General features: G+C 38.2%; 2 protein-coding genes across 2 annotated transcripts; both read left to right on the top strand.

Annotated features, from left to right (window-relative positions):
- The first annotated feature begins 33960 nt into the window (after window positions 1-33960).
- LOC100662848 (olfactory receptor 2D3) lies at window positions 33961-35932 on the top strand. Its single transcript, XM_023550898.2, has one exon. The coding sequence runs from the start codon at window positions 34286-34288 to the stop codon at window positions 35228-35230; it is 945 nt and encodes a 314-aa protein (XP_023406666.2). The 5' UTR covers window positions 33961-34285; the 3' UTR covers window positions 35231-35932.
- A 6486-nt stretch (window positions 35933-42418) lies between these two features.
- Window positions 42419-67860, top strand: ZNF215 (zinc finger protein 215). The gene is made up of 6 exons (XM_023550897.2): window positions 42419-42692; window positions 49524-50111; window positions 50877-50962; window positions 52464-52596; window positions 52897-52992; window positions 63014-67860. The coding sequence occupies exons 2-6, from the start codon at window positions 49676-49678 to the stop codon at window positions 63871-63873; spliced, it is 1611 nt and encodes a 536-aa protein (XP_023406665.2). The 5' UTR covers window positions 42419-42692; window positions 49524-49675; the 3' UTR covers window positions 63874-67860.
- Window positions 67861-72089: the final 4229 nt, after the last annotated feature.

Here is a 72089-nt window from a genome sequence, read left to right as displayed (position 1 = left end):
AGAAATAGAACTACCATACAACCCAGAAATCCCACTCCTAGGAATATACCCTAGAGATACAAGAGCCTTCATACAAACAGATATATGCACACCCATGTTTATTGCAGCTCTGTTTACAATAGCAAAAAGTTGGAAGCAACCAAGGTGTCCATCAACGGATGAATGGGTAAATAAATTGTGGTATATTCACACAATGGAATACTACACATCGATAAAGACCAGTGACGAATCTCTGAGACATTTCATAACATGGAGGAACCTGGAAGGCATTATGCTGAGCGAAATGAGTCAGAGGCAAAAGGACAAATATTGTATAAGACCACTATTATAAGATCTTGAGAAATAGTAAACCTGAGAAGAACACATACTTTTGTGGTTACGAGGGGGGGAGGGAGGGAGGGTGGGAGAGGGTTTTTTATTGATTAATCAGTAGATAAGAACTGCTTTAGGTGAAGGGAAAGACAACACTCAATACATGGAAGGTCAGCTCAATTGGACTGGACCAAAAGCAAAGAAGTTTCCGGGATAAAATGAATGCTTCAAAGGTCAGCGGAGCAAGCGCGGGGGTCTGGGGAACATGGTTTGCGGGGACTTCTAAGTCAATTGGCAAAATAATTCTATTATGAAATCATTCTGCATCCCACTTTGAAATGTGGCGTCTGGGGTCTTAAATGCTAACAAGCGGCCATCTAAGATGCAGCAATTGGTCTCAACCCACCTGGAGCAAAGGAAAATGAAGAACACCAAGGCCACACGACAACTAAGAGCCCAAGAGACAGAAAGGGCCACATGAACCAGAGACCTACATCATCCTGAGACCAGAAGAACTAGTTGGTGCCCGGCCACAATCGATGACTGCCCTGACAGGGAGCACAGCAGAGGACCCCTGAGGGAGCAGGAGATCGGTGGGATACAGACTCCAAATTCTCATAAAAAGACCAAACTTAATGGTCTGACTGAGACTGGAGGAATCCCGGCGGCCATGGTCCCCAGACCTTCTGTTGACACAGGACAGGAACCATCCCCGAAGACAACTCATCAGACATGAAAGGGACTGGTCAGCGGGTGGGAGAGAGACGCTGATGAAGAGTGAGCTAATTATATCAGGTGGACACTTGAGATTGTGTTGGCAACTCTTGTCTGGAGGGGGGATGGGAGGATAGAGAGAGAGGGAAGCAGGCAAAATTGTCAAGAAAGGAGAGACTGAAAGGGCTGACTCAAGAGGGGGAGAGCAAGTGGGAGTAGGGAGTGAGACGTATGTATACTTATATGTGACAGACTGATTGGATTTGTAAACGTTCACTTGAAGCTTAATAAAAGTTATTAAAAAAAAAAAGAATAAGCTCAAACAACTCAGCAGAAACCATGTAGGCAAGAAGGCAATGGGACAACTCACATAAAAAATTGAAGGAAAAAAAAGGCCAGCCAAGAATCATATATATACAGCAAAACTCTCTCAAATATGGAGGTGAAATTCGGACATTTCCAGACAAACATAAGTTTAGGGAATTCATAAAAACCAAACCAAAACTACAAGAAAAACTAAAGGGAGTTCCTTGGTTAGAAAATCAATAACATCAGGTATCCACCCAAGACTAGAACGCTGGGCAGAGCACTCAGATGTCAACCCAGACAGAGAAATCACAAAAATAAATCAAGATAACAGAAAACCCTCTAAACAGGGAAACAGCAATGTTAATATCTACAAGAGGAAAACATTAAAAGAATAAAGAAGGATTAAGAAATGTAGTCATAGATCTTTCATATGGAGAGGAAGACAAGGTGATACAAAGAAATAAAAGTTAGGTTTAAATTTAGAAAAATAAGGGTAAATAATCAGGTAACCACAAAGGAGAAAAACTATCCTACACCTCAATTTAAAACACAATAAAAAAAATAGAGACTCAGCAGAAACAAAATCAACAACAACGAATACGAAGAAAAAAAAAACACGAAGAAAGGACAATATATAATCTACTCAGCGCATAAAATTAAGTGGGAAAAAGAAACGGTCAACAAGAAACAAAAAAAGACATCAAAATGATAGCACTAAATTCATACCTATCCATAATTATGCTGAAGGTAAATGGACTAAATTCACCAATAAAGAGACAGAGAGTGGCAGAATGGATTTAAAAAAACCATCCTTCTATATGCTGCCTACAAGAGACATACCTTAGAGTTAGAGACACAAACAAACTAAAACTCAAAGGATGGAAAAATATATATCAAGCAAACAACAATCAAAAAAGAGCAGGGGCGAAAATATTAATTTCTGACAAAAAAGACTAAAGTTAAGTCTCCCAGAAAGGATAAGGAAGGACACTATATCATGATTAAAGGGACAGTATACCAAGAGGATATAACCATATTAAATATTTATGCACCCAATGACACGGCTGCAAGATACATAAAAAAAAAAAACTATCAGCACTGAAAAGTGAGATAGACAGCTCCACAATAATAGTAGGAGACTTCAACATACCACTTTCAGTGATGGATAGGACATCCAGAAAGGGGCTCAATAAAGACATGGAAGATCTAAATGCCACAATCAACCAACTTGACCTCAGAGACATATAAAGAACACTCCGCCCAACAGCAGCCAAGTATACTTTCTTTTCTAGTGAACATGGAACATTCTCTAGAAAAGGCCACATAAAGGATGGCATAAAGAAATTCATAGAATCCAATGTGAATGAAAACACTTCCTATCAGAACCTTTGGGACACAGCGAAAGCAGTGTTCAGAAGTCAATTTATATGAATAAATACCACATACAAAAAGAAGAGCACCACCACACAAAAAGAAGAAAGGGCCAAAATCAAAGAATTATCCCTACAACTTAAACAAATAGAAAGAAAGCAACAAAACTAACTCTCAGGCAGCAGAAGAAAACAAATAATAAAAGTTAAACCAGAACTAAATGAAACAAAAAAACAATTGAAAGAATTAACAAGGCCAAAAGCTGGTTCTTTGAAAAAAATCAACAAAATCTATAAGCCATTGGCCAAACTGACAAAAGAAAAACAGGACAGGAAGCAAATAACCTGAATAAGAAATGAGATGGGCGATATTACAACAGACCCAACTGAAATTAAAAGAATCATATCAGATTGCGATGAAAAATTATACTCTAACAAATTGGAAAACCTAGAAGAAATGGATGAATTCCTAGAAACACACTACCTACCTTAACTAACACAAACAGGGGTAGAACAACTAAATAGACCCATAACAAAAGGAAAGATTGAAAAGGTAATCAAAAAACACCCAACAAAAAAAATAGCCCTGTCCCAAAACGCTTCACTGCACAGTTCTACCAAACATTCAGAAAAGACTTATAACCACTACTACTAAAGGTATTTCAGAGCATAGAAAAGGACAGAATACTCCCAAACTCATTCTATGAAGCCAGCATATACCTGATACCCAAACCAGGTAGAGACAGCACAAAAAAAAGAAAATTACAGATCTATATCCCTCATGAACTTAGGTATAAAAATCTTCAACAAAATTCTAGTCAAGAGAATTCAACAACATATCAAAAAAATAATTCACCACGACCAAGTGGGATTCATATCAGGTATGCAGGGATGGTTCAACATTAGAAAAACAATTAATGTAATCCAACATATAAATAAAAAAAAAGACAAGAACCACATGATTTTATCAATTGATGAAGAAAAGGCATTTGACAAAGTTCAACACGCATTCATGACAAAAACTCTCAGCAAAATAGGAACGGAAGGAAAATTCCTCAACATAATAAAGGTCATTTATACAAAGCCAATATTCAACATCATCATAAATGGAGAGAGCCTGAAAGCACTCCCCCTGAGATCAGGAACCACACAACGATGTCATTTATCACCACTCTTATTCAACATTGTGCTGGAGGTCCTAGCCAAAGCAATTAAGCTAGGTAAAGAAATAAAGGGCATCCAGATTGGCAAGGAAGAAATCAAAGTATCTCTATTTGCAGATGACATGATCTTACACAGAGAAAACCCTAAGGAATCCTCAAGAAAACTACTGAAACTAATACAAGAGTTTCGCAGAGTATCAGGATACAAAATAAACATACAAAAATCATTTGGATTCCTATACACCAACGAAAAGACCATTGAAGAGGAAATCACAAAATGAATACAATTTTCAGTAGCCCCCAAGAAGATAAAGTACTCAGGAATAAATCTTACCACAGGTGTAATAGACTTATACAAAGAAAACTGCAAAACACTTCTCCAAAAAACCAAAAGAGACCTACATACCTTGCTCATAGACAGGAAGACTTAACATTGTAAAAACGTCTATTCTACCAAAAGCAATCTATAGATTTATTGCAATTCCAGTCCAAATTCCAATGACATTATTTAATGAGATGCAGAAACAAATCACCGACTTCATATGGAAGGGAAAGAGGCCCCAGATAAGTAAAGCATTACTGAAAAAGAACAAAGTGGGAGGCCTTACTCTACCTGATTTTAGAACCTATTATACTGCCACCCAAAACAGCCTGGTACTGGTACAACAACAGACACATAGACCAATGGAACAGAATTGAGAATCCAGACATACATACATCCACATATAAGTAGTTGATACTTAACAAAAGCCCCAAAACAGTTAAATGGGGAAAAGACAGTCTTTTTAACAAATGGTGCTGGCATAACTGGATATCCATCTGCAAAAAAAATCAAACAAGACCCATACATCACACCATGCACAAAAACTAACTCAAAATGGATCAAAGACCTAAAGATAAAATCTAAAATGATAAAAATCATGGAACAAAAAATAGGGACAATGTTAGGAGCCCTAATACGTGGCATAAACATCATACAAAACATTACTAACAATGCAGAAGAAAAACTAGATAACTGGGAAAAACGTGGCATAAACATCATACAAAACATTATTAACAATGCAGAAGAAAAACTAGATAACTGGGAGCTCCTAAAAATCAAACACCTATGCTCATTCAAAGACTTCACCAAAAGAGTAAAAAGATTACGTACAGACTGGGAAAAAGTTTTTAGCTTTGACGTTTTCAGTCAGCGTCTGATCTCTAAAATCTACAAGATACTGCAAAAACTCAACTGCAAAAGACAAATAACCCAATTAAAATATGGGCAAAAGATATCAACAAATAATTCACTAAAGAAGACATTCAGGTAGCTGACAGACACATGAGGAAATGCTCATGATCATTACCCATTAGAGAAATGTAAGTCGAAACTACAATGAGATTCCATCTCACTCCAACGAGGATGGCATTCATCCAAAAAACACAAAACAATAAATGTTGGAGAGGTTGTGGAGAGACTGGAACATTTATACAGTGCTGGTGGGAATGAAAAATGGTACAACCACTTTGGAAATCGATTTGGCACTTCCTTAAAAAGCTAGAAATAGAACTACCATACGATTCAGCAATCCCACTCCTTGGAATATAGCCTAGAGAAATAAGAACCTTTACACGAACAGATACATGCATACCCACGTTCACTGCAGCACTGTTTACAATAGCAAAAAGATGGAAGCAACCAAGGTGCCCATCAACAGATGAATGGATAAATAAATTATAGTATATTCATGCAATGGAATACTACGCATCGATAAAAAACAGTGATGAATCTGTGAAACATTTCATAACATGGTCAGGAATCTGGAAGGCATTATGCTGAGTGAATTAGTCAGTTGCAAAAGGACAAATACTGTATAACACCACTATTACCAAAACTAGAGAAATAGTTTAAACAAAGAAGAAAATACTCTTTGATGGTTATGAGGGGGGAAGGCGGGAGGGTGGGAAAGGGGTATTCACTAATTAGATAGTAGATAAGAACTATTTTAGGTGAAGGCAAAGACAACATACAATACAGGCGAGGTCAGCACAACTGGACTAAACCAAAAGCAAAGCAATTTCCTGAATAAACTGAATGCTTCAAAGGCCAGCATAGCAGAGGCGGGGGTTTGGGGACCATGGTTCCAGGGGACATCTAAGTCAACTGGCATAATAAAAGCTATTAAGAAAACATTCTGCATGCCACCTTGGAGAGTGGTGTCTGCGGTCTTAAACACTAGCAAGCGGCCATCTAAGATGCATTAATTGGTCTCAACACACCTGACCAAAGGAGAATGAAGAACACCAAAGACATAAGGTAATTCCAAACCCAAGAGACAGAAAAGGCCACATAAACCACAGGGTACATCAGCCTGAGACCAGAAGAACTAGACAGTGCCCGGCTACAACCGATGACTGCCCTGACAGGGAACAAAACAGAGAACCCCTGAGGGAGCAGGAGAACAGTGGGATGCAGACCCCAAATTCTCGTGAAAAGACCAGATTTAATGGTCTAAGACTAGTAGGACCCCAATGGTCATGGCCCCCAGACTTTCTGTTGGCCCAAGACAGTAACCATTCCTAAAGCTAACTCTTCAGACAGGGATTTGACTGGACAACGGGATGGAGAAGGATGCTGGTGAGGAGTGAGCTTCTTGGATCAGGTGGACACTTGAGAGTATGTTGGCATCTCCTGTCTGGAGGGGAGATGAGAGGGTAGAGGGGATTAGAGGCTGGAGGACTGGACTGGAAAAGAGAGAGTGAAGGGAGGGAGCGGGCTGTCTCATTAGGGGGAGAACAATTGGGAGTATGCAGCAAGGTGTATATAAATTTTTGTGTGAGAGACTGACTTGATTTGTAATCTTTCACTTAAAGCACAATAAAAATTAAAATAAAAAGTAGGATTCTTGACTTCCGGCCAAAGTGGCACTATGGGAGAGAAGCACCACGCAGTCGATCCACAGCAAAGACCTGAAAAACTAAGTAAAACAGACACAAACATCATTCCTGGAACCTGAAGTGTCAAATGAAGAAATATAGAACTTAGCCAAATACCAAATGGAATAAGAAACTGACAGCGGACAGAGAGCAAAGAGAGATACATGCTGAGGACCCCTATCAGCTAACCCAGCACAGATTTGCCATTCTGGACTCCTGTTGGGGATCAGCAGACAGGGACCACAGGAAAGAAGCTTCACAAAGCTCCCAGTAGGAGATAGAGAACCTGGTAACCAGCAATACACGCTTTCCTACTCTCCATCAGCTCCCTGCTGCTCTACTCTAAGCTTCCTGGCTGGCTGCAGTGGCTCAGCCACTGAAATTCCCAGCAGGAGACAGAGCACCCGGTAACGAGCGATATATGCTTTCCTAACCTCCACCCTTTTTTCCCAACCCGGTAACGTCTCTGCTTCCTACCAGCCACAGTCTCTTGGCTGTGAGGCAACTGCTTTGGCCCTGGGATGCTTAGATTCATCCCGCCCCACATCAGCCAGATATCTGAGCTGGCATTGCTTCTACCCATTTCTTTTGTTTTTTCCTGTGACTCCCGTCACTTCACCCTCTTTTCTCTCCACACCTGGCTCCGTGTGCCATCTTTGTTTCTTCTTGACAGGCTGTGAAGCCCCACGCAGCTGGGGAACAACTCCCCTAGCCTGCAACACCACACTGGTGGGAACGCTGAGGTTTTTTTTGTTTTTTTTTTTTCTGCGTGTTTTATTTTCTTTTGCTTTATTCTATTCTGTTTTGTTTGTTTATTTTCTTTTTCTTTTTGCAGCTTGGGAGCCCCTTCTAACTGGGCTGGACTGCACGGCTTAGGAAACACCCCCCCAATCTGTGCAGCCTCATAGGTGGGATCCCTGGGGGTATTTATTTTTTTCTTTCTTTTTTCCTTTATCTCTTTCTTCATTTCTTGGTTCTTGTCTCTCTATACTTACCTTCTTTTCCTGTATCCTGAATACCTGGTGCTCTATGACATCTATACCCTCTCTAGCCAAGTGATAACTGTGGAGCCTGGGAGTCACTCCCTTGGCCTTCACAGTTTGTTTTTGGCTCCTGTTTCTCTCTCCTCTCTCGCCTCTTTCCTATACCCATATTCATTCCACACATCACAACCTTCCCCCTTTTTCCTGCCTATCTGCACCATGCACTGAACATCACACCTCCAAGCAGCACAGGTATGACTTAGTGGAGCCTGCTTAGCACTGATTCCTGGCCCGCTCTGTCAGTACTAGTACATGCCACAATAAACACATCCCAGCCCCTCCCCTTCAGCTGGACTTGCACTGCTTCACTATAGGTGAGCGACTGGCCCTGCCCATCAAGGAGGTGAAAAGTATCATGACTACAGACGAGCAAACAACAAGGAACGCAGAGCCCGCCTGTTCAGACATAGGCAAATAAAACAAAAAAGCAGGATGAAACAAATCTACAATGAATAAATGAAGAAAATAACTACTGAATGTCCCCAAGACAGCAAACAATATCAAAACATATAAAACAACAGGACACAATGGTTCCAGTAGGCATCCAAAATAAGATACCAGATGACTTTCCAGTAGAAGAAAAGGCACTAGAACTACCGGACAGGGAATTCAAATTTCTACTATTCAGAGCTATCCAAGAACTGAAGTAAAAAGCAGATAAAAATGAGGAAAAAATAGACAAACTTATGGAAAAGGCAGACAAATTCATGGGAAATAGAGACAAAAAATGGAAGAATTCAGGAAAATAATACAGGAACAAAATGCCAAGATAAATTCACAACTAGAAATCATACAAAAAGAACTATGAGAAATCTAAAAGATAAACAACAATATTTCAGAAATGAACAGTGTCATAGAAGGGCTGAAGAGCAGGTCTGAGATGATGGAAGACAAAATCAGCAAAACAAAGACAAATAATTGGCTACAACTGTATCTGAGGAAAAATCACAAAAAAGAATGAAGCAAAATGAAGAAACCCTGGGAATTATGTGGGATACAATCAAAATAAAAAAACTTACAGGTGATCAGAGTTCCAGAACAGGGAGAAAAAACAGAAAACACAGAGAGGATCACTGAAGAATTGCTGAATGAATTCATGAATGATGAAAAAGCTGACCATCCAAGAAGCTCAAAGATCCCCATATAGGATAAACCCCAAAAGAAAAGCACCAAGGCATATCATAATCATGCTTGCTAAAAACAAAGACAATCCTGAGAGCAGCTCAAGAAAAACAAAAAGTCACATACAGGGAAGAAACAATAAGACTAAGCTCTGATTATCTGGCACAAACCATGCAGGCAAGAAGGCAATAGGATGACATATACAAAACCTTCAAAGAAAAAAAATTGCCAACCTAGAATAATATATCCTATAAAACTTTCATTCAAATATGATGGTGAAATTAGGACATTTCCAGATAAACAGAAATTAAGGGAATATGTAAAAACCAAAACAAACTTAAAAGAATTATTAAAGGGAGTCCTTTGGCTTGAGGACAAACAACAGGTAGGAAATGAACTCTCAAGGACTATCCAGAACCAAAAGAATTGAAACAGGGAACCAGAGAGTAATCTATAAATGACAACAATGTCAGAACAACAAAAGAGAGAATAAACAGAGTAGGTATAGAACTTTCTAATAGAGAGGAAGGCAAGGTGATACTAAGTAATAAAATATTGATTCAAACCTAGGAAGTCAAGGTAACCACAAAGTTAACAAACCTACTCAGCAAAATAAAGAAAAACATAAACGCTCAATAAAAACAAAAATCTACAAAAACAAAAGAAATGAAAAAGAAATCCACAAACAAATGGAACTCAGCACAGGTGAGTAAGAGGAACAAAGAAAATGTTAGCATCACAAAAAAAGCACTACAAAATGACAGCAATAATCTCACACCTATCAATAATTACACTGAATGTAAATGGCCTAAACACACCCATAAAGAGACGCAGAGTGACAGAATGGACATAAAAAAAAAAAAAAAAGATCCATTAGTATGCTGTCTACAAGAGACACACCTTGAAAACAAAGACATAAATTTATTAAAAATAAAAGGAAGGAAAAAAATATGCTAAGCAAATAACAACCAAAAAAGAGCAGGAGTGGTAACACTAATTTCAGATAAAATAGACTTTAAAACAAAATCCACCATAAAAGACAAAGAAAGACACTATTTAATGATTAAAGGGAAGATCCATCATAAAGACTTAACCATAATAAACATCTATGCAGCCAATGACAAGGCTCCAAAATACATAAACTCTACCAGCATTGAAAAGAGAAACTGACAGTTCTACAATAATAGTAGGAGACTTCAACACACCTCTCTTGGTAAAGGACAGAACATCTAAAAAGAAACTCTAAAGGCCACAACCAGCCAACTAGAACTCATAGACATATATAGAACACTCCACCCAACAGGTGCAAAGTACACATTCTTTTCCAACACACATGGAACATTCTTCAGGCTAGACTACATCTTAAGCCACAGAGCAACCCTCAACAAAATCCAAATCATTGAGATAATACACAGAATCTTCTCTGATCACAATGCCATCAAAGTAGAAATTAACAACAGGAAGAGTAAAGAAAAAAAATCAATTACATGGAAACTGAATAACACCCCGCTTAGAAACCACTGGTTAATAGATGAAATCAAAAAATTCCTGGAATGAAAACACATCATACCAAAACCTTTGGGACACAGCAAAGACAGTCCTCAGAGGTCAATTTATAGCAAAAGATGCAAACATCAAAAAAGAAGAAAGAGATAAAATCAAAACTTTAGATACACAACTTGGACAAATAGAAAGAAAACTGCAAAAGAAGTCCACAGCCATCATAAGAAAGGAAATAATAAAGATCAGAGCAGAAATAAATGAAATAAAGAATAAAAAAACAATAAAGAATCAACAAAACCAAAAGTTGGTTCTTTGAAAGGATCAACAAAATCGAAAAACCACTGGCCAAATTGACAAAAGACAACAGAAGAGGACAAAAATAAACCAAGTAAGAAATGAAAGTGGGGATATTACAACAGACCCCACTGAAATGAAAAGAAGCATAACAGAGTATTATGAAAAACTATACTCCAAAAAATTTGAAAACCTAGAAGAAATGGACAAATTTCTAGAGATACACTCTCTACCCAAACTAACACAAAATAATGTTGAAAATCTGAACAGACCCATACCAAGAAGAGATTGAAAAGGTAATAGGAAAAAAACTCCAAAAAAAAAAAAAAAAAAAAAAAGCCCTGGCCCAGATGGCTTCACTGGAGAGTTCTACCAAATATTTAGAGAAGATTCAAACTATGTCAGAATATAGAAACAAAAGCAATACTTGTGAATTCATTCTATGAAGCCAGCATAAGCTTGATACCAAAACGAGGCAAAAACACCACAAAAAAGAAAATCACAGACCAATATCTCTCATGAATATAGATGCAAACATTCTCAACAAAATTCTAGCCAATAGAATTCATCATTATTTCAAAAAAATAATAAATCACGATGAAGTAGGATTCATACCAGGTATGCAAGAATGGGTCAACATTAGAAAGTCAATCAGTGTAGTCCACCACATAAATAAAACGAAAGAAAAGAATCACATACACAATCATCTTAATCAATCCAGAAAAGGCAGTCAACAAAGTCCAACAGCCATTCCTGATAAAAACTCTCAATAAAATAGGTATAGAAAGGAAATTTCTCAAAGTAATAAAGGGCATCTATGCAAAACCTACGGCCAATATCATTCTTAATGGAGAGAGGCTGAAAACATTCCCCTTGAGAACAGGAACAAAACAAGGGTGCCCTTTATCACCACTCCTATTTAACATTGTGGTTTTTTTTTTTGGAAGTCCTAGCTAGAGCAATAAGGCAAGAAACAGAAATAAAGGCATTCAAATTTGTAACAAAGAAGTTAAACTCTCCCTATTTGCAGATGATATGATACTATACATAGAAAACCCAAACGCCTCCACAAGAAAAATACTGGAACTAATAGAAAGATTCAGCAGAGTTGTAGGATGCAAGATAATATACAAAAATCAGTTGGATTCCTATATATCAGTAAAGAGAACAAGGAAAAGCTCAGGAAAACAATTCCATTTATAAACAGCCCCTAAAAAAATAAAATATTTGGGAATAAATCTAACCAGGGATGTAAAAGACCTATACAAAGAAAACTACAAAACACTACTCCAAGAAACCAAAAGAGATCTATATAAATAGAAAAACGTACCATGCTCATGGATAGGTAGACTCAACATTGTGAAAATGACAATCCTACAAAAAGCAATTTACAAATACAATGCAATACCGATCCAAGTACCAAAAACGTTCCTTAAAGAGATGGAAAAACGCATCATTAACTTTATACGGAAAGTAAAGAAGGCGCGGATAAATATTAAAGAAGAAGATTAAAGTAGGAGGATTCGAAACACCTGACTTCAGAATCTACTATGCAGCTACTGTAGTCAAAACAGGCTGGTCCTGATACAATGACAGATACGTTGACCAATGGACCAGGATTGAGAACCCAGACGTAAATCCATCCACCTACAGTCACCTGAGCTTCAACAAGGTCCCAAAGTCATCAGAGGGGGAAAAGACAGTCTTTTTAACAAATGGTTCTGGCAAAACTGGATGTCCATCTGCAAAAAAAAAAAAAAAAAAATGAAACAGGACACATACTTCACACCATATACAAAAACTAACTCAAAGTAGATCAAAGACCTAAATATAAAGCCAAAAACTATGAAGTCCATAGAAGAAAAAAATAAGATCAGTGCTAGAGGCCCTAATACATGGCATTAACAGGATACAAACCACAACGAACACACAAGCTCCAAAGGATAAGCTAGATAACTGCAATCTTCTAAAAATTAAACACTTACACTCATCAAAAGATGTCACCAAAAGAGGAAAAAGAGAACCTACAGACTGGGAAAAACTTTTTGGCTATTACAAATCAGATAAAGATCTAATCTCTAAAATCCATGAGAAAATCCAACATCTCTACAACAAAAAGAAAAATAATCCAATTAAAAAATGGGCAAAGGAAATGAACCGACATTTCACCAAAGAAGACATTTAAGTGGCCAACAGACACATGAGGAAACGCTCACGATCTCTAGCCATTGTTGTTGTTGTTGTTAGGTGCTGTCAAGCTGGTTCCGACTCATAGCAACCCTATGCACAACAGAACGAAACACTGCCTGGTCCTGTGCCATCCTTACAATTGTTGTTATGCTTGAGCTCATTGTTGCAGCCACTGTGTCAATCCACCTTGTTGAGGGTCTTCCTCTTTTCCGCTGACCTTGTACTCTGCCAAGCATGATGTCCTTCTCCAGGGACTGATCCCTCCTGACAACATGTCCAAAGTATGTAAGATGCAGTCTCACCATCCTTGCCTCTAGGGAGCATTCTGGCAGCAGTTCTTCCAAGACAGATTTGTTCATTCTTTTGTAGTCCATGGTATATTCAATATTCTTCTCCAACACCACAATTCAAAGGAGGCAACTCTTCTTTGGTCTTCCTTATTCATTGTCCAGCTTTCACATGTATATGATGTAATTGAAAATAACATGGCTTGGATCAGGCGCATCTTAGTCTTCAGGGTGACATCTTTGATCTTAAACATTTTGAAGTGATCCTTCACAGCACTTTTACCCAATGCAATGCGTCTTTTTTTTTTCTTGACTGCTGCTTCCATGGCTGTTGATTGTGGATCCAAGTAAAATGAAATCCTTGACAAGATCAATCTTTTCTCCATTTATCATGATGTTGCTCACTGGTCCAGTTGTGAGGATTTTTGTTTGCTTTATGTTGAGGTGTAATCCATACTGAAGGCTGTGGTCTTTGATCTTCAGTAGTAAGTGCTTCAAGTCCTCTTCACTTTCAGCAAGCAAGTTATCTCATCTGCATAACACAGGTTGTTAATGAGTCTTCCTCCAATCCTGATGCCCCACTCTTCTTCATAGACCAGCTTCTTGTATTATTTGTTCAGCATACAGATTAAATAGATATGGTGAAAGAATACAACCCTGACACACACCTTTCCTGACTTTAAACCAGTCAGTATCCCCTTGTTCTGTCTGAACAACTGCCTTTTGATCTATGTAAAGTTTCCTCATGAGCACAATTAAGTGTTCTGGAATTCCCATTCATCGCAGTGTTATCCATAGTTTGTTATGATACACACAGTCGAATGCCTTTGCATAGTCAATAAAACACAGGTAAACATCCTTCTGGTATTCTCTGCTTTCAGCCAGGATCCATCTCACAGCAGCAATGATATCCCTGGTTCCACATCCTCTTCTGAAACCGGCCTGAATTTCTGGCAGTTCCCTGTCGATATACTGCTGCAGCCGTTTTTGAATGATCTTCAGCAAAATTTTGTTTGCGTGTCATATTAATGATATTGTTCTATAATTTCCACATTTGGTTGGATCACCTTTCTTGGGAATAGGCATAAATACGGATCTCTTCCAGTCAGTTAGCCAGGGAGCTGTCTCCCATATTTCTTGGCATAGACGAGTGAGCACCTCCAGCACTGCATCTGTTTGTTGAAACATCTCAATTGATATTCCATCAATTCCTGGAGCCTTGTTTTTCACCAATGCCTTCAGAGCAGCTTGGACTTCTTCCTTCAGTACCATCGGTTCCTGATCATATGCCACCTCTTGAAATGGTGGAATATCGACTAATTCTTTTGGTATAATGACTCTGTGTATTCCTTGAGATACCATCTCACCCTGGCATTACTGGCATGAATCAATAAAACCAGAAATAACAAATGTTGGAGAGGCTGCAAGGAGATCAGGACTCATGCACTGCTGGTGGGAATGCAAAATGATACAACCATTTTGAAAAACAATATTGTGCTTTCTTAGAAAGCTAGAAATAGAAATATGATCCCCAATCCCACTCTGTCAGGGATTGAATTATGTCCCTCAAAAAATATGTGTATCAATTGTGCTGGGCCATGATTCCTGGTATTGTGTGATTTTCCCATATGTTGTAAATCCTACCTCAATGATGTTAATGAGGGAGAACACGCAGCAGTTGTGTTAGTGAGGCAGGTCTCAGCCTACAGGATTGGATCATGTCTTGAGGCAATCTCTTGAGATAAAAAAGACAGAAGCAAGGTTAGAGAGAGGGGGACATCATACCACCAAGAAAGCAGCACCAGGAGCAGAGCACGTCCTTTAGGCAAGAGGTCCCTATGCCTGAGAAGCTCCTCGATCAGGGGAAGACTGATGAGAAGGCCACAGAGAGAGAAAGCCTTCCCCCTGGAGCTGACACCCTAAATTTGGACTTTGAGCCTACTTTACTGTGAAGAAATAAATTTCTCTTTGTTAAAGCCATCCACTTGTGGTATTTCTGTTATAGCAGCACTAGATAACTAAGACACGCTCCTAGGAATACATCCTAGAGAAATGAGTCATCACACGAATAGACACGTGCACACCCATGTTCATTGCAGCACTGTTCACAACAGTAAAAAAGATGGAAACAACCAGATGCCCAATGACAAATGAATGGATAAACAAACTGTGGTACATACAACAATGGAGTATTATGTAAGGATAAGGAACAATGATCAGTCTGTGAAGTGTCTTATAACATGGATGAATCTGGAGGACATTATGCTGAGTGAAAAAAGTCAATCACAAAAGGACAAATATTGTATGAGACCACTACTGTAAAAACTCATGAAAAGGTTTACATATAGAAAAAAACAATCTGTGATGGTTATGAGGGAGGGGAGGGGTGGGGATGGAAAAATGCTTAATAGACAACAGATAAGTGGAAACATTGGTGAAAACTAATACAGTACCCAATACTAGAGAAGCCAGCACAACTTGTACAAGACAAGGCCATGGTAGCTCCATAGACACATCCAAACTCCCTGAGGGACCGAATTGCTGGGCTGAGGGCTGTGGGGATCATGGTCTCAGGGAACATCTAGCTTAATTGGCATAACATAGTTTATAAAGAAAATGTTCTACATTCTACTTTGGTGAGTAGCATCTGGTGTCTTAAAATCCTGTAAGCAGCCATCTAGGATACTCCACTGGTCTCACTCCTTTGGGAGCAAGGAAGAATAAAGAAAACTAAAGATACAAGGGAAAAATTAGTCTAAAGGACTAAAGGACCACATCTACCTCGGTCTCCACCAGCCTGAGGCCAGTACAACTAGATGGTGTCCATCTACCACCACTGACTGCTCTGACAGGGATCACAATAGAGGATTCTGGACAGAGCTGGAGAAAAATGTAGAACAAAATTCTAACTCAAAAAGAAAGGCCAGACTTGCTGGCCTGACAGAGACTGGAGAAACCCTGAGAGTATGGACCCTGAACACCCTTTCAGCTCAGTAATGAGGTCACTCCTGAGGTTCACCCTTCAGCCAAAGATAGAACAGGCCCATGGGACAAAACAAGTCTAAAGTGGCACACCAGCCCTGGGGCAGGAACTGGAAGGCAGGAGGGAGCACAAAAGGTGGTAATAGGGAACCCAGGGTTAAGAAGGGAGATTGTTGACACATTGTGGTGTTGTTAACCAATGTCATAGAATAATGTGTGTACTAACTGTTTGATGAGAAACTAGTTTGTTCTGTAAACTTTCATTTAAAGTACAATTAAAATCAAAAAAAGAAGTGGGATTTTTTTAATAGCTCCAGACTTTGTAAGAGACAGAACAAAGGGGCTTAGGAAGTGAAACTTTTGATTCTTAGTTGGCTACTTTGGTTGCCCTTACCTGTAATGGCTGAAAGAAAAGTTATCTGCAAAGGGGAGAAAAGCTGCAACTGGAATGGCCTGGGACAAAAGCTAGGCCAGATAAGCAGTATGATTGATAGGGGGCAGGGTCTACTGGTTCCACCCAGCCAGATGCTCAAAGACATATGCATATGACTGGGAAAATAGAAAACTGGAATGTTTTGAAAAGAGTTATGTGTTTAGGATTACATTTTTAATTGAATGTGCTACAGGTATTGAATATTTCTCCTACATAGTGTTGTAAAACAGACCTAAATGTATGATAGAAATGAATATAGGGTACTATAGATTACAGAAAGCATGTAACATTGCTTTCAGCCAATACTTGATTTGATATGCTAAAAGGAGAACTAAGATTTGCTGGAGGGAAAACCAGGTTGTTGGTTCAAATGCAATAGCCCTGTGTATAGAGTGGGGGCCTGAGGTGGAAAACCTAAGGGCCACTCAGAATCCTTCAGAGTCAGGAAATTCGCATTTGTAAAGACATACAGAACTGCCCACATCTGCTAAGCAAACAGAAAATTTGCATTTGAAGCTTCCTGTAGGGAAAAAAAAAAAGCATTTTGCTTTTTAAATTTCAAGCAAGTCCTTCTTTGTTGGATGCATGGAGGCAGGAAAAGTCAGTGCCCATCAGAAGGAACCCCTTTCAGGGACTGGAAGTTAAATGGAGCCAGCAAGTAGACAGGTTAGTCTGCTTACTTGTGGTAACCACTTAGGTCCACTCATGAGTGAAAGTGGGGGAAGTGCAACAATGAAGAGATGGGCTGAGTTTGGACGCATTCCATTGGTACCTGTTGACCTAGCCCACAGGGGCTAGGGATAAGAGAGTGAGGGGAATGGCTGGCTGGTCAGAAGTAAAAGGAGTTGGGTGGACTCCTGAGTTTACAGGTGGAACCAGTTCACCTAGCCCAAGGGGGCTAGGGATGAAAGAGTGTGAAACGGCTGTCTGAAGTGCCAGGAGGAATGTGTGAACTCTTGAGCCTAAGGCTGCTACTCACTGTGACCTAGCTGGATGGCTAGGGATGAGCTGACCAGAACCCGACCAAATGAAGAGAAAGATGTTTGACACCGGGAGCTGGTATAGATTGCTGCAATTTGATGACTTGCTCTGGACTGGACTTTGCTTATTGATGCAGCTCCTCAAAATTCCAACCAGAGCTGAAGATTCTTCAAGACCAAGGAACATGCTTATCTCCTCAGAGTACTGGTTTGATTAAAAAAAAAAAAAAAACCCACTGCCATCAAGTTGATTCCGACTCATAGCAACCCTATAGGACAGAGTAGAACTGCCTCATAGAGTTTCCAAGGAGCGCCTGGCAGATTCGAACTGTCGACCCTTTGGTTAGCAGCCATAGCACTTAGTCACTACGCACCCAAGGTTTCCTACTGGTTTGATAAAAAAAAAAAAAAATGGTTTGATAGGGATGGGTAATTTAGAATTTTGCTATCTAAAACGGGTGGAGATAAAGGCATGAAGTGGCTGTCTTGCATGCTTTCGTGGGTGTGCTTACACTGAAAATGAGGGGGACAAGGGAGGATCCCCCTGGATAGATTCTCCTTTTCCTGATGGGCCTGGGGAGAAGGTTGGGGGAGATACTAACAGGATTACATAATGCATTTGTGAATGTTGATTGTTAACAGGGCTAAATCGTGATTGTAAAAACCAATCGTAGAAGCTGTAAGTGTAAAAGGGTAGACTAAGGGGGAGGCACTGCTGGACTGTAGTACTGTGGCCAAACCTAAAGTCCCTTAAAGGTTTTGTTATGCTGATACCTTATGAGGCTCAGAGCAAGGGAATAATCTTCCTTCAGTTAAGTTTTATCAGACACCAAAAAGGGTAAAGCCGAGATCACTTTTGGAGAACCTGACCAGATCAGATGGACAACCTGCAGCAGACCTGAATGGCTGGTACCTGTGTAACCTGATCCTTAGGACTCTTTTCCCTACTGCAGGACTAATTGTTAATGACTGTTTCAGACTGGTGAAATGATTGGGAGTGGGAGGTTATTCTCCAAGTATGAAAGAACCATGGCTAGAAAAAACAGGGTGGCCTGCGGTACGATCAATCACTTTTGTGTGGCCTTTCTCACCATTGTCCTGTAACCCTACCCAAATGACTGGGTGGGGCCATGCAAATAAGGTCTATGGAACCCTAATGAAGGGATTGGTCAGTTTTGCCATCCTGCTAGGCTTCAAATAAGCCATCCCAGAGGAAGGCAGGAGAGGGTCTCACCACTATGAAGGAAGAATTGCCAATAAAGGAGCGTGTCCTTTGGACTCGGGATCCCTGCCCTGAGAAGCTCATGGAACTAGGAGACAGAGAGAGAGAGCTGTAACACTGAAGACTTTGAGAAGCAGTGGCAGAGAAGCGGCAGCAGAATGATGATGTTGTAATATAACTGTAGAACTAATAGCTTCAGAGCAGTTCTTTGACTCTCACCTGGCTATACAATCATTTGATAACTCAGCTCTTCCACTGTTTTTCTCTTACACCTCTTGGCCTTCTTCATATGATATGGCTGCTTCATTTACCTATAAAATCCCTATGTTTTGGATTTTCTCATTAGCTTGACAGAATGGTAGGAATAGTGTTATTTTCATGAAGGCAAACCAAAGTTTTAATAGTTAAGAAACTAAAGTCTCTTTTTATAAAAATGTCCCTTGACTGGGAGTAATCGCCATAAAAGAAAAGCTTTGATTTTATGTCCAGTGCAAGTATATGACACTAACATAACAGCACATTCAAAACACCTCTTGTCGTGTTGACATTAGGACAGCGCTAACCAAATTAAACTCTGTCGCTTCAGGTGATCTCACGGCACCAAAACAATCATAAGCCAAAATAAAAAGTGCAAGCCCTGACACGGAGTGGCTTTACTCAGTTAGAAAGTCAGCATCCAAATTATCCAATATCTGCTCATTTTCATTTCTCTTGAATTATCGTGTAAACAAAAACATAAGCTTGATAACTTGTGAACCCCTGAGAATTTATCTGCTAATTCCATTTTTAACAATATTGGTTTAGGGCTTGATAAGGGGGTGAATATGATTTGGAGATTTTAGTCTGTGATTTCAGATACATTACAGAGTGCCCTGGGATGTCTCAGAGGATAGAAAGGTAATAAAGTTGAGGGCTCTTAAAGCTCTCAGGACCTCACCTTTAAATATTTTCTCAAAGGAAAATCCTCTGCTCAGAACTGAAACCTAGGAGAATTGGAGTTTGTACCTTGAGTCAAGCAAAGCAGAAAGGCTTGGGATGGAAGTCAGACTGATAGGGTGCCTCTAGTACTGGCCTTTGAGAGGCATTGCTCAGGAGCCAGCCCACAACTGGTGCTGTCCTTCAAGTGTGAATCTACAGGCTACAGAAATTGCTCCCTCCTACACTCAATCCTTGGCTCCTTTACCAGTGACCCCACAGCCCTGTGCTGGCCTTGTCTCTGCCCTCAGGTGAGAGTGGGAAGGCTCCTAAGGAGCCTGAGTCTGCAGGATTCTCAGATACTGGGTTTGCGCTGACATCAGAGGGGATGGGGTGGTGGGAAAGATGAACTTTGTCATTTACTCCCCAACATAATTTTTTTTTCACTGCTAGACTCCCAGAGAAGATAATTCTATCCCCATACATCCCCTCCAGAATCCCAGCCTCAAAATCCTCCTCCAGGCTTTCACCTTCAGGGATGATATACCCTCCCATGTTAATTTTCTCTTGCTGTTGACAGCAACTCTAATGAATTCTCTGCTGCCCTCTAGTTGCCAGCTCTTTGGTCTTCGTTGTTTTCATCAGTTTGCATTTGTCCCACCATCTACCTTTATGGATAGCCTACTGGACAGAAAGGAGCTGGAAGGAAGCTAGAAATCATGTCTTGTAGGGACCCATCAAGAGCTTCTTTCTCTTGAGCATACACTGGGTCATTCACTTCTATACATGTGTCTGATTCTTATCTATTTTAATCCATTGAGCTGTTGATTTTTCTGGGCTAATACAACTTATATAAATTATCCTAACTTAATATCTGAAAAATTAAACTCCCCACCCTTCCCACCATAATTCTTTTTTTTCTCTCCATATTTTTCCCCAAATATTTTCACATGTATTCTTCTGATAAACTTCTGAATTATTTTTGTCATGTTTTCCATCAGAAATTGCTCCTGGACTTTTGATTGTGATTACATTTTATTTTTACATTATTAAAAGGTAATGTTTTTCAAAGTGTGGTGCACGGAAAACAAATATCAGAACCCCCTAGTGAACTTGCTGAAAGCTCAAATTTCTTGTATCACCACAAACCTATTGCATATCTGCAGAGTCCAGAAATATTTATTATCAACAAACCCTCTCAAAGATAATTCTTAGGAACATTAATATCTGAGAATCAGTTATTTGGGAAGAATTAGCATCTTTAATAATATTTAGTTAGCCCATCTACAAATTTTCTGTATTTCTCCATTTATTCATGTTGACTTCTATGTTCCTCATTAGAGTTTAGAGGCTTTTCACCCATATTAGTTCTGAACACAGTCTGTTAAGTTCATACGTACATATTTGTGAAAGCTTGCTACTTTAAATTATATCGATTTAAATTATATTTTCTAATTATTTTTATTGGTATATAATAAAACTGTTCATTTTCATATTCATTACATAATGTATGTATATAATTACTAGCCTGTTTATAGAACTCTAGTTGTTTCTAATAGGTTTTTAGTACATTTTTATTAAGATTTACAGACAGAAAATCAAATCATCTACAAATAATGATAAATTTGCCTCTTCCTTTCCTTTTTTTTTCCCAATAATTAAACCCCTTATTTTTGTTTTCTACTGCACCAGATAACTCTTTACAAACAAGCAGATAGCATTTTCTAACCTAGACTTTGATGTGAAGATTTTTAATATTTCACCATTAAGCAGAGTTCTAGCTTTTGATTTCAACCAAAACATATTATCATGAGGGTATATTTTGATTTTTATTTTACTAAAAGTGCTTCTCAGGAAAAAAGAAAGGTGAATTTGATCAAATGTCTCAGGGCATTTATTGAGATTACCTTTTCCCATTTTGATCATTTAATATAAAGAATTATGTTAATCAGTTTACTAATATCAGCCCATGTGAACATTTGTGGAATGAACTCAGTTGATCGTGATGCTTTCCTGTTTTAGAATACTGCTGCAGTCTCCATGCTTGTATTTTATTTAGAGTTTGCATCTATATTCATGGGTATTTGTTTTATGCTGACTTCATAAAAAGAATTGAGTTTTCTATTTTCACTCTACATTCTAGACCAGGTCAATGTTCCAGAGTACTTTCTTTGAATGCTTTTGTAAGTTTTCTTTGAAAATTCAAAAGAATTTTAACTTGTTAATATGTTGGTATTTTCACTATCATTCAGTTCAAAATATTTTATAATTTCACTTGATTTCCTCTTTGACCCATGGCTTGTTTAGAAGTGCCTTGTTCAATTTCCAAATACTTGAGCATTTTCCACAGGCTTTTTGTTATTAATTTAAAATTTAAGTTGTGGTCAGAGAATATATTCTATATGATTTCAATCCTGTGCTTTTGGGGTTTATTTTATTGCTTGGCACATAATCTATCTTGGGCAAATACTCCCTTTGCATTTGAAAAGAATTTATATTCAGTATTTGTTGGGTAGAGTGTTGTATAAATGTCAGTTAGGCCAAGGGGCAACCACTCATCTGTCATTATCGTACTGTGGTGGCTTGCATGTTGCTGTGATGCTGGAAGCAATGTCACTGGTATTTCGAATACCAGCAAATTACCCACGGTTGACAGGTTTCAGTGGAGCTTCCAGACTAAGACAGACTGGGAAGAAGGACCTGGTGATCTACTTCTGAAAAAATTGGCCAGGGAAAACCTCATTGATAGCTGCAGAACACTGTCTGATATAGTGGCAAAGATGAGCCCCTTAGGTTGAAAGACACTCAAAATATGACTAGGGTAGAGCTGTCTCCTCAAAGTAGAGTCAATCTTAATCATGTGGATGGAATAAAGCTTTCGTGACCTTCACTTGCCGATGCGGTACAGCAAAATGAAAAGAAACAGCTGTAAACATCCATTAAAACTGGGACATGGAGTATACAAAGTATGAATCAAGGAAAATTGGAAGTCATCAAAAATGAAATGTGATACTTGAGGATGCATATCCTAGGCATTAGTGAGCTGAAATGGACTGATATTAGCCATTTTGAATCAGACAATCATATGGTCTACTATGCCTAGAATGACAAATTGAAGAGGAACGGTGTCACATACATTGTCAAAAGAACATTTTAAGATCTACCCTGAAATACAACACTGTCAGTGATAGGATAATATCCATATGTCTACAAGGAAAACCAGTTAATACAAATATGATTCAAACTTAAAACCAAGCACAAATGCCAAAGATGAAGAAATTGAAGATTTTTACCAACTTCTACAGTTTGATATTGATCAAATATGCAATCAAGATGCGTTGATAATTACTTGTGACTGGGATGCAAAAGTTGGAAACAAAGAAGAATCAATAGTTGGAAAACATGGTCTTGGTGAGAGAAACAACACAGGAGATTGAGTGATAAAATTTTGCAAGATCAGCAGCTTATTCATTAGAAATACCTTTTTCAACAACCCAAGTGGCAATGATACATATGGACCTCATGGGATGGAAAACACAGGAATCAAATCAATGACATCTATGGAAAGAGACAATGGAAAAGCTCAATATCATCAGTTAGAACAAGGCCAGGGGCCAACTGCAGAATAGACCATCAATTCCTCATATACAAGTTCAGTTTGAAGCTGAACAAAATTAAAACAAGTCCATGAGAGCCAAAGTACAACCTTGAGTATATCTCAACTGAATTTAGAGACCTTCTCAAGAATAGATTTGATGCATTGAACTCTAATGATCAAAGACCAGGCGAGTAGTGAAATGACATCAAGGGCATCATACGTGAAGAAAGCAAAAAGTAATAAAAAGACAGAAAAGAAAAAAAAATACCAAAATATATGTCAGAAGAGATTCTGAAACTTTTCTTGAACATAGAATAGCTAAAGCAAACAGAAAAAAATGAAGTAAAACAGCTGAGCAGATTTCAAAGGGCAGCTCGAGAAGATGAAGTAAAATATTATAATGAAATGTGCAAAAACCTGTAGTTAGAAAACCAAAAGGGAAGAATGCCCTTGCCATTTCTCAAGCTAAAAGAACTGAAGAAAAAATTAAGCCTCGAGTTGCAATATTGAAAGATTCTATGGGGAAAAAATTGAGCAATTTAGGAAAAATCAAAAGTAGATGAAAGGAATGTACACAGTCACTGTACCAAAAAGAGCTTTTCGATGTTCAACCATTTCAGGAGGTAGTACATGATCAAGAATCTGTGGTACTGAAGGAAGAAATCCAAGCTGCACTGAAAAGAATGATGAAAAACAAGGTTCCAGGAATGGACAATACAAATTGAGATGTTTCAACAGATGCTGCAATGCTGGAAGCACTCACTCATCTATGCCAAGAAATTTAGAAAACAGTTACTTGGCCAACTGACAGGAAGAGATCCATATTCATGCACATTCCAAAGAAAGGTCATCCAACAGAAAGCAGACATTATCAAACAATATCATTAATATCACACACAAGTAAAATTACACTAAAGATAATTCAAAAATGGTTGCAGCAGTACATCAACAGTGAACTGTCAGGAATTTAAGCTAGATTTAAAAGAGGATGTGGAAGGAAGGATCTCGTTGCTGATGTTAGATGGATCTTGGCTCAAAGCAGAGAATACCAGAAAGATGTTTACCTGTGTTTTATCAACTATGCAAAGGCAGTCAACTGTGCGGATCATAACAAATTTGGATAACATTATAAAGAATGGAAATTCCAGAACATTAATAGTGCTTATGAGGAGCTGTGCATAAACCAAAAGGCAGCTGTTCGAACAGAACAAGGGGAAACTGCATGGTTTAAAATCAGGAAAGATGTACGGCAGAGTTGTGTGCTTTCACTGTATTTATTCAATCTTTATGCTGAGCAAATAATCTGAGAAGCTGGACTATATGAATAGCATGGTATCAGAATTGGAGGAAGACTTATCAACAAACTGAGATATCCAGGTGACACGACATTGATCGCTGAAATCAAAGAGGACTTGAAGAACTTACTAATGGAGATCAAAGACCACAGCTTTCACTATGGATTACACGTCAGCATAAAGAAAACAAAAATCCTCATCAAACCAAAACCAAACCCAGGGCCATTGAGTTGATTCCGAATCATAGTGACCCTATAGGACAGAGTAGAACTGCCCCACAGAGTTTCAAAGGAGCGCCTGGCAGATTTGAACTGCCGACCCTTTGGTTAGCAGCCATAGGACTTAACCACTACGCCACCACTGTTTCCAAAAATCCTCATAACTGGACAAATAAGCAACATCATTATAAACAGGGACAATACTAAAGTTGTCAAGGATTTCATTTTACTTGGATCCACAATCAAAGCCCACGGAAGCAGCAGTCAAGAAATCAAAACGCCCATTGCATTGGGAAAATCTGCTGCAAAAGACGTCTTTAAAGTGTTAGAAAGCAAAGATGTCACTTCAAGGACAAAGGCGCTCCTGACCCATGCCACGGTGTTTTCAATCGCCTCATATGCGTGCAAAAGCTGGACATAAGGAAGGCCGAAGAAGAACTGATGCCTTTTCATTATGGCATTGGCAAAGAATATTGAATATACCACGGGCTGCCAGAAGAACAAACAAATTTGTCTTGGAGGAAGTACAGCCAAAATGCTCCTTACAAGTGAGGATGGCAAGATTATATCTCACATACTTTTTTTTTTTTTTGGACAGTTATAAGCAGGGACTAGTCCCTGGAGAAGAACATCATGGTTGGTAAAGTGGAAGGTCAGCAAAAAAAAAAAAAAAAGGAAGATCCTCAATGAGATGCACTGATACAGTGGCTGCAACAATGGGCTCAAACATAGCAATGATTGTGAGTTTGGTGCAGGACCCAGCGCTGTTCCATTCTGTTGTACATAGGCTGCTACGAGTCAGAATCGACTCTATGGCACCTAACAGGCCAAGTTTGTTGTTAGCGTTGTTCAAGCCTTCTATATATACTGATTTCCTTTCTACTTGTGGTATCAGGAAATGAATTTTGAAATTTCCAGCAATATCTGTGGATTTGTCTATTTATCCTTTCAATTCTATCAATTTTCCTTGTATGTTTTGAATTTCCAAGTGTATATATATTTAGTATTGTTTATTGTTTATCTTCTTGATGATTTACACTTTTATTATTATGATACAACAATTTTTATTTCTGATAATACGCCTTATGTTGAAATTTTTCTGTCACTATGAGTCAGAATTGACTCGATGGCAAGGGGTTTGCTTTTTTTTTTTTTAATTCCAGCTTTATTATGACTAGAGTTTCCATGGTATATCTTTTCTCCATTATTTTACTTCCACACAACTGCGCTTTTGTAGACAAAATGCATCTCATACAGACAATGTATTAGGTCTTGTTTATTGATCCTTTCTGACAATCTTTGTCTTTTAATTAGAATGTTCAGTCCATTTACTTTTTAAAAATATTTTACTGTGTCCTCAGCGAAGGTTTACACAGCAGTTTAGGTTCCCATTCAACAATTTCTACACAAACTTTTCAGTGACATTGGTTACATTCTTCACAATATGTGAACATTCTCATTTCCATTCTAGTTGTACCGTTTGTCTTAACCTACTCTCCCTGTCCCCTTACCTTCTCATCTTTGTTTTAAAGTAATTGTTGGCTGCTTGGTTTCATATAGATGATTTTTTAAAGGAGGACAGTACTCATGGGTGATGTACTTTATTTTGTGAGCTGATTGTTATTTAGACAAAAGGTAACCTTAGGAGCTAGTTTTGGTTCAAGGTTTAAAGAGTATCTCAGGGCAATATTCTTGGGGAGTCCTCCAGTCTCAACTGGTCCTGTGAGCTTGGATTTGTTAAGAGTTTGTGGTTCTGTTCTACATTTTTCTCCCATTCTATCAAAACCCATCTGTTGTGGCTCTGATCAGAACAGTCAGTAGTGGTACCTGAAACCACCTAGTTCTTCTAGTCTCAGGGTAGATGCGGCCATGGCTTATATCAACTATTAGTACTGTATACTAGTTTCTTCTTTGAGTCTTTGGTTTATTCTTTCTCTTTTGCTCCAGATGAGTAGAGAGTAATTGTATCTTAAATGACTGCTCACAAACTTTTAAGACCCCAGACACTAGTCACCAAACTAGGATATAGTACATAAACTTTATGAACAATATTATGCCAATTTACTGAGTTCTCCCACAAAACTATGGCCTTAAGCCTTCAAACTCAGAAAACCAATCTTGTGAGGTGTTTAGTTATGTCTAAGGAGTATCCATAACTTGTCCCCAATGTGTTTTAATATATCTATATATATATATATGTGTACACACATATACATATGTATACACCTATATATACACACATATATATACACACCTATACACATTTTTTTTTTATACCCATACATGCCTATATATATACCTGCACATCTACTTTTTGGTTGTTGTTCCTGTTGTTACAAAATTATATGTGTGGTACCAATACCAAAAAGTCCTTTTTTCTTGACTACATCTTAGTGACATTGTTTACCTTCATCAAGCTATGCACACTTCACTCTCATCTTTCCCATCACCCAAAATAACAAATGTCTACTATCTAGAGATGAATTCCACTCTCTCCCCCCATTCCTGCTAACCACCAATTAACATTAAACCAAAAAAACCAAACCCAGTGCCGTCGAGTCAATTCCGACTCATAGCGACCCTATAGGACAGAGTAGAACTGCCCCATAGAGTTTCCAAGGAGCGCCTGGCAGATTCAAACTGCCCACCCTTTGATTAGCAGCCATAGCACATAACCACTACACCACCAGGGTTTCCAGTGAACATTAGTTTCTGTATATTTACCTGTTCATGTCATTTCATAAAAGTGAGAACATACCTTACACATTTGTTTTGTGATTGACTTATTTTGCTCAACATAATGTCTAGGCTCATCCAGGTTGTAAGATGTTTTGGAAATTCTTTTTTCTTTATCACTGAGTAGTAGTCCATTTACTTTTTCTTTTTTAATTAATTTTTATTGTGCTTTAAGTGAAAGTTTACAAATCAGGTCAGTCTCTCATACAAAAATTTACATACATCTTGCTATACACTCCTAATTGCTCTCCCTCTGATGAGATAGCACAGAACTTCCCTCCACTCTCTCTCCTCGTGTCAATTCAGGTAGCTTCTGTCCCCCTCTGCCCTCTCATCTCCCCTCCAGGCAGGAGATGCCAACATAGTCTCATGTGACCACTTGATCCAAGAAGCTTGTTCTTCACCAGTATCATTTTTCATCCCTATTTTTTATTTTTTTTATTCCAGTCCAATCCCTGTCTGAAGAGTTGGCTTTGGGAATGGTTCCTACCCTGGGGTAACAGAAGGTCTGGGGTCCATGGCCTCCGGAGTCCCTCCAGTCCCAGTCTGACCATTATGTCTGGTCTTTTTACAAGAATTTGGGGTCCGCATCCCACTGCCCTCCTGCTCCCTCAGGGTTTCTCTGTTGAGTTCCCTGTCGGGGCAATCATCGGTTGTGGCTGGGTACCATCTACCTCTTCTGGTCTCAGGGTGATGTAGTCTCTGGTTTATATGGTCCTTTTTGTCTCTTAGGCTCATAATTATTTTGTGTCTTTGGTGTTCTTCATTCTTCCTTGTTCCAGGTGGGTTGAGACCAATTGATATATCTTAGATGGCCGCTTGCTAGCATTTAAGATCCCAGATGCCACTCTCCAAGGTGGGATGCAGAATGTTTTCTTAATAGATTTTATTATGCCTATTGACTTAGATGTCCCCTGAAACCATTGTCCTCAAACCCCTACCCCTGCTATGCTGGCACTTTGAAGTGTTCAGTTTATTAAGGAAACTTCTTTGTTTTTGGTTTAGTCCATTTGTGTTGACCTGTCCTGTATTGTGTATTATCTTTCCCTTCACCTAAAATAGTTCTTATCTACTATCTAATTAGTGAATACCCCTCTCCCTCTTTCCTACCCCCCCACCCCTTGTAACCATCGAAGAGTATTTTCTTCTCTGGTTAAACTGTTTCTCCAGTTCTTATAATAGCGGTCTTATACAATATTTGTCCTTTTGCAATTGACTGATTTCACTCAGCATAATGTCTTCCAGATTTCTCCATGTTATGAAATGTTTCATGGATTCAACATTGTTCTTTATCGATGCGTAGTATTCCATTGTGTGACTATACCCTAGTTTATTTATCTATTCATCCGTTGATGGGCACCTTGGTTGCCTCCAACTTTTTGCTATTGTGAACAGTGCTGCAATGAACATGGGTGTGCATATATCTGTTCATGTAAAGGCTCTTATTTCTCTAGGGTATATTTCAAGGAGTAGGATTGCTGAATCATACAGTAGTTCTATTTCTAGCTTTTTAAGGAAGTGCCAAATTGATTTCCAAAGTGCTTGTACCATTTTGCATCCCCACCAGCAATGTATAAGTGTCAGTCTCTCCACCTCTCCAACATTTATTATTTTGTGTTTTTTGGATTAATGCCAGCCTTGTTGGAGTGAGATGGAATCCCATTGCAGTTTTGATTTGCATTTCTCTAATGGCTAATGGTCAAGAGCATTTCCTCATGTATCTGTTAGCCACCTGAATGTCTTCTTTAGTGAAGTGCCTGTTCATATCCTTTGCCCATTTTTTAATTGGGTTATTTGTCTTTTTATGGTTGAGTTTTAGCAGAATCATGTAGATTTTGGAGATCAGGCACTGGTCAGAAATGTCATGGCTCAAAACTTTTTCCCAGTCTGTAGGTAGCCTTTTTACTCTTTTGGTGAAATCTTTGGATGAGCACAGGTGTTTGATTTTTAGGAGTTCCCAGTTATCTGGTTTCTCTTCGGCATTTTTAGTAACGTTTTCTACTCTGTTTATGCCATGTATTAGGGCTCCTAACATTGTCCCTGGAAACCCTGGTGGCATAGTGGTTAAGTGCTACAGCTGCTAACCAAGAGGTTGCAGTTCAGATCTGCCAGGTGCTCCTTGGAAACACTATGGGGCAGTTCTACTCTGTCCTGTAGGGTCGCTATGAATTGGAATCAACTCTACGGCAGTGGGTTCCAACATTGTCCCTACTTTTTCTTCCATGATCTTTATCGTTTTAGACTTTATGTTTAGATCTTCGATCCATTTTGAGTTAGCTTTTGTGCATGATGTGAGGTATGGGTCTTGTTTCATTTTTTTTTGCAGATGGATATCCAGTTATGCCAGCACCATTTGTTAAAAAGACTGTCCTTTCCCCAATTAACTGACACTGGGCCTTTGTCAAATATCAGCTGCTCATATGTGGATGGATTTATATCTGGATTCTCAATTCTGTTCCATTGGTCTATGTGTCTGTTGTTGTACCAGTACCAGGCTGTTTTGACTACTGTAGCAGTATAATAGGTTCTAAAATCAGATAGAAGCCTCCCACTTTGTTCTTTTTCAGTAATGCTTTACTTATCCAGGGCCTCTTTCCCTTCCATATGAAGATGGTGATTTGTTTCTGCATCTCATTAAAAAATGTCATTGGAATTTGGATCAGAAGTTGGTCCTGGCAAGGCATATGGAAACTGGAAGACAGCAATAGAAATAGGAACTGCACAGAGAAGGAGCTCTAGGTATCCACATGTATGGGCTTAATATTAAATTGTGCACCCACACAATAAACCTACCAAGCCCAACAAAGAACAGTTGCTGGGGAGCTTATGTAAGATGGGAAGATTTTGGAATTTCAGCCAGCCAGAGTAGGGAATCTTCACGGAACACCCCTGTCACTGAGTTGATATCCCAGACAGAGATATCTGACCCTATAGGACAGAGCAGAACTGCCCCATAGAGTTTCCAATGAGCACCTGGCAGATTTGAACTGCAACCTCTTGGTTAGCAGCTGTAGCACTTAACCACTATGCCACCAGGGTTTCCAGGGACAATGTTAGGAGCCCTAATACATGGCATAAACAGAGTAGAAAACATTACTAAAAATGCCGAAGAGAAACCAGATAACTGGGAACTCCTAAAAATCAAACACCTGTGCTCATCCAAAGACTTCACCAGAAGAGTAAAAAGACTACCTACAGACTGGGGAAAAGTTTTCAGCTATGACATTTCTGACCAGCACCTAATCTCCAAAATCTACATGATTCTGCTAAAACTCAACCACAAAATTTGGATTGCATTGTATATATAGATGACTTTTGGTAGAATAGACATTTTTACAATGTTAAGTCTTCCTATCATGAGCAAGGTATGTTTTTCCACTTATGTAAGTCGCTTTTGGTTTCTTGCAGAAGTGTTTTGTAGTTTTCTTTGCATAGGTCTTTTACGTCTCCAGTTAGATTTATTCCTAAGTATTTTATCTTCTCAGGGGAGCTACTGTGAACAGTATTGATTTGGTGATTTCCTCTTCAATGGTCTTTTTGTTGCTGTAGAGGAATCCAACTGATTTTTGTATGTTTATCTAAAAAAAAAAAAAAAAAATTTTTTTTTTCCTTGTAACCTGACACTCTGCTGAACTCTTCTATTAGTTTCAGTAGTTTTTTTTGAGGGTTCTTTAGGCTTTTCTGTGTATAAGGTCATGTTATCTGCAAATATACTTTTACTTCTTCCTTGCCAATCTGGATGCCCTTTATTTCTTTACCTAGCCTGATTGCTCTGGCTAGGACCCCCAGCACAATGTTGAATAAGAGTGGTGATAAGGGGCATCCTTGTGTGATTCCCGTTCTCAAGGGGAATGCTTTCAGAATCTCTCCATTAAGGATGATGTTGGCTATTGGCTTTGTATAAATGCCCTTTATTATGTTGAGGAATTTTCCTTCTATTCCTATTTTGTTGAGAGTTTTTATCATGAATGCGTGTTGGACTTTGTCAAATGCCTTTTCTGCATCAGTTGATAAAATCGTGTGGTTCTTGTCTTTTGTTTCATTTATATGGTGTATTACATTAATTGTTTTTCTAATGTTGAACTATTCCTGCATACCTGATATGAATCTCACTTGGTCATGGTGAATTATTTTTTTGATATGTTGTTGAATTCTATTGGCTAAAATTTTGTTGAGGATTTTTGCATCTAAGTTCATGAGGGACGTAGGTCTGTGATTTTCTTTTTTTGTGGTGTCTTTAGCTCGTTTTGGTATCAAGGATATGTTGGCTTCATAGAATGAGTTAGGGAATATTCCATCATTTTCTATGCTTTGAAATACCTTTAGTAGTAGTGGTATTACCTCTTCTCTGAATGTTTGGTAGAACTCTGCAGCGAAGCCGTCAGGGCCAGGGCTTTTTTTTGTTGGGAGTTTTTTGATTACTTTTTCAATCTCTTTTTTCATTATGGGTCTATTTAATTGTTCTATTTCTGTTTGTGTTAGTTTAAGTAGGTAGTGTGTTTCTAGGAGTCCATTTACTTTTAATATAACTATGGGTATAACTGGGATTAAATCTACCATCTTGCTATTTTTTTCAATTTTTCCCATCTATTCTTTTAGCTTCTTTTTTTTTTTTTGCATTCTTATGAATTAGTCAGGTATTTTTAAAATTATTACATTTTATATTTCTCATTTGATTTTTAGCTATTTTAGTGGTTACTCTGGGGATTACAATACATATTTTTAACTCATCATAGCCTTACTCTTAAGTCCTGTCCTGTCTGGGATGTGAACTACATCTTTTCTTGACTACATTTTAGTGACATTTTTTACCTTCATCAAGCTGTGCACGCTTCACTCTCATTTTTCCCATCACCCAAAAAAACAAGTGTCTACTATCTAGAGATGAGTTCTGCTCTCTCCCCCCATTCCTGCTAACCACTAATGAACATTAGTTTCTGTATATTTACCTGTTCATGTCATTTCATAAAAGTGAGAACATACGTTACACATTTGTTTTCTTATTAATGTGTAACAAGTCCTGTCCTGTCTGGGATATCAACTCAGTAACAGGGGTGTTCCGTGAAGATTCCCTACTCTTGCTGGCTGAAATTCCAAAATCTTCCCACCTTACATAAGCTCCCCAGCAACTGTTCTTTGTTGGGCTTGGTAGGTTTATTGTGTGTGTGCACAATTTAACATTAAGCCCATACATGTGGATACCTAGAGCTCCTTCTCTGTGCAGTTCCCATTTCTATTGCTCTCTTCCAGTTTCCATATGCTTTGGCAGGACCAATTATTGATGTCTATTGCCTCAAATCAGCAAGGCCACCATGTTCTGCTCAGGCTCCAACTAGTGTAATCATGAAGCTCACCTTGTTTGTTTTCCTTTTTTTTGTAAGATTAGCTCCTGAGTTCCTGTTATCCAATGTCTGAAAACATTTGTTTCAAATATTTTACCCAGTTTTATATCTGCTTCCAGCAAGAGGCTTAGCATGATACCAGTTACTTTATGAAGGCTAAAAGTAAAAGCAATGAAGTGACTTAGTTTAGGGCATCCTCAATTAAGTGCTATTAAGATTTTCCCATTTTTTTATATATTTATATTAGTATTATATGGCCTTTTAAAGAAAAAACTTTAAATTTCAAAAATATTAGAAAAGGAAAAAAATTATTCACTGTAATCCCAGTACTCAGGGCCAACCACTCCTAAAATTTTGGAAATTTTTTCCCCTAGTCTTTCGCTGTGCATTTTGAAAACATCGGCATTGGTCCCCAAGATGTTCACAAAACTACCCTTGGTAGGTATCAGTGGTAGGTGATTACCATTATTATTATTAATAATGATAACAATCATTGTCTGCAGAATCCAGAGGAAACAGTAGTGCTCAGGCAGCACCTACATAACCAGAGAAGGGAAGAAGGAAATGACAGACATCACTGTGGGGCTGTGTTCCTGAGAAAAGGTAAGTTATTCCCCATGAAATGTCAGAACCAGCTATGGGAGAGGACGTGGTTGTCTGAATAGGGATGACTATTTCACTAATTTTGGTAACCCAAATTACAGCTACAGGAATAGATATTTTGCCAAAATATTGTTCATCTTGTGCCCATATTTTGCCCCCTTTTACTATTCTAAAAATTTTACTATTCTAGATACAGTTATTTGAAATTATACTATATACACAATTTTGAATCCTGAGTTTTTCAATTAAAATTATCTAAAAGGCATTTTCAATGTAAGAAAAATCTTAATGACTGTGTAATATTTCATAATATGGATGTATAATTTACCTAAACCTCTAATGTTGGCTATTAAAATTATTTTCATTATTTTACTATATGATGTGATAAAAAGCTTTATTTGTGAATATATTTCTGAAATTTATAGTATTTATTTATATACACTCCTAGAAATGAATTTAAAAATTGGGGTAAGCTTTGGGGGTGGTAGATGATATGAGGCCTAGGAGACTCAAGGACTTGTAATACTACTCTAGGCCTGGTCATTCCTCCCTTTAGAGTTCTACAAAGGAAACAAGAAATAATGGAAAATGAGGTACCTCTTTATTAACTGCGCTAGTACCTGATGCCCTTCAAGTTCAAAGCTCTGATAAGTCTGTATTGTGGTACATGGCCTAGCCTAAAATCCTTCAAGGGTCTCAACATTCCCAACAGCTTAAATCCAGGAATAAACATCAATGGGGGAAGACAATCAAACCTTTGTGGCTGAATTTATCTTCCTGGGACTTTCACAGGACTTGCGGACCCAAATTCTACTATTTATCCTTTTTCTCATCATTTATCTGTTGACTGTACTGGGAAACCTGCTCATCATCATTCTCATCCATATGGATTCTCAACTCCACACCCCCATGTACTTTTTCCTTAGCAATCTCTCTTTTGCAGATCTCTGTTTCTCTACTAGCATTGTCCCTCAAATGTTGATCCACCTCCTAGTAAAGAAAAAGATGATTTCTTTTTTTCGGTGTATGACACAGATAATTGTCTTCCTTCTGGTTGGGTGTACAGAGTGTGCACTGTTGGCAGTGATGTCCTATGACCGCTACGTGGCTGTCTGCAAGCCCCTGCACTACTCCACCATTATGACCCAGCAGGTACGTCTTCAGTTGGCCATCGGGTCCTGGGCTAGTGGGGCTCTAGTGTCTGTGGTGGATACCACGTTTACTTTTCATCTTCCGTATCGGGGACAGAAAATAATCAACCACTACTTTTGTGAACCTCCTGCCCTTTTGAAGCTGGCTTCAGTAGATACTTACGGCACAGAAATGGCCATCTTTGCAATGGGTGTGGTAATCCTTCTAGCTCCTGTCTCCCTTATCCTTATCTCTTACTGGAATATTATCTCCACTGTGCTCCAGATGCAGTCTGGAGAGGGGAGACTCAAGGCTTTCTCTACATGTGGCTCCCACCTCATTGTTGTTATCCTTTTCTATGGATCAGGAATATTTACCTACATGCGACCAAACTCCAAGACCACAAAAGAGCGGGATAAGATGGTATCTGTATTCTACACAGTGGTAACTCCAATGCTGAACCCCATAATTTATAGCCTGAGGAACAAGGACATCAAAAAGGCTCTCAGAAAACTAGCTGGAAGAAAGTCTTTCTCTCAGAGGCGATGACCTCTGGGTCTGACTTTTAGATATATGGTAACATCCGTAAAAGAGGAAGAGGATTTCTCTAGGCAGTTATGAATTAGTCATTTCAGGAAGAAGCAGAAAAATGAAAGACATGTTCTAGAAACTGTGAATCCTCCACTTTAACTGGAACAGAGAATAAATAAACAGATGAAATGTTACATTATTTCCTGATTATGAAAGGCCTCAAGTACTAGTTTGAGGAGTTTTGGGTTAATAGAGCTGCTACCATGTTATGGATTGAATTATGTTCCCGAAAAATACATGTTGAAGTCTTAACCCCGTACCTGTGAATGTGATTCTTTTTGGAAGGAAGTTTTTATTTGGTTATGTTAATGAGGTCATATTCAAGTAGGGTGGGTCCTACACATAATCCTTATGAGTGAGTACAGACACAGAGAGACAGACACTTAGGGGGAGATGCTATGTGATGATGGAGGCAGATGCATCTGTAAGCAGCAAAGAAATGCCAAAGATTGCTAGCAGTCACCAGAAAACAGGACAGAGGCTCACAGAAGGAATCAACACAACCAAAACTCCAATTTGGGCTTCTAGCCTCCAGACTGTGGGCAAATAAATTCTGTTCCTTAAATCCACTCAGTTTGTGGCATTTTGTTATGGCAGCTCTGGGAAATTAAGACACATGGACAAGGGTGAAGCATAATGAGAACCGAACTGTAGGACGTTAAATTAAAAAAAAAAAAAAAGTTAAATTAGGTATATTGAAATAATACCTAATATGAATTACATATTTGGGTCTAACATTAAAGACATTTCAAGTTTGAATGTCCATGTCATGCAAAACTGGAAATAAGCTCTCATCAAGACAAAATACCTAGAAGAGTCTTTAATACTGGCATCATTCATGGCCCAGAACATTTCACCTTGTGAAAAGGTACCAGAGCCAACACTGCTTCCTCATTCACAATGTTCTCCTCTGAAAGCTCCAGAAAAATGAGTTTTTCATATTAGCACCTCACATGTCATAAAAGCATAGACTATCAGAGTTGAAAGGGAATTCCACAGTCATCTAATCCAACCTTATATATGAAGTTTAAACTACTCCATACTATCTCTAGTGAGTAATTGTCCAGCATTTATCTAAATAAGAAGATGCAGCTCACTACTTTCTTGATACATTCTTTCATGGATAATAGTTTTTACTATTAGAAAGACTGTCCTCATGGTAAGTTAAAATTAATTTTCCTGTATCTTCAACTCACTGTCCCTAGTTTCACTCCTAGAACGATTTTCATAATTCTTCTATACCACAACTCTCTGAAAGTCAGTTTCAAATTTTCCCAAATTATTTCTCCTAGTCAACCACCCTCTTATCCCTTTACCTAACATGCTTTGGTTCCCAAGATTCATCCTGGCCATTGTCCTTTGAATAAATCCAATTTACCCAATGAGTATCTCTTGAGAAAGCAAAAGAAAAATTAGAATTTTAGAAATTAGTTTTACCAATTCTTGGCTGACCTCCCATAGGCCTAGATGTCTGTATACCATGTATTGCTGTGGGCTCTGCCACCATAGAATGGTCATTTCCAGAGTCTACTTCAGGTTCTTACAAACCCCAGGTCTTAATAAACCACATGACAGCCACTTCCCTCTTTCACACAATGTTGTCGTCAATCACATGGTAACCATTCTACCATTACCATGAGCCCAAAATCCAGACTGACTTCCCCACTGAACGAATAGCTAGTAGCTGAACTTATTTCTTGTTTCTTTCATTCAGGCATTCATGCATCTATACATCCATTTAAAACTATTGACCTTTTATTTCATCTTTTCCAACTCTGGCTGTATCCAATACAACTAAAGCAATGACTGACAGATAACGTTTTAACACACATTTCTGAATTCTGTTTTTAAAAATACTGAAGCTGCACTACAATAGATAAACTCTAATCTGGGTTACAATGATCAGTGAAAATCCTCATTCAAAAATATATGCTAGTTGAGGTAACAGAAGAGAAGGACAGAAAATTATTAACCGAAGTTGGTGACATGGTTAAAGTTGGTAACTTACATGAGAGCTAATTTACTGTACTGAAATGTGAAGGAAGAATAGAAAATTGAGGGTGTTACGGTACTGATAAAGGAATTACCGCAATGATGAATTATGAAATGAAACATAAGCACAGTGGGGAAAGTGCCTCAGTGGAGTGCGCCTAGGAAGGAAAGCAAGAAAATGGAAACAGCAAGTATGGACACTACTTTGGAGAAGTTTCACTGAAGAGGAAAGAAATCGTGTTTGTTTGAGAGAGTAGGATTATGGGATTATTTTATTTTAGATTCTAGGTCACTCCTCCCTTTTCCTTGAAGAGTTTAACTCCTGGTTCATTGTCACTCTCTTCAACAAACTATTTGGTGATTTAAATTTTCACATAAAATCAAATATTTGAACACTCTGAATTCTTGATCCTTGATCCTCACTCCTCCAATGATCTTAGCCATTCGGTCCCATGATCATTTCCTAAATATTGCCATTATCAGCAACTGCCATCCCCACTGTGGCCTGTCCAAATACCTGACCCACAGAATTGTGACCAAAATAAAATGATCACTCTTTTAAAACATGAAGTTTTAAGGTGGCTTGTTATGCAACAATTCATAACTGAAACGCTGAGTCATGCTCCTGATTCATTTCACCAAGATAGATGTTCATGGGGCTTCTCCACATTGCCGGGAAAATTTGCCTGCTTGGAACCATTACTCTTCATGCTAAAGCATAAAGAGTCAGAAGGTTTCGACTGAAAGAAATATTTATACACACACTCAAAATCATATAAAGATGTTATCAGGGTTCTCAGTTGCAAGTAACAAAAACTAACTCTGAATGATTTAAGCTAAAATGAAAATTATTGAAATAAGGGTGGGTAATTCTGGCCCTGCAGCTGAAACCACAGGCCAAAATCATATCACAGAATTGGATTGGATGAAGATATCACTGCCATTCAGTACTGTTGTTAGTTGCTGTTGAGTCAATTCCTACTTATGGCAACTCCACGTGTGCAGAGTAGAGCTGCTCCATAGGGTGTTTAAGGCTGCGACCTTTCGGAAGCAGATCAGCAGCCCTGTCTTTCAAGGTGCCTTTGTGTGGGTTCAAACCACCAAGCTATCAGCTAGTAGTCAAGCACTTAATCATTTGCGTCACCCAGGGACTTCTGGGTACTAGACGGTAAAATTGGCACTGCCACACCATCAGCATAGGACACAGCTGCTGGGGCTGCTGACACTACTGACCTGGAAACTGGATATTGCTGCTTCCTCTGCCACTGTCAGGAAAAAAGAAAAAAGAAACTGTTGACAAACACTACGTCAGCCAGGTATCAAGATTAACATCAATAGTGATAAGTCATATTGATAGTATGTACCCTTGATATACCCATTGCTATAGATTCCAACCCTATAAGAAAAGTAGAACTGCCCCATAGGGTTTCCAACCTGGGTGGTGTAGTGGTTAAGAGCTACATCTGCTAACCAAAAAGGCTGGCAGTTCGAATCTACCAGGCGCTCCTTGGAAACCCTATGAGGCAGTTCTATCTTGTCCTATAGGGTCACTATGAGTCGGAATTTACTCGACAGCAGTGGGTTTTTTGGTTGTAATTTTTATGGAAGCAGACTGCCACATCTTTCTCCTGTAGAGTGGCTGGCGGGTTTGAACCGCTGACCTTTTAGTTAGTAGCAGACCACTTAACCACTGTGTCACCAGGGCTCCTTACCCTTCATATAATGTGATGAAAATGGCAATTTACCTCTGATCTTCCTCCCCAAAACCCATAGCTGTAGCCTAATCATAAGAAAAATGACACTGGGTTAAAAAAAAAAAAAAGGAAATACATGAATAAAGTATGAACTTTAGGTAATATATCAATATTGGTTCATTAATTGTAACAAATGTATCATACTAATATATAAATAGGATGTCAATAATGGGGAAATCGAGTATGGGGTATATGGGAAATCTCTGTACTATCTTCTCAGTTATTCTGTAAATCTAACTGTTCTAAATAATAAAGTCTAACTTTAAAAAAAAATTTATTGAGGTAAAATTCACGTAACATAAAACTAACCATTTTAAAGTAAACAATTCAGTGGCATTTAGTACATTCACAATGCTATGCAATCACTCTATCTAGTTACAAGATATTTCCATGATTCCTAAGTAAAACTCTTATTATTTTCTTCCCATTCCCATCTCCTTGCCTCCTTCCCAGCCCCTCAAAAAAACAAATCAAACAAACAAAACACCAATCTATGTTCTGTCTCTGTAGATTTATCTATTCTGGATATTTCTCACAAATGGAATACTACAATATCTAAACTTTTGTCTCCGGCTTCTTTCACTTAGTATATTTTGGAGTACATCTACATTGTAGCATGTATTAGTGCTTCATCCTTTTTTATGGCTGAGTAATATTCCATTGTATGTATATACCACTATTTGTTTATCTAATCATTCCATGTTGAACATTTGGGCATTTCCACCTTTTGGCTATTGTGAATAGAGCTGCTATAAATATGAGTGTGCTGAAGATCATTCAAAAGCGGTTGCTGCAGTACATTGACAGGGAACTGCTGAAGTTCAAGCCAGATTCAGAAGAGGACATGGAACAAGAGATATCGTTGCTGATGTCAGATGGATCTTGGATAAAAGCAGAGAACACCAGAAAGATATTTACCTGTGTTTTATTGACTATGCAAAGGCATTCGACTGTGTAGATCATAACAAATTATGGATAACATTGCAAAGAATGGGAATTCCAGAACACTTAATTGTGCTCATCAGGAATCAGTACTTAGACAAAGAGGCAGTCGTTAGCACAGAACAAGAGGACACTGCATGGTTTAAAGTCAAGAAAGATGTGTGTCAGGGTTATACCTTTTCATCATACTTATTCAATCTGTATACTCAGCAAAAAAAATCAGAGAAGCTGGCCTACATGAAGCAGAATGTAGCATCATGATTGGAGGAATTCATTAGCAACCTGCGATATGCAGACGACGCAACCTTGCTAGCTGAATGTGAAGAGGACTTGAAGCACTTACTGACGAAAATCAAAGACTACAACCTTCAGTATGGATTACACCTCAACATAATGAAAACAAAAATCCTTACAACTGGACCGATAAGCAACATCATGATAAATGGAGAAAATATTAAAGTTGTCAAGGACTTCATTTTACTTGGACCCACAATTAAAGTCCATGGAAGCAGCAGTCAAGAAATCAAATGATACATTTCACTGGACAAATCTGCTGCAAAAGACCTCTTTAAAGTGTTAAAAAGCAAAGATGTGACTTTAAGGACTAAGGTGCGCCTGACCAAAGCCGTGGTATGTTCAATTGCCTCATGTGCACGTGAAAGCTGGACAACGAATAAGAAAGATCAAAGAAGAACTGATGCCTTTGCATTATGATGTTGGAGAAGAATATTGACTATACCATGGAGTGTCAGAAGGGCAAACAAATCTATCTTGGAAGAGGTACAGCCAGAATGTTCCTTATAAACAAGGACGGTAAGACTTCGTCTCACACACTCACACACTTAGGACATGTTATCGGGAAGAGTTAGTCCCTGGAGAAGTACATCAAGCTTGGTAAAGTAGAGGGTCAGCAAAAAAGAGCAAGAACCTCAATGAGATGGACTGACACAGTGGGTGCAACAATGGGCTCAGGGACAGCAATGACTGTGAGGATGGTGTAGGACTGACCAGGCAGTATTTCATTCTGTTGTACATAGGGTCACTGAGTCGGAACCTACAAACATGAGTGTACATGTATTTGTTTGAGTGCCTGTTTACAACTTTTGGAGGTATACACCTAGGAGTGGAATTGCTGGGTTATATAGTAATTCTGTTTAACTTTTGAAGAACTGCCAAACGTTTCCACAGTGGCTGAATCATTTTATATTCCCACCAGCAATGGGCCTCAAACCAAACCAAACCCACTGCCATCAAGTTGATTCTGACTCATAGTGACCCCATAAGACAGAGTAGAACTGCTCCATAGGGTTTCTAAGGTTGTAATCTTTACAGAGGTAGGATGCTTTCTCCTCCTGAGTAGCTGATGGGTTCAACCTCTAACTTTTCAGATAGCAGCTGAGTGCTTAACTACTGTGCCACCAAGGCTCCTAGCAATGGACAAGGGTTCTAATTTCTCCACATCCTCATCAACATTTATTTTCATTTTTTAAAATTATAGCCATCCTAGTGAGTGTGAAGTGGTACCACATTGTAGTTTTGATCTGCATTTCCCTACTGACCAAAGAAGATACCCTGCTGGTGTGAATGATTAAACACTTGGCTGCTAACTGAAAGGTTGGTGGTTTGAACCCTCCTGGTGACTCCACGGTGAGGAAGGCTTGGCTGATCCTTCTCTGTTCCCTTTGTAGGTCCATCTTCTCTGACCCAACCAATGACACCAGGGTTCCTGAGGGCTCAGTCCTGGTCCCCCTCCTTTTTACTCTATATTCTCCCCTCTCCCCTCCTCTCCCACACCCCTGCAATCTCAACCCTAATCACAACATCAGTTACCATCTTTCCAGAATTGACACAAATTTTTTTTTTTTTTTTTTTTTAGTCCTAGACAGGAAAATCTGGTGGCATAGCATTTAAGTGCTACACCTGCTAACAAAAAGATTAGCAGTTAGAATCCACCAGGCGCTCCTTGGAAACCCTATGAGGCAGTTTTGCTCTTTTTATAGGGTGGCTATGAGTCGGAATCGACTCCACGGCTATGGGTTTGCTTTTGGTTTTTTTGGTAGTCCTACTCTAAGCGCCAACTCCTCTTGGACATTACAACCCCCCACAACCCCAGTGCCAAGGCACCTCATATTTAACACGACAAAACTATACTTGGGATCTTCTGCAAGACCCTTTACCAGATGCACAAATAAATGAATGGATCGATCAATCAATAAGTCAGTGAAAGCCATGCAATATATCGCTGTCTTGTCGAACTTAGGTCACTGTTTTTGGTTCCAGGCAAACGGGCAAGAAAGATTTTGTCCAATATTCCCTGATAGGATGGGGCAAGAGACTGAAGTTTGATACGTACTCTCCGAACCCACCAGAAGGGCAGAGTGATTCCATTCTTAGCACCAGAGTAAGGTACTTGTCTACAGAGTAGAAGGGGGCTGAGGAGAGCGGCGGGATTCGTCTCAAGAAGGACAGGGAAGTGCCCCGGCAAAGCTTTACAGACCCACACCGCTGGAGCTTCCGGGTACGGCTTCTGCAGCTGATGCGCGTGCGCGAAGGCGGTCCTCGGCGCGGCTTGGGATGGCGGCTTTTCTAAAATTCCTAGACGGCAGCGGCGTTTAAGGGGCGGTTTGGACTCAATTCTAGCGTGGCTGCCACGCCAGCTCCCGGCACCTTCCAGGACGACGACTTCTGCGGCTCCTCTCGGAGCTGGCACCTGACTGTGATTGAGCTCGCAGGTATTACCCGGGGCAGTGGGCAGTGAGGACGGGGGTGCGTGGAACTGGGAATCATCCTTGTTCTCCTCGGCTTTTGCTATGTAAATATTCTCAGCCGAATTCCAACACCGCCCTCCTAGTCTTTGCCCGAAAATCTGAAGGAGGGCGCGAGCCCATGGAGAGGAAGAAAGCGTTTGCTGCGGAAAGGAGAATGTGAGGTGTGGAAGGAAGTTAGAAGTGAGTGAGAGCAGAGGAAAGGAGGATTAGAAGTGGTCAACAAGAAGGCTGGTTTCTAAATCTAGTTCTGTTAAACCAGTAATTTAACTTCACTGCTGTCCCCTTTTCCATTTTATAATGGGGGCAATCTCCAGACGCTTAACTTGGGAAATATATCTTGATCAACTGGTTCTGAAATGGCCGATACTAATGCTTCTTGGAAATACCAAATGTGACACTGGATCAAACAACTAGAAAGTAAAATGGAAGTTAATTTCACCTTCCTTTGCATTCCCAATTGTTGCTGGCCACCACCTAAAATATAAAAACCTCCATCTTTTTGTTTTCTTTCTGGTTTCAGGCATTTATTTGCAAACTGCCTCTCTTTATCTAAGCAAATCTGGCAAGGCTCTCCCACCTAAAGCTACTGCCCTACCTATGCCCAATTCGATTAAAAACAACCCCCTTCACAGAAAGTTGAATCGACTTGATGGCAGTGAGTCGGTTGGTCTCAGAAAGTTACAGTCAACCCCCCCCGCATCAGCACCCGTTCAAATTCTTTGAGCAATAGAAGCCTTCAAACCTTGTCTGTAACAGTAATCTAACCCACCAGATTCTTGCCACCTATGTTCTTGATTCCTACCTTACAGTGGCACTGGCTGAGTCCCGTCATCAACTTCAAGATGTCTAAAAACCAAGATAAACAGAAACCCTGGCCATAGAGGAAAAGGGGGATTTAATAGAAAACTATAACTAGAATCCTCTCAGAAATTTGAAATGATATTGCAACAAACAAACAAGCACATAGCAGTGGGAAAAGAACCGTCAGTGAACAAGAAAGAGCTCTGAAATTTAAAATATGACTGGTGGAAATTAAAAAAGAAAATGTAGACAGTCAAGTGAAGGAAATCTCCTATAGCTAAAAGAGGGAAAAGACTAAAAATTTTCAAAGAATTACCTCTGTGGAGTAAATATGGACATAGAAGGATGGGTACTGTGGGAGACTGTTGACTTTCACCATAAAAGTTTTTATGTCCTGTTTGTTTGTTTTTTTTTCTTTTGCTCTATGCATGTATCACTTTGATTTGAAAAAAAGAAATTATGTGGCTTTAATATGTTTTTCATCATAAAAATTTTGTTTTCCTTTTACCTCCATATTTGGGAGAGGTGTTTAGGTTTGCCCATCACATTGCTGGTTCAGTGAAGTATCCTAGCGCTCCTTACTGCTTCAGATGAAGATTTTAAGTCAGCTCATCCATTCTGAGTTTCCCTGCATTAATTTCTTAACTTATGCAACTCTGTTCATATTTACCTTTATCTCGCCCTATTTTATCAAATGACTCCCTAATCTGTTTCATAAGGCTGTGAAGCATCGTTTTAAATTTAAGGACACCAGCAAGTGTCTTCTAACTTTTTAATAAACTTTTTTTAAATTTTAGGACAGTTTTTGATTTACAGAAAAATTTTGAAGATACTACAGAGAACTCCTGTATACCCATATACACTCAGTTTCCCTTAGTATTAACCCTGGTGGCACAGTGCTTAAGAACTGGCTGCTAACCAAAAGGTCTGCAGTTCAAATCTACCAAGCTTTCCTTGGAAAATCTATGGGGCAGTTCTACTCTGTCCTGTAGGGTCACTATGAGTCAGAAGAGATAGGATGGCAACTTTTTTTTTTTTTTAATCTTGCATTTTCTACAATTAATGAACCAATATTGATACATTATTAACTAAAGTCCACATTTTATTCATGTTTCTTTAATTTTTACCTAATGCCCTTTATCTGATCTAGTATCCAATCAGGATACCACATTGCATTTAGTTGTCGTATGTCCTTAGTCTCCTCTTGGCTGTGACAGTTTTTCAGACTTTCTTTGTCTTTGATGATCTTGACAGTTTTTGTGAGTCCTGGTCAGGTATTATGGAAAAAACCCTCAACCGGGAATCATATGATGTTTTTTTCATAATTAGACTGGGGTTATGGTTGTTGGGAAGAAGGTCACAGAGATCAAGTGCCATTTTGATCACATCATATTAAGGGTACAGACTTTGAACATACAATGATAACCTTGACCACCTGGCTGAGGTAGTGTTTATCTACCGTGAATTCACTCTTTTCCCTCTTGTCTGTATTATACTCTTTGGAAAAAAGTCACTGTCTGGACCCCACACTTAAGGAGTGGAGAGTTACACATCACCTCCTTGTAGGCAGAGTAGCTACATAAATTATCTGGAATTCTAGACTGGAGATTTGTCTCTTCCCTGTTTATTTATTTATTCAATCATTTATATCAGTATGGACTCATGAGTATTTATTTTATTTTTTGAGTTATAATCCAGAACTGCTTTATTTATTCTGTTGCTTAAATTGTTTCGTCTATGGCCATTTAGAACTCTTTCAGTTAGCTCCTGTGTCCCTTTGACATACTCCACTAAATATGGAGTTTTTTGTTTGTTTTTGGTGTTTTGTTGTTGTTAATAGTTTTCTGGGTTTTCTAGTTTGTTGTGCTTTTTTTTCACTTGTCTCTTTTTTTTAGCTCTTCCTTACTTTTCTGGCATTAAAAGATATTCCAGGCTTGTCTTATATATTTCCTGCACCAGTCCTAGAATCAGCCATATCTCCAAGAAGCCTTGTTTCTTTTATTGGATAAAAAAAAAAAAGGTATTAAAAAGCAAGATCTGGGTTCTAAGTGTGCTTGTTGCTACTGAAGTGTCCTTGCTTCTAGGCCATCTTAGTTGATAGAGCAAGGGAATGTATATGTGTGTGCTAACCCTTGTATACATATTTTAAAAAAGAAAAAAACTCACTGCCATTGAGTACATTCCAACTCATAGCAGCCCCATAGGGTTTTCTAAGGCTGTAAACCTCTACAGAAGCAGACTGCCACATCTTTCTTCTGCAGAAACACTGGTGGTTTCTAACTGCTGACTTTTTGGTTAACAGTCAATCACTTTAACCTCTTTGCCACCAGGGCTCATATGTATATATATATATTTCTTTGTGTATATATTATATCTGTATTAAGATAAACATGAGTTTATACTGATATCTCCAACTTTATTACCACATGGATCATTGTAGTACCTCCCCTTGCTTATTTGTAAAACTCCTACTCAAACACTGAGAAACCTGGCTTCCATCATCTGCCATCCATTTACTTAACTGGTCAATTTCAGTAAACATGTATAGTGGCGTCAGAACTGTTCAACCCATACCACCACGGGAAACAACTTTTATCAACTACAGTGCAGTGCTTATATACGGTTTCTTTTGCCTTTAGTCTTATAGGCTGTACTCACTTCCACAGTTCCATATTTTTAAAAAAAGATACATTTTAAAATGTTCACTTGCTGTGACTCTTGAGCATTGTGCCTTTTTTCTTCTACTGTGCTGTTTTTTCATAGTTCTCCATATATGCTCTTCCCACCCTGTCTACTAATCTTTGAATGATCTACGCAGGTGGGCATTGTCAATACACAGGGTCAGGAAATACTTTTGTGCCCAAACTTTTGGCCAAATTGTAAGATCTGCTAACACACAGGTACACATGTGCTCAGTGCTTAGTATGTGCCAAGAAGTGAGATGAGTGTTTTTAATCCGTTTAATTCTATCATATGGATTATGTTATCCCCATTTTACAGTTGAGGAGACTCAAGTTTGGGTTAAATTATTTACCCAAGGACATACATGTAGTAACTAGTAGAGTGGGATTTAAACTCCTATCTGTATTATTCCAAAGTCTGTACTCTCGGCCTCTATATATTGCCTAAAGCAGGGTTTCTCAACCTAGACAGTATTGACACAGGCCCAAGAATTTTTTCTTGGGGATCTATCCTGTTTATTGGAGCCCTGGTGGCACAATAGTTAAGAGCTCGACTGCTAACCAAAAGGTCGGCAGTTCAAATCCACCAGCCGCTCCTTGGAAACAGTATGGGGCAGTTCTACTGTTCCATAAGGTCAGTATGAGTTGGAATTGACTGGATGGCAAAGGGTTTTGTTTTTTTAATTTTATCCTGTTTATTGTAGGATACTTAGTAGCATCCCTGGCTTCCACCCACTAGCTGCCATTAGCAACTCTCAGTTATGACAACCAAAAATATCTCCAGACGTTGCCAAATGTCCCCTGGGGACAAAACCACCAAGAACCACTGGCTTGGAGGGGTTTATGCCATCTGTTTGTATCATTGCAGAAGGTTTTCCTTTTTATTTATTTCTTTATTTTTAAATTAATAGGACCCTAATCTGACTTTTAAGGAGCCCTGGTGGTGCAATACTTAAGTGTTTGAGTGCTAACCAAAAAGTCCGAGGCTGGAACCCACGCAGTGGCTCCAGGGGAGAAGAAACCTCCCAACCTGTCACATAAAGATCACAGCCTAGGAAACTCTATGGGGAAGTTCTATTTTGTCATATAGGGTCGCTATGAGTCAGAATTGACTTGACAGCACATAACAACAGCAGGGTTTTCAGGGATCTGACTAAGCTATAAAATCAGATGTGGTTTACAGTTTCCTAACTACTGTAGCACAGGAAATACTGTATTACTTCAGCATAAGTTGATCCCAGCATTGTTCCTAATTCCTACTCCTGTTTTCATTAATCTTTGACAAGTAAATGCCATAGCTGTCCTTTTACTGCCTACCATACTGGTGACTGCTAAAGTTTGTACCTCACGTAGACAAATTTGTTAACTAATGGGGATGCTATGTATGTTTTGTGTGTTTAAGTAGAACTCTTGCTAAGACCAACTCAATTTTTAGCAGAGTTATGCTAACTGCTACCTGTTTACTTGTCAAGGTAGTCCTTGTATTTTTGAGTTAGGCGTAGAGAATGGAAACTGACTTAAAATGTTTACCTTATTTGATGCTCTGTTTCTTTGGTCTGGGTCTGAAAGTGGAGCTTCTATATTTGGGGGCTTAAAGTATCATAATGTAGTGGTTACAAGGAAGCTGTTTAAGCCAGGTATGTGTTCAAATCCCTACTCTGCCACTTAAAAACTTTGTGACATTGAGTAAAGTTACCTAGCCTCTCTGAGCTTCACCTATATCATCTATAAAATGTAAATATTAATACTTACCTCATTAAAGTTATAAAAAAAGACTATGATAATATTTGTGAAGCACTTAGCACAGTGATTATCTGTGGTTAAAAGATTAAAACTTTTTTTTTTCCCATTTTACATGATGATTTGACTTTCCCTCAATTCTAGTTCTATTTTCTTGGAAATTTTGAAAGGGTAAAATGTCAGCTATGTCACTAGGCAACAATGCTTATAATAAAAATGACCACTGAATGGTAAATTGCATCCAGACTGGGGAAACTATAAATTGGATGACCAAAAGAAACCAAACCCACTGCCATTGAGTCGATTCCAATTCATAGCGACCCTGTAGGACAGAGTAGAACTGCCCCATAGAGTTTCCAAGGAGTGCCTGGCGGATCTGAACTGCCAGCCTCTTGGTTAACAGCTGTAGCACTTAACCACTACGCCACCAGGGTTTCCATAAATTGGATCAAAACAACAAATTGGATAAAATAAAAATAGGAAGCCATTATTTGGACTTGCTTATAGTTGGGCAAGCCATTTGAAGGAACCCTGAAAGCTGTGCTTATGGACTTGTTACAAAAGATATTAGTTCCTGCAGGCAGGCTTTTTAGTCAGGGTAAACCCCCACAACCACCCATGTGGGCCTGATCTCCTTGCACCTGAGCTATACTCTGTGAGTACTTCCACTGTGGGAAAAAATGCCCCTGGTGGCAAGCTGTTTCTGTTCCATAACCTTCTTAGTAAACTGGTTCCAGATGTGACTTACAGTAGTCTTGTGAGTCTAAACGTTCAGTTGAGTCTTAGAATACCTTGTGGACATTGCAGACTGGCCAGTAGTAAATTCTTAGCAAATAAAAACTCTTAATTATTATAGTCTAGGAATGCACTTTTTAGCAATGAAGTAGTTCGCAGAAATTCATTCTAATATTTTTTTATAATTGTCTCTTACCTTAATTTGTAATGCTATTGCCAGTTTTACTCGTTTCATATTACTTTATCGGTATTTTAATGAGAGGCTTGGAAGAGGTTTTTCAGGGAAATCTTGGAGCCCTGGTGGAGCAGTGGTTAAGTGTTCAGCTGCTAACCAAAAGGTCAGCAGTTCGAATCCACCAGCCACTCCTTGGAAACCCTATAGGGCAGTTCTACTCTGTTCTGTAGGGTCACTATGAGTCGCAATCGACTCAGTGGCAATGGCTTTGAGCTTGGCCCAAAGCCTTAATAACCTGAAAATCCTGCCTGATAATTTATTTTGCTTAACTTTAAAGAAGGGATTGTTAACCTAGTACCAAAAAAAAAAAAACTAATTGCCATTAAATTATGAGGCTTTTTAAAAAGCACAGGTGTATTTTTATCACTGAGGGAGATGTCTATTTGAGTATTTTCCTCTTTCTCCGTCTTTCTCTTTGGCGGGAGGTTGAGGGAAACAAAATGTATTTTCCAGTTCTAAAAAAGTAAAACAAGAGTGGAAGGAGAGTCCACAATACTTATTTTTTCTTAGGTAATTTAAGAATATTATTTGTACTATTTTATCTCTCAGCCCAACACTAATGCATGTTCTTTATCTATGGGTCGTATTTGTATCTTTTTACAGTCTCTCAGGTACCTGAATATTGACTTTGTATCTGAAGCTTCTGGAACTTTTCTGCTTACTGAGATATAACTTGGGTCAAACCACACTGCATATAGTATATAGCACACAGGTGCCAAGCCCAAGCTTGAGAATTATTGGAATCCTCTGGAAAGATGAATTTGAACTACAGTGGGATTCTGTCTGGGATGATGCAGCCTCTGAAAGAGCTGATGGCCATCTCAAAGCCTCAAAACCTAGCTCTGTGTGAACAAAGTGAGGTCCTGAGAGCAGATGTGTCTTGGCAGAAGGACACCATGCAAATAATGGAGATGTATGACTCTGAGGCCTCTCGTCAAAAGTTCAGACAGTTCCAGTATCTCGAAGCCGCTGGGCCTTATGAATCCCTAAGCCAACTCTGGAAGCTCTGCATTCAGTGGCTGAGACCAGAGATTCATACAAAGAATCAGATATTAGAGTTATTGGTGCTGGAACAGTTCCTCACAATTCTCCCTGAAGAGGTCAGGACTTGGGTGAAATTACAACATCCAAAGAGCAGCGAAGAGGTGGTGACCCACTTAGAGGATGTGATTGAAATGCTTAAAGATGAAGGTAAGAATATAGAAAATTGGGGTTAGAATAGTTGGCTGTTCCACGTGAAGTTATCTTTTTCCAATGTTGGAGAGTGTCAAGAGCCAGATTATGAAGGACTTTGTATTATCATATTAAGAAGAATGGACTTTATTCTACAGGCAACACAAATAGATCTCACAGGAGGAAAAAAGGATCTGGTTTGCCTTTAAAAATATGTTGGCATCGGTAAAGAGCAGGAGTCAGCAAACCATGGTCCATGTTACAAATTTTTTTGTAAATAAAGTTTTATTGGAACATAGCCATCCATTCATTTACGTTTTATCTATGGATGCTTTCACACTATAGCCAGAGTTGAGTAGTTGTAACAGAGACTGTGGGGCCCACAAACTCTAAAGAATTTATTGTCTGGCCCTTTAAAGAAAAGTTTATTGACCTCTGGTGTAGAGGGTGGATCTGAGGGTTCTGGAACTAGGAAAACCTGTTAGGAGACTGTTGTAATAGATCAGGTGATAGATAATGAGGGAGCATTAGGAAAACAGAAGAGTTGGAATCTTCAGGAACTATTGACTAGATATGAGGTATGAGTGGAATGAGATTTGATGTAAACTCTCACATGTTCTGCCTGCATGAATGGAGAGTAAGTAGCAGATTTTGTGGGGAAAATAATACAATAATTATATGGCATGTTCTTATTAATAACTATGTTAAAGCCATCACTTTAATCATTAAAAGTTGCTTTAGGGCAAAATTATCTTCCTAATATTTTACCTTCATTTTCCTCAGAGCTACCCTGTAAGGATTCTATCCTCCAGAAGGAGAGCATCAAGGAGGAGGAAACAGAAGCTGACTCAATGACAGGCAAATCCCAGGTGAATTAGGATTCCACTCTTTACTGAAAATGTGTGGTCTTCTCTAATGTGACCTGCTTTTATGTTTTTGGTCCTTGAACTTTTGCTAAACATTGTTCCATCTGAGGACATGAGATTCTTATTCTCCCTCAGGACATTGGTACATAAGATGATGCTACAGAATTATAGATTGGTAATACACTCTTTGGAAAATATTTTCTCTTAACCTTGTATAGTCCCTGTGCATCTGATCCCTCAAGAATATAGAAAGTAATTGAAGCTATAGGAATAGAGCCCACCCAGTGAATGTTTAGAATTAAAAGTGAAAGGGACCAAAGGCAAAATCCTAAGCAATGTCATTTAATGGGCAAGAATAGAAGAAACCGCAAGGATACTGAAAAGAAAAGACCAAAGAGGTAGAGGAAAACCAGAAAAATACAATGTCACTGAGAGCAAAGGATAGGAAGATTCAAGGAGAAATGCTTTAAAGGGTCAGGAAAATACAGCTTGGGTAGTGTCTATTCATTTATCATCATGGAAATGTTAATAAGCATACCATGAGGCTAGAAGTCTGCTTGCAGTAGGTTGAGGAGAGAGAAGATGAGGAAATAGACAAACTTAACGTGGACAACTTACAAAGACTGACTCTGAAGGAGAGAAAGGGAAGAGATTTGTGTATCTCAGTGTGATGGAAGGAGCCAATAAAGACAAGGTTGTGGATGCAGGAGAGGGAAGTGAAACAAGTGATAGTATGAGAGCCCTTATGAAACAAGAGGCAATTTATTCAATAACAAGTATTTATGCAGTGCCTAATTTTTTTTTTTTTTTTTTTAATATGTTAGACACTTTTCAAAGGGCTGGAAATATCATGGTAGACAAGATAAAATCCCTGCCTTTGTGAAGACTACATTCTAGTAGAGGTACATAGATAAGCACAAGCAAATAAAATAATTTCAGATAGGAATAAATTACTACAAAGAATTAAGGATAATGTGGTAGAGGCTGATTAGGAAGGAGGCTACTTTGGATGATCAGAGAAGGCCTCTCTGACAAGGAGACATTGGGCTGCGAAACACTAATGAAAAGGTGCTAACAGGCTGCATTCTCAATTGGAGAAAATGCCCTAACTCTTCTCCTAGAAGAGCCTGTATCTTCGTTACAAAGTTTGCTCAAATCTGCCTTAAATTCTTCCTATTCCAAACTCCTTTAATGAAAGTTCTTTGTACTCTAGTGTAATCTTTTGTTTCACGATTATTTCAACTATCTCATTCTCCTCAACCAAAGTTTAAGCTAATTTAGACAAAGGACTACACTTGGCTTTTCCTTTTGCAACTCTCAGAGTATAATAGCACCAAGTCGACTGGTTCCTATTACAATATAAATTTCATCACATAGAACCCTAAACATTGTCCTAACAATTTCTGATGTATTCTGGCCATCTACCCTGTTCTTCCCAAATTCATTCTCCCTCCTGTAATATTTTTGGGAGTAATCTTTGATTAAAAAGGAATGTAATGTTTAGGAACCAGTGACATTCAAAGATGTGGTTGTGGAATTCACCGAGGAAGAGTGGGGACAACTGGACCCTGCTGTAAAGAACCTGTACAGGGATGTGATGCTGGAGAACTACAGGAACCTGAATTCATTGCGTAAAGGTGGCTTCTGTGTATTTACCTAATCTACTCATTAGTAGTCTCTTCACCTATTATTAACAACTATAGCACTGCTGAAGTGGTTAAGTGCATTTGGGTTTGGGTCAAGTTTCCTAATTTCCTTTGGGCACAATAGCAAATTTTCCTGCTGTATCTGGTTAAAAGTTATTTCTGATATAGAGCCAGAAACCTACAGGTCCATGAGATTCTCCTGGCCTTATCTTTCAAAAGCTCTTAGACCAGTGGGTTGGGATGGGATTCTTTCCCCATGTTATCACATTTTATTTTTTTTATCCATAACAGAGCGTCTACTTTCCAAACCAGTTGAGATTTCCAAGTTGAAGAATAAGGAAAAACCACAGATAATGGAGGGAGAAATCCCAGGAAGGACTGTTTTTGGTAAGAACAAGGCAAATATGAGGCATCATAAGAAATTTTTCTTTACTGAACATGCAGACAATGTGTAACCCAGCCAGTTAATGATGACCTTGGAGTTGTTAGTTGGAGAGGTGGCAACAAAACCACCTAACCTTTGAAGAAAAAAAAGTCGTCATTGCTGTTTGTTCATAGGTTCTTTTTCATATGTGGACAAACAAAATAGTGTCATGGGTTAGAAGCACACACATATAAAGCTGTGTGACCTGGGACAACCTTTCTTCTAGTGTTCTCATCTGTAACATGGAGTTACTCGCTGGTTTATTGTGAGAATTAAATGAGTTGATATGTGTGACACATTTAAAGTAGTGTCTGGCACACGGTAAGTGCTGTATAAACAAACATTAGCCAACCTAACATTGAATGATATTCTTCCTTTTAAAGGAAACAAAAACTCTGCTTTATACTGGAATGACTTCTAGCAATCTTACAATTTTTTGTTCTTTTACTATGTTGTTGTTGTTAGGTGCCGTCAGGTCAGATTGACTCTTAGCGACCCTATGTACAACAGAACAAAACACTGCCTGGTCCAGTGCCATCCCCACAATCATTGTTAGGCTTAAGCCCATTGTTGCAGCCACTATGTCAGTCTATCTCGTTCAGCATATTCCTCTTGTTCACTAACCCTCTACCAAGTGTCATGTCCTACTCCAGGGACTGATCCCTCCTGATAACATGTCCAAAGTATGTGACACAAAGTCTCACCATCCTTGCTTCTAAGGAACATTCTAGTTGTACTTCTTGCAAGACAGATTTGTTGGTTCTTTGGCAGTCCATCGTATAGTCAATATTTTTCGCCAACGCCACAATTCAAAGGTGTGAATTCCTCTTCGGCCTTCCTTATTCATTGTCCCGCTTTTACATGCAAAGAGGCGATTAAAAACAACATGGCTTGGGTCGGGGTCGCCTTAGTCTTCAAGGTGACATCTTTGCTTTTCAAGACTTAAAAAGGTGTTTTGCAGCAGATTTGCCCAATGCAATGTGTCTTTTGATTTCTTGAAAGCTGCTTCCATGGGTGTTGCTTGTGGATCCAGGTAAAATGAAATCCTTGACAACCTCAATCTTTTCTCCATTTATCATGATGTTGCTTATTGGTCCAGTTGTGAGGATTTTTGTTTTCTTTATGTTGAAGTGAAATTCATACTGAAGGCTGTGGTCTTCGATATTCATCAGTAAGTGGTTCAAGTCCTCTTCACTTTCAGCAAGCAAAGTTATGTCATTTGCATATCTCAGGTTGTTAGTCTTCTTCCAATCCTGATGCCCCATTCTTCTTCATATCGTCCAGCTTCTCTGATTATTTATTTGCCCAACGTACAGATTGAATAAGTATGACGAAAGGATACAACCCTGAAGAGCACCTTTCCTGACTTTAAACCACGCAGTACGCCCTTGTCCTGTTCAAACAGTTGCCTCTTGATCTATGTACAGGTTCCTGATGAACACAATTAAGTGATCTGGAATTTCCGTTTTTTGCTGTTACCATAATTTGTTATGATCCACACAGCTGAAAGCCTTTGCATAGTCAATAAAACACAGGTAAGCATCTTTCTGGTATTCAGCCAGGATCCATCTGACATCAGCAATGATATCCCTGGTTCTACGTCCTCTTCTGAAAGCGGCCTGAATTTCTGGCAGTTCCCTGTTGATTTACTGCTGCAGCCGTTTTTGAATGATCTTCAGCAAAATCTTACTTTACCTCTTTATTGTTATTAATATTTTGTGAGTATAAAATTATTGTGCATAATATGAATTTTAGTATGTACAGAAAAGCATAAAGAAGAATATAAGTAGAATATAAGTCAGCCATCACCTCACTACCCAGAGCTAGGCAGTAGTAACATTTTGGTTTGTTTCCTTAAGCCATTTTTTTGTTTGTGTTGGTAATGGAGCGGTTTGTGTTTTTTTTTTTCTGTACAATTCGAATCATCAGGAACATGTGGTTTCACATTCTGTTCTTTTTACCTAATATAGTATCATGAGCAGTTACCTGTTTTACTAAATAGTCTGTGAAAATGTGGTTGCTAATTCCCGTATAACATTCCATCATACACTGCGTGCGCTGTGATGTACTTAACCATTCCCCTCCCTCATTGCTGGACATTTAGTTTGTTGCCAATTTTTCAGGCATGTGTAATTTCTTCCATAAAATACCTTACTAAAGAGGAACTTCGGGGTCAAAGGGTATATTTAACTTTCTTAATACATTATGCTAATTGTCTACAGAAAGGTTATACCAGTTCATACTCTCACTTATAGTGAATGAGCGCCTCACTTCCCTCCAGCCTAGCAAACGCTGGGTATTGTTCACCTAAAATCTGTATTAATTCGACAGGCAAATTATTCTATCCTAAGGTGTACTCTCCCTTACATCATCCGTTGAGTTCCATTTCTCACAATTTTCTCTCCCTTTTATTTTCACCATTTTTGCCTCACCCTTCCATCAACTTTTTAACACTTTTAAGTCATTACTGATTTTAAAAGTTTTTTTCTCAAGCCCGCACCCTCTTCTAACTACCACTGTATTGCTAACCGCTTCTTTACAGATGAACTTTTAAGGAGTTTTTATACTTGGTTTTCTCATTTCTTTACCTCCTGTTCCTCAACCCATTCCAGTTTAGCTCTTATGTCCAAACATTGATCGGAAACACTTCTTGCTAAGGTATTTTAATGACTCTACTGTAGCCAACTCCAGTGGATACTTTTTCGTACCTTATCTCACTTGACTTCTTGACAGCAAGTGATGCTGTTAACTATTCCTCCAGTCTTAAACACTCTTAGCTTCTTGTGTGCTTGTGATTTTCTTTTTTCTTTTCTGGCTATTTCACTGGTGTATGTTGCAGACTTACCTTCCTCTAGCTATCCAATAAACACCAGAGCCCTCAACATTTGATCTTATTTTGTGTTCCCTTCTTACTCCGTATTTTCCTCTCTAGGTTACCTGATCCACAGCTACAGCTTCAGTTGCCACACATACATAGATGACGTACAAATAAATATCCTCAGTTTGGGCTTCTTCTCTGAGCTGAAGATTTGTATGCGCCGTGACATTTCTTTTAGATGTCTTGAGTTCCTTAAAAGTGAGCTTGTGATTTTTCTTTTCCAGTCTTCTTCCATCGTTCCCCATCTGAGTAAATTGCACTGCTGTCCATCTAGTTATACAAGATGTAGTTTAAGTATTTTCCTTGATAGCCTTCTTCTCTTTTCTCTCTCTCTCTTTTTTCTCCCTCACCTCTCTAATCTTTCTACGTTTGTTTCTGTTTTAACCTCCTAAATATCTCTTGAATGTGTCTATTTCTCTCCACCTACAGTAACACTACCCTAGTCCATGTACCATCATCTTTTACCTGAACTATTGCTGTAACCTCTTAATTTATCTTAATAGTAGATCTTGGCACACCTTTTTATCTGTCTTTTTTTCCCCCACCAGTATTTGAGGCACAATGCAATCAGAGAGATCACACTTTGTGACCTACTTGCTTAAAACATTAGACTGATTTCAGTTTTGCTTATGTCACAATATACTAGTCCCTACCTACTTCTCCAGCTTCATCTCACACCACGTCTTCCCTTCACCCTTTGCATTTGAGCCACACTGATCTATTTTCAGTCAGTCAGAATCAGATACATATTAAGCATCTACTGTATCCTAAACACTGTGATAGGTATTGGGGATACAGCAGAGAAAAAAGACAGTTCCATAAGGAACACATTCCAGGTGTCCCTTGAATGTGGCTTGATCCTTCCCACAAAAGTACCTCTTCATATGCCATTTCTTTGTGTAGAATGTTCTTTCTCCTATTCTTTACCTAGTTAACTCCTAAACTTCCTTCAGAACTCAAATAGATGCACATTTCCTCAAGGAAGCTTTTCTTGTAGGCTGGTTTTTGTTTGTTTGTTTGTTTTCTGTTATGTACTCTCAGCACTGTATTCTCCCCCTTTCAACTCTTGTCATGATTATATTTTACATGTATCTGTGTGAGTTTTTGTCTCCCCTACTAGGCTATATGTTTCTTGAGGGTAGTGACCACATCTCTTTTTTCCCCAGCATTATATCCCCAAATATAAAAAACTCATTGCTGTCAAGCCGATTCCAACTCATAGAGACCCTATAGGACAGGGTAGAACTGTCCCATAGGATTTCCAAGGAGCAGCTGGTGGATTCAAACTGCCGACCTCTTAGTTAGCAGCCAAGCACTTAACCAGGGCTCTGAAAATATAGGAACCAGGAAAAAAAAAAAAAGGGATAGATATTTGCTTATGAGAAAGATAAAATGATTTCATTTGTTTAGGTTATTTGTGATTCGGTGAATGGTTATGTCCTTTTTTTATTAAAACTTCGCTGTTCTGAGTTGCTGTCAAGTCAATTCCAACTCATGATGACCACATGTATTTAGGGGTTTTAATTAATATATTAAGTTCTTATTGATAAAGTGGCAGATGAGATATTTCTAAATTCTGTTTTGTTTTTTCAGTTTTACTTTTGGGTGTTCTGCCATAGATTTTTAAAATTTATATCATCAGAAATCTTTCCCCATTGTTTTTTTATCTATTTATACATCAGAATTTTTCTATCCCAAGTCCGAGAAACACATTCCCCAGTTTTCTTCTAATTTCATTATTTAAACATAATGCTTCATTCAATCTGGAATTTATTTTGGTGAATGTAATTTATTTTCCCAAGTAATTCCCAAATGGATTATGACAGATTAAAAAGTGGCCACAGATTTTTTATTATCCTCTCCATAAGATTTTAATCTATTTCCCTACCACTTGAATCTGGATTGGCTCTGTGACTATTTAAGCAATAAAATGCAGCAGAAGTAGCACTGTATCAGTTCCAAGGCTAGCCTTTAATAGGACTGGCAGCTCCCACTTCTTTCTCTTGAAAGTCAGTATACATGTACAGAGTTCAACTACCCTGATATCACCATGCTTGTGAGAAGCCCAGCTTAGCCACATGGAATGAGAGATGCCAAGCGGAAGTGCATTAAGGTGTCAGTGAAACATTCTTGGATCTCCCAGCCAACAGCAACAGTCTAAGATCTTATCAGCTGAATGCAGACAAATGACCCTAGCCAACAGCAACAGTTTAAGACAAAAAGTTTAAGACCTCTGATGCTGTGGAACAGAGACAGGCCAGCCCAGTATTCCCTGTTCTGAATTCCTGACATGTGGAACTGTGAGCAAAAGAAAATGGTTGTTGTTTTATGCTATTGAGTTTTGAGACGATTTCTTGTATAGCTTTAAATAACTGAAACAGACACTGGTACCTGGATATAGGATACTGCCATAATAAAAACCCCAAATATGTGATATTTGCTTTGGGACCAGGCAGAGGATGGAAGCTGGAAGGGATCCAAGGAGACAATTAGTGAAGTCTAGAAAGCAGAGAGGAAATTCTTCTTAGAAGCTGGAAAAAAGGTGACTCTAGATATGTAATGATGGAAAGTATGGTAACTATCATCTTAGTAACATAGGAAATAGAAGATGTACCTAATGAACTTATGGATTTAGCTAAGGAAACTTTCAGGGAGAATCCTGAAAGTGCCAACTTATTTCTTTTAACTGCATATGATCAGATAAGGACAGAAGGAGATTAGTAAAGAAATGTGTCCAGTTTTCAAGCAGAATCTAGAGGAAATATTTTAGAGCCAGGACTTACTGAGTTTGAAAATAAAACTATTTCCCAACAGTAATCTCCCACGGTAAAAAGTACTGAAAGGAAGAAATGGTATCAGGGCAAAAGATCAAATCCAGTGTGCTGTCAGTAAAATGTGGCCTCAGAGGCAAGATCTCAAGAATGCAACTCTAAGACTATTCGTTAAAACTTTAGAAATATTTTAGGAGATCTTTATAGGTTCTATCAGCTGAGCATAATGACTTCTAAGAACCTTAAGTTGTGCCTCTTAGACCCTATCTGCTAGAGTCTAGAGGGGTAAGAATATTAAGTGCTGTATCCCAAAGAATCATGGTTCTGCCAAAGTAGAGAAGAACTGTCTTTAGATTTGCTGGAATGGCTTGTACTTAATGGAATAGATTGTAATCTGATAAACAGGAATCCTACATTATTTTTAAAGGAATAATAACATGAACTGAAAGAAACATAAAAAAAAAAACCAAACCCAGTGCCATCGAGTCGATTCCGACTCATAGCAACCCTGTAGGACAGGGTAGAACTGCCTCATAGACTTCCCAAGTAGCGCCTGGTGGATTCGAACTGCTGACCTTTTGGTTAGCAGCCATAGCACTTAACCACTACGCCACCAGGGTTTCCGAAAGAAACAGACAATTTAAGACAAAAAGAAGCCTTTGAACAAGCAGGAAGCAGGCTGAGAAACCTCAGCTGTAAACAGGAGCCATTTTTTATGAAAAACTTAGGACATATCAGAGGACAGGAGTAAAAGCCACAGATAATCGGTACCCAGGGAGCATATCTGAACCCACTCAAGGAACTGATGATATGTACCCTACTGAATTTCAAAATTGCAATTGACCAATTACTGTTGTATGCCTTCCATTTTTCTCCTTCTAAAATGGGACTACCTATTGTAGTTTTCCTGTCTCTGCCTCACCAGTGTACGTTGGGCACATGGGAACAGACTACTTGATTCTCTAATTCATATGTCTTCAGAGAGGAGAACCATACCTGAGGAGCATCTTCCAAAGCTAGACCTAATTTAGATGATGAGAGCCTGAACTTTCAAGCTTGATTCCATAGGGGATAAGATCTCATGAGTCTTAGGAGAAGGTAAATGTGTTTTACAAGAGGGAAGAATATAAATAATGTGTGGCCAAAAGACAGACTGTGGTGGATCAAAAGTGGCTGCACATTTCTTCGACACTCTTTCTGTAGAGAAGTGTAGTTTTTTTTTTTTTTCTCCCCTTGAATCTGATCTTGTGTCTGTTTAACCAGCAGAATATGGAGGAAATGATACTATGCCACTTCTTGGTCTAACCTTTAAGAGATGGGCAGCTTTCAATTCTTCTCAGGATGTTCCCTCTGAGAACCCAGCCAGGATGCTGTGAGAAGCCCAAGTTATATGAAGAGGAGGTCACATGTAGAGACCAAGTATAGGTGCCCTGGTGCACAGACCAGCTGAGTTCCCAGTGACAGCCAGCATCAGCTTCTAGCCATGGGAGTGAGTCGTCTTGGGCATTTCATCTCAGTTGAGCTGCCACCTCTAGCCAACATCATGTGGAGCAAAACTCTTCAGTCAATTCACAAAATTGTGAGATTTAGTAAAATTATTGCTGTTTTAAGTCACTAAGTTTTAAAGTAGTTCATTAAAGGCAATAGGTAATCAAAACTATAATTATTCCAGCAGCATTAATTGAATATCAGAATTCTTAATTGTTATTTCCCTAGGTGAATCTTTGTTGTTCTCCTCATGTTTGTACAACTCATTTTTTCTTGTAAATTCCTCACTTTATTTTTAAAATCACTTTCATGTATTTTGTTTTTTTCAAGTCACTTAGTTGTTCTAAGTGACTTTTGCTCTCTTAGACATTTGCTGAAAACTACTGATACTTTGTATTAATATGTTGTAATTTATAATTATAATTTATAATATAGTTATATTTAAATATATTTTTATATCTGGCCTTCTTACAAAGTTCTAAATAGATAAAATAGTTTTGAGGCTGAGTCTCTTGAATTTTCTCATTAGAAAATTATCGTTTGCAAATAATAGCTTTTTCTTTTCTAATAATTTCTCCTTTCTGTTTTATGTATTTTCCTTTCATTATTTGAGTATTTCAGGTCAGTATTAAATAATTGTGGTAATAGGCATCCTTATCTTTTGATTTTGGTGGCAGTGATATTGTCACTAAATTGCCTCATATGCATGTGAATACTGGACAATGGATAAGGAAGACCGAAGAAGAATGGATGCCTCTAAATTATGGTGTTGGCAAAGAATATTGAATGTACCATGGGCTGTTAGAAGAACAAACAAATCTGTCTTGGAAGAAGTACAGCCAGAATGCTCATGGGAAGTGAGGATGGCAAGACTTGTCTCACATGTTTTGGACATGTTATCAGGAGGGACCAAAGCCTGGAGGAGAACATCCTGCTTGGTAGAGTAGAGTAGAGGGTCAGTGAAAAAGAGGAAGGCCCTCAATGAGATAGGTTGACACACAGTGGCTGCAACCATGGGCTCAAGCATAACGATTTGTGAGGATGGACTTGGTAGTGTTTTGTTCTGTTGTACATAGGGTTGCTTTGAGTCGGACCCAACTCGATGGCAGTAACAACAACAACAATATTGTTATAGCTTTACATATGATGTTAAGCCACAATTTGTTCTCCTTTTGCTCTCACTAAACAGATTTTAAATCATTGACTTAAGCCTCTCCACTAATTTAAAATTCACAGACTGTGCTTTATCTTACTAGTTATATAAGAATTTTTTTTCCTGCCTCTAACCTGAAACAAGAATGAACTTTCTAAACCTTAGTTTATAACCCTAGTCCTGGGTCTCTGCCTACTTCTTTCCTGGAGACCAGCCCATGCCAAACCATCTCCACATTCCTTTGGCCTCTCTGACAAACTCCAGTGGCTTACCTGTGCTTATTGATTAAAATCTATAGGCTTTAACTATTTAATCAAAGCTTGCCAAAATTTGGCTTCATATTCTCTATACAAATTTACCTTCTACTGTCTCTAATGCACTTACGTCATTAGTTCTGAAATCTGGTTGTGCATCTGAATCGTTTAGTTGTCTTTAAAGTATGTGCATGTGTGTTCTCCTATGTACTCCGGAAGGTTCTGATTTAGTAGTGTAGCTTCCAGCTTGGGTATTGTACAGACAAATGATAGTTTCTGCTAGAAATTAGACCAAACCAGGCTTAATTGGTATATTCTTTACAAAGTTGGAGGTATCATGAGGCGAAATTTATTTGAGCTACTTTGAGGCGAAATTTATTTTAATAAAATAAAATAATAGTATTTAAGCACAAATTAGATATGAGAGATGAAGGACTGGTTGCTCAGTCTCTTCATGAACTCTAGTATAAATATTAGAAGAACAATCACTCATTAGACAAAACAGGGCATTGAAAGAAATTCCACATAGAAAGCTATAACCCCAGTCTCTCATTTACTGAGTTGGAGGAAAGTAAGATAGTCAAGTGGAGGTGTTCTGGAGACTGGTGAAAACAAAGAGCAGTAATATATATGAGAGCTCAAAGCTGAAGATGTTACTTGGCTACCAATAAAGAGCAAAAGGCAGAATCACTAATTGTATCTGCAGTTGTGTGGGAAAGAAAAAAGGGAAGTCAGTAAAATTTAATTTTAAAAATTGTTGGGGAGATACCAAGTAGAAGCTAATAAAAAAAGAAAGAGAAGACAAGGTGAAAGAGAACCCAGTCTTAATCAGAACAGGTAAAGTTTTGAATCCTAGGAAATGAAGTAGAAAAATATAGCATAAATGTTAGAATTTTATGTGATTTTGAGACCAGAACAAGGATGTTCTCCCCGTGACCTTATTTTACAATTCTTTCTGCCTTCATTAAGTATGGGGAGTAATCGCAGCTGGGTGGAGGATAGGGACACTATGATCACAAATTTTCTTTTAACTGGTTAAGGTATGATTCGTGGAAATATAGATATATTCCTAAAGATATGATTAAATTGGTATTTTAGGAGAGCTTATTTATTATTGGTGAACAACTTGGGTTAAAAGAGAAAGGAAGACTAGGTAGAACCTTCACAGACTAGTCTTGAATTAGTGATAGCTTGAAATGTGATGTGCCACCCCATCCCAGATCATATGGTGATATTTTACCAAAGCCCTATGTCCTCTCTTTAGTATTTTTAAATAGCTCTTTTCATATTCTATGGTCTCCCAGCACCCTTTATAACATTTTTATCTCATTTAGTTCTTCTCTAAGTTGCCTCACGTTTTCATTCTGTATTGGTTTAACTCCCTTTCCAAATTAGCACTTTCTCTTTTTCTAGTTCATGGGATTTTTTATTTCTCTTTAGACAGGGAGACTATTTCAGAAAACCAAGATTTAGTTCAAAAGCAGAGGATTTCTGGAGAAGAATCATCCCATGAAGTGATTATGACAAGCAGATTCTCTTCCTTAGATGCCTGGAAAGATGATAATTGGTTATATAGAAACCAGAAAAATTGGGACATGTATTTGCCACAGGAAACTTTCATTCAGAAGACAATCCACACTGAGGAGAGAGACTTTAAATGTGCTGAGTATGAGAAAAGCTTTAATGTTAAGTCGGTTAACTCTATTTGTGATATACAGCAGGGAATGCCTGTGAGAAAGGGATTCCCAGAGTGTAACAAATTTAAAACCAATTTCAGATATAATTTAGACTCAGTAGGTAAGCAACATTCAGAATATAATGAATGTGGGAATACCTTGAAACAGAGTACGGATATTCTACACCAAGAAACTCATACCACCATGAATTCCTATGAATGTTATCAATGTGGGAAAGTCTTCAGCCGGAGTTCATCCCTTATTCGACATCAGGTCATTCACACAGGAGAAAAACCGTATAAATGCAGTGAATGTGGGAGATTATTCAACCGACGAACAAACCTTAATAGACATCAGAAGATTCATACTGAAGCAAAGATCTATGAAAGTAATGGATGTGGAAACAATTTCAGTAAGAATGAAGACAGTAACAAAAATCAAGTACTCCATTCTGGAAATAAACCCTATGAATGTGTTGACTGTGGAAAATCCTTCAACCGGAGCTCCTCCCTTATTCGACATCAAATGATTCATACAGGAGAGAAACCATTCAAATGTAAGGAATGTGAGAAGACCTTCTTCAGGAGGCCAAATCTTATGAAACACCAAAAACTTCATGCTTGAGAGAAGTACTGTAAAAGGAAAAAACACAAGATTGCCTCCAGTCAGAAGGCAGAACTCATTCAGCTTCCATAAATTCATGCTGGAGGAAATCCTATGAATATACAGAATGTATGAAAATGTTTGCCAGAGGGAATTCTTTAATTGATGTGATAATATTGGAGAGAGGCCTGTTATGGGACAGAAATCTGTTTAAGGAAGTTATTCCAGGCTCCCAAATGAAGACACAAGGATCTACAGTTAAAGCATATCACCATACAAGTTTTTGTTATTATTCTTATGTCCATTATCCTCACTTTTCCTTAATTGATACATGGGATCTATAATATGTATTCATCTGATCTACTGATGAAGTAGACATTAGGGAGAAGCCAAGCAATACCCTAAGAATTGATGTTTAATAAAACTGAAACTTTCCTTTATAAAAGAGTCACAAGAAAACGGGGTTCATGAGAACATAGAAGGACACTTCTAAGGAGTGAAATCTCTGAATTAATGGCAAAATCCACAGTGACAGCCATTTACTCCACCCCTGATTATATCCTGGGTTGTCCTAGTAGAAACTAGGTGGAAACTAGAATTGGGAAAGGGTTATCAACTGCAATGGAAGATAGATTTACTGTTTTTGTTCATCTATATATATTCTTTAAAAACTGCATTAAAAAGAAAAAACTCTTTTGGGATCTAGGCTGGAGAGACATACATAGCCTTAGGTATATCATTTATCCCAGACAGTGTAAGATCAATAAAGTGTCCTAATACTCTGTGCAATAGAACTGCTTCTTCTATAGGCTACCTTAGGATCTTAAAGGGATCTTGGGCCAAAAAACTTGCCTTAAGCTACCCAAAAAGACTCATACTGGAGACATTCCCATTGAATGAAGCTGGTGGCTTTCAGTCAGAGTTCATACCTTATTCAAAAGCAGAAGAGGTATACTGGAGTGAATCTCTAAGAGTTAATAAATGTGGAAAATTATTCTGTGTTCATTTATTCATCCTTTACATGACAAGCTGTGTTGGGACAAAACACTACACAAATAATTGATATGGAAATTCATATAAACATAAGGCAAATTTTAGTGGATTCTAACAAGGGAAAAGCACTCTGTAGGAAATTCTTGAGGTGTAGTTCAGTCATCATCGAATCACTTATACTGAAATGTTAAATATGATGGATTCTGACATTTTCATTTTAGGTATTCTGAGTCGATTATTTCACTTTTTTATTAGTTGTGATTTTTAGCTGTGTGGTAGAGGGGAGAAATATTAGAGAGGAGGGATGATAAAGAAAAAAACCTACAAAGCAGCTGAAGGATGTGGGCATGGCATGTTCAGGAAACAAGCTCACTGGGTGGAATGTGGCATTGGAGAAGAATAGAGCAGGAATACATAGGAATGAAGCTATAGGGAGATTTGAGAGCTAGATCATAAAAGATCTTGTATGTTTCCTTAGAACTTTGAAGTTTATCCTAAAAGGTAATGGCAAAGGGTAGAATTCTTGTTAATGCCACAATTGTTGTTGTTAGGTGCTCTTGAGTCAGTTCCGACTCATAGTGACCCAATATACAACAGAATGAAACACTGCCCAGTCCTGTGCCATCCTCCTGATCCTTATGCTTGAGCCCTTGTTGCAGCCGCTGTGTCAGTCCATCTCGCCCAGGGTCTTCCTCCTTTTCACTGACCCTCTACTTTACCAAGCATGATGTCCTTCTCCAGGGACTGATCCTTCCTGATAACATGTCCAAAATATTTGAGACAAAGTCTCACAATCCTTGCTTCTAAGGAGCATTCTGGCTATACTTCCAAGGCAGATTTGTTGGTTCTTTAGGCAGTCCATGGTCTATTCAATATTCTTCACCAAGACCAAAATTCAAAGGTGTCAGTTCTTCACTTTTCCTTATTCATCGTCCAACTTTCTCATGCATATGAAGCGACTGAAAATGTGATGGCTTGGGTCAGGCACACATTAGTCCTTAAAGTGACATCTTTGCTTTTTAACACTCCAAAGAGGTCTTTTGCAGCAGATTTGTCCAATGCAATGCATCATTTGATTTCTTGACTCCTGCTTCCATGCCATAATTTGTGCTTTGCAAATGCTAATTGAAATAATCACGTGCTGCCAGTATGGTTGTCCATCAGCAGAAGCTAATAAAATCAATTGAAAACCTGTTATGTTTAAAAAATAATTCAAGATATATTACATATACCCCACTTCCCTAAAAAAATATCTAGAATAAATAGAAAGATATAACATGTTTCTGAATGGGGAAAATATTGTAGGACTGTTGAGTCTCCTCACATTAAACTATAAAAAAAATACTAACCAAGTATTAATTCGGCAGAATTTTTGTTCCACAGAGTGATTGTAAAGTTTATTTTGTAGTGGTAACATGTTAAAATAGCTATAAACACTTTTAAAAGCAAGGGTTAAAATGGTAACCTTGCTATACTAGTAAAATAGTATAGGACTTGATATCCCTGGGACAGAAATGATTATAATTAGACCTAGGTGTTTATAAGAACTTAGCATATCATAAATCATCACTTCAAGTGTGGAAAGAGAATAGCTAATTCACTATTTACATATGTATCATGTAGCTGTATTAAGTATATAAATATATACTGAATATTATGTAAATATAGTATGGGACTATTTAAAAAGGTGTGGTCAGAGTTTAGGGAAACTACAATAAATACATGGATGTTTCATCCCTAGGCCTGAAGAGGAAGAGGAAGGAGCAATTATCAGAAACTAGAAGGAAAAAGTCATGTAGACAGGGCATTCTGGTAAGAGTTATAACCTTAGACCTAGGAAAGCCGTCAGTCTAAATCAACCTTCCAGTCTCCTGTAAGGATTTCCCACCGGCCAAACCCAGTCAAAGCCAGAAGCAAAGGAGCCCATTGACGTCCATTCAGGTCAGTCTCCCAGAGTGGAGAAGGGAAGAGAGTGGATCTAGAAAGGCAAATAGAAGATAACTGATACAGCATCCAGGCTGATCTGATCTGATAAGGGACTTTTAGTGAATCTCATTCCTCCTGGATATATCTATGATTTACATCCTTGGAAATCCAACTCTCCTTTTTGGATTGATTTCTGTCCCCTATTTGGTTATCCACAGCATAAGTGGAAGCAATTTTTTTTAAGTATATGCTCATCCCACTTGTCACTGCTTGGTTGACCAGCAGTATCAATACCTTTTGAGATTTGTTAGAAATACCAATTATTTGACCCTACCCAAGACTTAATTAAGCAGAAAGTCTGGGGGAGGGGCAGCAGTTTGTGTTTTAATAAGTAATTCTGATGCATGATAAAGTTTGAGAACCTCTCAGTAGGGTTTTTTTTCCCCCTTCAGATTTGAGCCAATTATTTTTCCATTATCAACAGAGTCTAATTTCTAGCCAATCTGTATTGGTATCATTTACCTTCTTTTTTCTGCAGACTACCAGAAATGAGGAAATACTTTTGTCCAAGAGATAGTATTTGGGTAAAAAAAAAAAACAATAAAACCCCCGTAAGAGCAATTTACAATACTGCACATTTTTGACACCAAGATAGGACTTAAAAATGCCTCAGGTAAGAGTAGATACAGCATATTTAGAGAAAAAAAATTAAGTATTGATGAAAATAGTCAAAAAAAAGCAGTATAGCTTGGTAGTTAACCACTGTTATTGTAAATTCAAACAGATTTCTGAGTTTGAATCTCAGCCATTCTAGCTGTGCGACATTCAAAAAATTACTTAACATCTCTGTCTCAGTTTCCTTATATATAAAATGGGATAATAGTACCTACCTCATGAGGCTGTTTGAAGACTAAATGAGATTAAATATGTAAAGCTCTTAGCACATAAGAAGCAGTTAATAAATAATAGCTTTTAATAAAGAACTACAAAATGTACCAAAGTAAAAAGATGTGTACAATAAAAGTAAATTATTAAAAAAAAAAAAAAAACTCTAGAAAAAAATCTTTGCAGGACATATGATTGAGAATATGTCTATATTTTATTAGGGTTAATACAAAGTTATGAAAAATATCAGGGCCTGGATAGTTAAATGGGCAAAGATATGAAGAGAAAACTCACCCAATATAAAGTATTTTAGTTAGAACTCTGATTATGATCAGAACTGATATTTGGCTGGAACTCACTAGTAACGCTGCCCCAATTTCTAAATCACTGGACACTTCTAAGCAGTTGACTAATACAAAGCTACTAACTCCCAGTTACCCCCTCTATATCTACCTCCTCTGACCCACCTCCAGTAACTCCTGGATATCCCCCTGTTAACCTGTTGCCGTAGAATTGATCCCAACTTGTAGCAACCCTATCGAAACCAAAAACCAAACCTGACTCATAGCAATCCTAAAGGACAGAGTAGAATTGCCCCATAGGATTTCCATAGCTGTAAGTCTTTAAGGAAGCAGACTGACACATAAGGCTGAGCTTTCCATTCGCATATGAGCACTTAACCATTGTGCCACCAGGATTCCTTCCTGGATATCTCCACAACCTAGCAAATAAAGGGGCCTCAAGGGTCCGAGACCATGCATCAATGCTACATGTGGCGTCCATTCTCATTGGTTAGTTTTATTTTTTTATTATTATTATTTTTTAATCTCACCCTGATAACGAGCAAAAGAAACTAGTTTCAGCTAGATTAAGCAAAATTTGAGAAGTTACTATATAGGTACATGGATAGCTCCTATGAGCAGAAATGCAGCTAGGCTTTGGGTGTATGACTGGAACAGGGACTGAGAACAGTGGAGGACCTAGGAAATATTCTCTCCACTTTTTGCCTCTGCTTTCTGTGTGCTTTATTCTCTCTGCCAATTGGCTGTCCCTGTCCTCCATGACCAAGTTTATAAGTTACAGAAAAAGCCACACAAAAAAATCTTTCAGTCCTAACTCCAGATTGCTAAGGAAGGGACACCAACTGCTCAGCTTAGTACCAATTCTCACCTCTGGTCCAAACAAGAGCTAGAAATGCAGGTTCCTGTTTTACAAAATAGCTGTCAGCTATGAATTTAGGTGCTGTTAATATCAAAAAAACAAAACAACACCCATTGCTGTCGATTCCGACTCATAGCGACCCTATATAGTAAGTGGTTCCTTTAAACATAAATTAATGAAATGATGAAATATTGTTTCAATGTATATTTATTAAACCAGTTAAACACTTAAAATTAACTAGTTTTTTAAATAAAAGTTATGTATGCTCATGATTTTTAAGAAATCATATTAGAAGATATAAAATGAAAAGTAATTGTATTCTTTCCATCCCCATATTTTAAAATATTAATCATTTCTTCTGTATTCCCCAATTATTTTTAGTGCCTATTTTTTTTATGAGATATAGACACAGGCATTGACATACATAGACATAGATATTTTTACATATTATTATATTTCTTAATATCTCAATTAACATTCCACAATTTAGAACTACCTCAATTTTTTTAATGGCCACCCAGTATTTTATTATATAAACGTACCATAATTTATTTTACCAGTCAATTCAGGACCATTTAATTTAGTTCTCAAAGATTTATTACAAAGACATTTTTTAATGGATGTCTTGTAGAGCTATCAGTCAGAACCTGTGAAAAATTATCTGTAGTATCTGGCCAAAACATGAGTGTATTTTGAATTTCAATAGTGACTAATCAGAATTGCATACAAAAGGTAATAATCTACATTCCCACCGCAGCATATGAACGTGGCTGTTTCTACTCACTCTTGCTAACTCTTAGCAATTGTAAAACCTGAACAAGGTAGGTGTTAATCTCTCCCACTCCTCATACAGAAAATGGGGAAAATGCAAACTCTAAGAGTTTCCAATGAGATATTGTATATGATATCATTTTGGAAACTAGAAAGGGCTCCCCACCCTCACCAACAGTTGGTACTGTCAGTTGTTTTATAATTTTAGCCATGTTGTATTGTAGCCAGCTCACACTGGCTCACAAGAGCGAATTAATAAATTATTAGGAATTTTGTGAGCTTAGTGACATCGTATTTGTACCTTGAAAGCAGCCAAAATGGAAGTATTTGCACCATGGAGTTTGGCACATGCTATAAATCAGGGCCTTTTTTTCCCCCATCTTATCATTTGTTTCTCTTATTGATCGTGCTTTTGCTGTCATATCTAAAATATTTTTGTCTGACCCAAAGTCACAAAGATTTTCTCCTATGCTTTCTTCTAGAAGTTTTAGAGTTTTAGGTTTTACTTTGAGGTTTATTATCCATTTTTAGTTATTTTTTGTATATGATTCATTTGCTTGCATCTGAATGTCCAAGAGTTCATGTCCCATTTGTTGAGAAGAATATACTTTCTACATTGAATTGCCTTTGAAACTTTGTCAAAAATTAATTGTCATGTATATTTTTGTCCTTCTGGACTCTTTTTTATTCCACTGATCTGCATGCCTATTTTCACCGATACCATACATAATCTCTTAATTACAGAATATTTAGTCTGAAATCCGAAATGTGAGCCTTTCACCTTAGTTCTTCTATTCTAAAATTATTTTGGCTTTTCCATTTTTTTTTGCTGTTCCATATGAATTTTAGAATTAGCTTGTCCATGTCTACAGACATAAATCTGAGGAGTATTTTTAGTGGGATTTTGTTAAATCTAAAGATTAATTTGGGGAAACTTGACACCTTAAAAATACTATGTCTTGCAATACTTGAACACAGTATTTTGTTAAGGTTATTTCTTTCCTCAATATTTTGTACTTTTCAGCATACAGATCTTGCACACATTATTTCTATGTAGGGCATGTTTTTGGGTACTATTATAAATGATAAAGTTTTATAATTTAAATTTCTTATTCATTACTAGTACATAGAAATAAATTGGTGATTGCATATTGACCTATTTTCCTGTGAATGTGCTAAACTTATTAGTGCTAGTAGATATTGTCAAGCTCACAAAATTTCTAATAATTTATTAATTCACTCTTGCGAGCCAGTGTGAGCTTGCTATAATACAACATGGCTAAAATTATAAAACAACTGACAGTATCAAGTGTAAGTGAGGGTGGGGAGCCCTTTCTTATTTCCAAAATGATATACAAGATCTCCTTGAGACTTTTTATATAGATAATCATGTCATCTGTGATTTTTTTTTTTTCTTAGTATTTTGCATCTGTGTTCATAAGGGATTCTGGTCTTTAGAGCTTTGTTTTTCTTGTAATATCTTTGTATATATGTAGTTTGGTATCAGAATAATGCTGGTATATTAGATGAGATGGGAAGTGACCCTCTTCTATTTTATGGAAGAGTATCTATAAAAATTGTTATTATTTGTCTTAGTCATCTAGTGCTGCTATAACAGAAATAATACAAGTGGATGGCTTTATAACAAAGAGAAATTTATTTCTTCACAGTAAAGTAGGCTAAAAGTCCAAATTCAGGGTATCAGCTCCAGAGGAATGCTTTCTGTCTCTGTCAGCCTTCTCATCAATCTTCCCTTGAACTAGGAGTTTCTCCTCGCAGGGACCCTGAGTCCAAAGAACATACTCTGCTCCCAGCACTGTTTTCCTGGTGGTATGAGGTCCCCCTGTCTGTCTGCTTGCTTCTCTCTTTTATATTTCAAGAGATTGCCTCAAGACACAATCCAATCTTGTAGACTGAATCTTGCCTCACTAGCACAACTGCCACCCATCCTCCCTCATTAACATCATAAGAGGCAGGATTTATAAGATATAGGAAAATCACACAATACCAGGAATCATGGCCCAGCCAAATTGATACACACATTTTTAAAAAAAAAAAAAATAAAATAAACACACATTTTTGCAGGGACATAATTCAATCCATGACATATTTCTTCATTAAGTGTTTGGTGGAAATCTCCAGTGAAGCTATCTAGACTTGAAGTCTTCTGGCTTGCATAGCTTCCAACAAGAAGCCTGCTGTAATTATTATTTTTGTTTTTCCCTAATGTGCCTGGCTGTCATCAAGATTTTTCCCTTTAGACTCCATCAGCCTGAGACCAGAAGAACTAGATGCTGCCCGGCTATCACCAATGACCACTCTGACAGGGAACACAACAGAGTCCCTGACGGAACAGGAGAAAATATGCAGCAGAACTCAAATTCACGTGAAAAGACCGGACGTAATGGTCTTATTGAGACTGGAGGAACCCAGAAGCTATGGTCCCAGGATGCTCTGTTAACCCAGAACTAAAACTATTCCTGAAGCCACTCTTCAGACAA

This window comes from Loxodonta africana, chromosome 7 (genome assembly GCF_030014295.1).
Source record: "Loxodonta africana isolate mLoxAfr1 chromosome 7, mLoxAfr1.hap2, whole genome shotgun sequence".
NCBI lineage: Eukaryota > Metazoa > Chordata > Mammalia > Proboscidea > Elephantidae > Loxodonta > Loxodonta africana.
The sequence above is the reverse complement of the archived record's forward strand: the minus strand, read 5'-3'. Positions and strand labels throughout refer to the sequence as shown.

Excerpts from the sequence above, each read along its gene's own strand:
- LOC100662848 (XM_023550898.2), top strand. The coding sequence starts at position 34,286 with ATGGGGGAAGACAATCAAACCTTTGTGGCTGAATTTATCTTCCTGGGA.
- ZNF215 (XM_023550897.2), top strand. The coding sequence starts at position 49,676 with ATGAATTTGAACTACAGTGGGATTCTGTCTGGGATGATGCAGCCTCTG. Across the intron at positions 50,963-52,463 it reads CAATGACAGGCAAATCCCAG|GAACCAGTGACATTCAAAGA; the intron begins GTGAATTAGGAT and ends TGTAATGTTTAG. Across the intron at positions 52,993-63,013 it reads CCCAGGAAGGACTGTTTTTG|ACAGGGAGACTATTTCAGAA; the intron begins GTAAGAACAAGG and ends ATTTCTCTTTAG.